Genomic DNA, 72,089 nt, shown 5'->3' on the forward strand with positions numbered 1-72,089 from the left:
CTAGTAACCTAGGTTTACAGAAAATGAGTAAACTAAGATAGATAGTGCAGAAATCCACTTCTGGGGCCCACTTGGTCTGTGCTGGGGCTAAGACTTAAGCTTCTCACGTGCCTGGGCTGTTTCTGGAGTTGAACACCAGGTTGTAACCTGTTTCTGGCGTTGAACTCCAACTTGCAACCTGTTTCTGGCGCGGAACTCCAGACTGCAACATGGAACTGGCATTGAACGCCAGCTTACATCATCTATCTTCATGCAAAGTATGGACTATTATATATTACTGGAAAGACCTGGATGTCTACTTTCCAACCCAATTGAGAGCGCACCAATTAGACTCTTGTAGCTCCAAAAAATTCATTCCGAGTGCATGGAGGTCAGAATCCAACAACATCAGCAGTCCTTTTTGAGCCTAAACCAGATTTTTGCTCAGCTCCCTCAATTTTAGCCAGAAAATACCTGAAATTACTGAAAAACACACAAACTCATAGTAAAGTCCAGAAATATGAATTTTTTCCTTAAAACTAATAAAATTATACTAAAAACTAACTAAAACATACTAAAATCTACATGAAATTACCCCAAAAAGCGTATAAAATATCCGCTCATCAGAGATCATGCTAGAAATGCTTTCTCATGTTGGACCAAATTGGGGTCTGGGCGGATATAGTGACATGTAATCCTCCCAACACTTTGATTTTGAAATACATGTGGTATAATCAGTGACCATACTTCATCTCTTCCCATGAGCAATTAAATCAAGGAATTGGGCAATTGTTCAAGCTTAGAGAGATTGGATTACCAAGGAATTAGAATCTAATCACCTAAGATTGCCAAGGAGATCAATAGATGCATTGATTGAGGAAGAGATGAAAATGAACTTGATCCGGAGAATACAACATCCCCTGAGCCCAATGAATCCCCCATTTCTGATCTTACCCATTCTCTTTATTTTCTGTCATCTATTTTTCTGCTCATTACCCCATATCCCCATTTAAGATTCTGCACTTTAATTTCTGCTATTTACTTTTCCGTCATTTAATTTTCTGCAATTCTCAAACTGTACTCTATTTAGCTCAACTAGCATACTCTTCCAACTAAAGTTGCTTGACCAATCAATCCCTGTGGGATTCGACCTCACTCTATTGTGAGTTTTTACTTGACGACAATTCGGTATACTTGCCGAAGGGAAATTTGTTGAGAGACAAGTTTTCATGCATCACATCCTAATCCGAAACAACATCGGAACAACTCGACCTAGAGAAGGAAAGCTAGCAGCAAACTGGAAAGGACCCTACCGAGTCATAGAAGTGCTAGGAAAGGGCTACTACAGGCTTTCCGAACTCGACAGGCGAGAGCTTCCTAGGTCATGGCACGCCTGCAACCTAAGAAGGTACTATAGCTAGGGATGATAAAGGACCTTGGACAAGGCACACTGTTTTTCCTGAAAAGGTTTTTTAACGAGGCACCAAGCCAAGACCTACAAATCACCGGACTTAGGAAATTAACCCCCACATGTATATATTTGCCTTTTCTTTTAATAAAATCTGTTCAGATTTTCTACAAACGCTCAAGCCGCATTATTCTGAAACATTCAACGTCTAATTATAAAGCTACAGATCGACGGAAAGTGAAAATCAAATTCACTGCGCGATCGCGATATAGATCAAAGATGAAAACCAAATTCATTAAAAGGTCGACCAAACGAGGGTTAAAACCCAAACTCTACAAAATCAGCAAAGATGAAAGCAGAATAATGCAAGAAGTTATAGAAAGTGATCCATAGAAAGGACCTGACGAGGTCCTAATAAAATGGATTACTATAAAATAACTTGAAAGACTGGCCGGCATAAAAAAGTCAGACCAGCCACAACAACCAAAGTTATAAGTAAATCCCTGGAAAGAGGTCTGGCCAGCCTTATAAAAGAGGATTACTATAACTTAGAAGAGTCCGGCATGTTGAAGTAGGACTCTCACGATAAAGTTACGAAGGTAATCCCTGAAAGAGACCTGAACAAGGTCCAAGAAAGAGGATTACCAAGTAACTCGACAGGGCCCGACGTGACAAAGTTGGCCCAAAATATAAAGTTACGAAGGTAATCCCTGAAAGAGACCTGAACAAGGTCCAAGAAAGAGGATTACCAAGTAACTCGACAGGGTCCGACGTGACAAAGTCGGCTCAAAATATAAAGTTACAAAGGTAATCCCTGAAAGAGACCTGAACAAGGTCCAAGAAAGAGGATTACCAAGTAACTCGACCGGGCCCGACATGACGAAGTCGGCCCAAAACGTAAAGCTACGAAGATAATCCCTGAACAAGGTCCAAGAAAGAGGATTACCAAGTAACTCGACAGGACCCGACATGACAAAGTCGGCCCAAAATATAAGGCTACAAAGGTAATCCCTGAAAGAAACCTGAACCAGGTCCAAGAAAGAGGATTACAAAGTAACTTGACGTGGCCCGACGATACAAAGCCAGCCCGAAACATAACTCTACAAAAGTAACCCCTAAAAGAGGGTGACTAACAACTCTTCGGACAAAAACTGACATGAAGAAGTCGGCAACCTCAGCATTATAATTCCTAATGAAGACCTGAACAAAGTTCAAACAAAATAAATTGTTGAAAACAGCATCAGGAAAGGAATCAAAGCGATCATGTCAGACAGAGTTCCAAACACTCCTAAAGCCTACGAAGATACCAATACAAGTGCAGACAGACATGATATAAAAACACGAAGTTATAATAATAGCCAGCTTCAGAGGCCACCAAGTTCAGCCCACAAAGCCTGGAAACTACTTTGTTTATCAAAATAAAGTTGCTAAACCAGCAACTAAAAATGTGTTGAAAGTCAGCAAAATAAAGAGTTCAAAAGCCCACAAACCGGGCTATCTACACAAGTAATTACAGAAAACAATTAAACACTCAAAAGCTTCTCGGCAGCATCAATACAGGGTGAAGGAGGGTGAGTCTGGAGAGGCACTGCGTCCACTGTCCCGTCGTCCTGATTCAAAATCTGGCAATCAGGATCTAATTCGGGATGAATAGGAGCTGCAGAAGCGAACACAACAGAAGCTTTGGCAACAGACTCAGAGGGAGGGTCAATGTCGTCATCATCAGGATCATCGGGGATGATCTTACCATCCTTCACAACATTATCCAAACTAAATAAAGCAAGGTTGGCCTCTTGGGTAATAACCCGAACCTGCTCCTTCAGGTTCTCATAAGCAGCAGTTACGCTGCCCACAAGGTGACCCTTGAGCTCAGAATAATCAACTCGGACCGACTCTAACTCCCCTCTGAGACGCATCGATTCTCGGTAAGTCATGACATAGCTATCTTTGTGCTTTAATGCCACATCCTCAGCCAACCGCACAGAGGCTACCAAGGCAAGAGAGCTGGCCTTCTCCCCTTCCAGCTCCTTCTTCAATTTAGTCACCTTTGCTTCAAGCTCCTTCTTCAGACCCTTCATCCAATTGAACTCTTGCTTAGCTTCCTCCACAAAGGCTTTGGTAGCATGCAGAGGAAGATCTTGAGCAGTCTGATACAAAGCAGCTCCTATATGAGCCATCTTAACACTGCTTCGAGTTATAAAATCTAAGTGATGAAGCAGAGAAATATCATCCATAGAAAGGGCACCATAAGGGGCGATCTGCTAGGACAAAGCCAATGGGGTCAAAATCCGGGGCATCCAGATTGAAAGGTTCAACGGTTCGAGGATTTTTAGGATGAGGAACGGCCGAAGAAGAAACCACGCCAGCAATAGAAGATTGTGGGGGATCCACTAAACGAACCTGAGGAGTAGGGATCATTCTCCTCGGGCTAGGAGAACTCGGCACAGACGGCTTTAATGGGACCTGAGAGGACCCTTCCCCATCTACCCAGGCTGAGGTGGTTTGTGCTGTAGTGGCTTTCCTCGCCTTTTTGAAGGCCTTCATTTCATCATTATTCTTGACCATCTCTAAAAAATGAAAAACAACAGTTTTACACACTGGGAAGAAAGGAGAAAAGCAAAAAATAAGAAATAGTATACATCAAGTAATACCCAATATATCACGGATGAGAGAGGGGTCTGCCAAACATTTTTTGGTATCTAAGTGAGGAGGTTCCGCCCAAAGATACTCCAAAACCGTCACAAAAGCTTGTTCGAGCTCATCAAGCATCTCCCACGTATAACGAGATACTACTACATTCTGCTGCCAATGTAAAGGGAAGGATGGCTCCTCATTCGCTTCTAGAAAAAAGGGACGAGCTCCCTCAACAGCTCGAACCTTGAAAAAATAATTCTTGAAGTCCCTAAAAGACTCGTCATACATGGTAAAAACCTTATGTCCTTGTGCAGATCTAAAAGAAACCCACGAGGCTTTCTTTTTGTCAAGAAATTCCGGGCTTAGTTAAAACAAACAAATAAAGGAAAAGAGTTTGAGAAGGGATAACATTCAGTTCGTGACAAAGAAGTTGAAAAATCTTAATAAAGCCCCAGGAGTTTGGATGAAGCTAGGATGGAGCTACAGTACACGACCACAACAAATCAGTCTCAAACGAGGTAAAGGGAAATGTGATGTCCAACTGGCTGAAGAAATAGTCATAAGTATAAAAGAAAAGGCGCTCCCCCTGGGTCAGGACAGGGAACCCATCCCTCTCCTCGAAGTCAGGTGCCACCAGCACATAATTCTTCTCCTGATCCATACTCTTATAGAGACGGTGATGTTTCCTAAGCTCCACACAGAATTCAGTATTGACCACAGAAACAGACATCAAAACAAGGGAGTCCAGCCAAATCGGACATACCCTCAGGAACCTTAGAAGACGTCTCTACAATATTTTTGCGAGAAGACATAGCCAACTAGTCCAACAAACAAGAAAAGGAGAGTGGATTAATAAAAACATCTCGGACAAAATCAAAACAACTCAGCCAGCACAGTCCAAACACGGCACAAACAGCAAAAAAAAAACCCAGGACCCACACCAAGAAGGCCCAGGGCATCCTTTGGAGTCAATCAGGGAACAAAGATTCAGGAAAATCTACAAGGCTAACGACCCAACAAAAACTCACAGGAAAAAGCAAGAGAAAAAGAAAAACGTTCCTTGAGAAGTGAAATTCAAAATAAAAGCCAAAAGAAATGGAGCATCAAAAACCAATTAATGAGGGCATTAAAAAGCCTCGCGCATTCCCAAGGCCATGACACTAATGCAAAAGTGCGCACTTTCAGAGGAAACGGAACAGAAACGTTCTGCATTCAAAAAGGAACTCTACAAAGATAAAATCGACGAAATTCTCGAGTTTGGTCTCACCCAAGAAGGATCGAAGTCCTAAAACTAAAGATTCAACCTCAAAAAGGAAGACCGAGCTCGAGCAGGGGCACTGTTCATACCCTGGGTCGAGCTGTCCGACCTGGGATGTTCTACCGACAAAGAGACCGACTTCTTCAGATCAGGACAATCCGACCTCTTCTCAAAGAGCTCGGCCAAACTACCAGAAAAGCCCACTAAAGGGCCCAAACAGAGGAACACGACCCGAATCCAAGGGCAGCCCAAGCCTATAGAGATAAAGGCGATTCCTGATGCCAGGGCATTTTGGCCAGTTTCACTGACCTTTTCTTTACTCTTTTAGGTAATTTCATGCATTTTCTTAGGAAATAAGTTAGTTTTGGGCAGATATTCACTCAGACCTTGATTCAAGCATACATTGTATATTTTACATTATTTCATGAGGATTTTGCATGATTTTAATGACAAAATTGTATATTGCATTACCCATGACTTGGACTAGAACTTTGATGCACTCTATTGCTTGATTTCAGGACGAAAGGAAGCAAGGAATGGGAGGTAACTTGCAAAGTTAAGGAGAAAAGTGATTGCCAAAAACACTCTCAAAAGCCATCAATGCCCACGTTAAAGAGTCATGTTAACTAAGTTAACATGAACTTTAACGTGGAGAAGAGAAGTTGAGCCAACGTTAGTGACACTTAACATTGTCACTAACGTTGGCAATTGCTCACAAATGGCCACGTTAGAGCCACGTTAACCTAGTTAACGTGGCCTCTAACGTTAAAGGGGGAAGAGAAGCCAACGTTAGTGACAATCAACATTGTCACTAACGTTGGCCTAAGGTGCAAAAAGCCACGTTAACTCCCACGTTAACCTGGTTAACGTGGGAGCTAACGTAAGAGATGGAGAGTTGTCGACAATGTTAGTGACACTCAACATTGTCACTAATGTTGGAGCAACCACACAACCCCCAAGAGCCACGTTAACCTCCACATTAACTTGGTTAACGTGGAAGCTAACGATGAAGAATGAAGAATGAGCCAACGTTAGTGACACTCAACATTGTCACTAACGTTGGGATGGCTAAGAATGGCCACGTTAGAAGCCATGTTAACCTAGTTAACGTGGACTCTAACGTGAGACCTAGGGGCACACTTGAATGTTAGTGACAATGTTGAGCGTCACTAACGTTCTCGAAGGTTGGCAAAAGCCACGTTAGAAGCCACGTTAACCTAGTTAACGTGAGCTTTAACGTGAAGCAAGAAGGGGCACACTTGAACTTTAGTGACAATGTTGAGTGTCACTAACGTTCTCGAAGGCTAACAAGGCAATGTTAAAAGCCACGTTAACCCAGTTAACGTGGGCTTTAACGTGAGGCAAAGGGGTGCATGGCAACGTTAGTGACAATGTTAAGTGTCACTAACGTTCTCGAACTTGTATTTTCACTAAATGTTAAACACCCCTAACGTCTTGAGCTAAAGTCTCTGCCCACTTCACACTTTCTCTCTGCAAGTAAGCCAAGCCCAATTGAAGAAAGGAACTGCTTCAAGCACAAAGATCCAGAGGCCCAAGACTTGAAGAGCTAACTAGAAGCTGAGAAGAGTAGTATATATAGGAGTAGTTTTGAAATAGAGAGAGCTTTTAGGGGAGAGGAGCTAAAAAAAGGGAATTACTCTTTGTATTTACTTTCTGGGCACTTCTAGCTTTATCATGTATTCTCCATCTTTGATTTTGATTTCTAGAGCTATGAACAACTAAACCCCTTTCATTGGGTTAGGGAGCTCTGTTGTAATTTGATGGATCAATACTAATTTTCTTATTCTTCTTCTATCTTTCCTTTTGATTTTACTTGAAAGCTTTCGATCTTCATCCAATTGGATAGTTATCTTGGAAACGAAGCTATTCAAACATGGATCTCTTCGGATCCTTGAAAGAGGAATAAAGAGATTAGCTAGAAATGCTTTCTCATGCTGGACCAAATTGAGTGTGGATGGGTATGTGGCTATAACCCTCTAAGCATTTGATTTGGGAAGTGCATGTGGTATAATCAGTGACCACACTTCAACTCTTCTCATGAGCAATTAACCAAGGAATTGGCTATTGATCAAGATTTGAGAGATTGAATTGCAAGAAATTGTGATTCAATCACTTAAGATTGCCAAGGAGATCAATGAGTGCATTGATTGAGGAAGAGATGAAAATGAAATTGATCCGGAGAATGCAACATCTCCTAAGCCCAATGAACTCCCCATTTCTGATCTTACCCATTCTCTTTATTTTCTGCAATTTACTTTTATGAGCAATTCCCCCATTCCCATTTACAATTCTACTATTTACTTTCAGTCATTTACTTTCCTGCCATTTTAATTTTTGCAATTATCAACTCTACTCATGGATTCGCTCAACTAGATCATTCCTCTAATTAAAGTTGCTTGATCAATCAATCCCTGTGGGATTCGACCTTACTTTATTGTGAGTTTTTACTTGACGACAACTTCGGTACACTTGCCGAATGGGAATTTGTTGAGAGACAAGTTTTACCCCGATCAATTCCCTTAAAGATAAGATGGCCTCATTTGAAGATAAAGATAATGTAAGATAACTAACTTATCTTATCTAAGGAAGGTCTCTTTACACCATTATAAATACACTGGAGCACCCAGGTATAACTCATACTCTGATTCTACTCAATATCTGCTTAATACACTTGCTAACTTAAGCATCGGAGTCCTTTGCAGGTACCCACCACCCTCCGGGGATGAAGGAATCAGCACCACCATCAAGTCCAACAAATCAGATACAACCGTTCCGACCAACACGGAAGATCTCATCCGAGATCGACCTACAGTTTCAGGTCACTCTCGGAACACTAACGTTTGCAATCCCTTTTGCTCCACGTTAACGCTCACGTTAGTGGCATTAATGTGACTCTTAACGTGGATGTTTATGGCCTTTGCAACGTTAGTGGTGTTAACTTTACCACTAACGTTGGAGCTTCTTCTTTCTTCCACATTAGTCCCTACGTTAGTGTAACTAACATCGCAACTAACATGGGTTAAGTTGGCCTTCGAAGACGTTAGTGGTGTTAACTTTGCCACTAACGCTGCAAGCTTGCTCCCTTTCCACGTTAATGACCTCATTAGTGGTACTAACGTAGCTATTAACGTGGCTCTTCTCTGCTTCATTTGGCCTGAAATCAAACAAACAAAGTGCATCAAAGCTCTTGTTCTAGATTATGAGATCCTGAATCATCTAAATCATGTATTATTCTCATGAAATCATGTAAAGTTCATAATGTTTGCTTGAATCAAGATGTAACTATATATTCATCCAAAAACTTGCTTATTACCTAAGAAAATGCATAAAACTACCTAAAATATGTAAAGAAAAGGCTAGTGAAACTGGTCAAGATGCCCTGGCATCACAACACCAAACTTAAATCTTGCTTGTCCCTAAGCAAGTGCTAAAGCATAAGAATAATGAATGAATATACAAGATAAACAAGTCCTTATTTATAAAAGTCAAATCCTTGGTTCATGGGGGTTCATGCATAGCAACTTAGGTTCCTACCCTTGCTGGTTTCTAGGCCCTTAACATGCCTTTGAACACTTACTTGGTTGCATTCTATGAGACCCTTATTTACTGATCCCCTTTTTTTTTGAGCTTATTGCTTTCTTAGGCTAAGTGCTCTGTGTTGAGGCAATTCTTTATGATAAGCTTTCAGCCAGCACTCCCGAACTAGTTGGTTCAAGGTGCTAGGTGTTGAAACACCCCTAAGGACCTACTCCCTCAAGTCTCTCCTCCATACATACACACCACAGGCATATGGTTTGTTATTTTCTTCCTTGAGACCTTGGTCTCCAGCACCTCTTTGTGTTACTAAATGCTTTGTTACCAAGTAGTGAAGTACTCCTAAGAACTTATTCATCCAAGCAGATCCTTTACACAAAAACACCACAGACACATGCCCTAAGATTCAAACCGTTGGTGCCTAGCCTTATTTCTTGTTCTTTTCTTTCTCTCTTTTTTATATTCTATCTTTTTTTTTTCTTATTGGGATCTTGTTATTCAGCTAGTTTCATAGGATGCATTTCAAGCATATAGTTCAAGACACATAGTTGTCCTTGTACCTATGAACCAACTTAGCTAATCAATGACCACCATAAACATTGGAACTTTATTCTATGACATGGACTCCACTTTTGTTTTTCATAACATTCTGTTTTATTTAAATCAAGGGACAAGCATACAATTAAGCAAGATGGAGTGGAAACAAGGAACTAGCTAGTAAAACTTATTGAGCATTAAAGACAGTGCACGGACAGACTTCATAATGACAATAAACTAGTTTAGCAAGGGTACGTTCATGCTTCCAATTAGAGCCTTTCAAGGCGTGAATGGTTGAGGAATAACACAACCTCTTGGTGTATGCTCATTTCTGCTTTTGTCATCATCATCCATAGCCTTTGCATCTCCCCTTTGTTTTCTTTGGATAATGGTGTGTTTTATCCTCCAAGTGGTTGATTGACTTCCTGTAAAACATTTTCTTGGAAGTTGCATGTTCCCAAGCACTTTGAGAAATTGTTAGCATGCATTTATGCTTGTAATTTTCTTGGAATTGAGTTGGTGTGGGAACACCAAACTTAGTCCCTTACTTACTTTTTCATGCAGCAAAATGAATACATGCAGAGAGGATCAAATATGTTTATTCAGGACATAACTATGACTGAACTTAAACAATTGTCAAGTAGTTCCTCTGATTGTTTGGGGCTAGTGACCTAGGATACCAGGGGTGCATTGTGCTCAAAAATGAAAATTACGGTGGAACACCAAACTTAGAGTTACACATTCACCCTTGAATTCTTTTGGTATGTAACACCAAACTTAGCTCCTCACAATATAGAGAAATCTACCTATATCTTTTATTGAAACATCCATGGAAAGAAAACTACCTTAGGTTGGGTTGCCTCCCATGAAGCGCTTCTTTAACGTCATTAGCTTGACGGCTGGCCTTTGTCAGGGTGGTTGGTTATGCCTCAAGTCTTCCCCTCTCACAATAAATTTGTCTCCATTACCTTCCTTGAGAATCTCCACATGTTCTAAGGCGAGGATTCTACTGATGGTATATACCTGAGGTAGCTGAGATGCAATGGTAGGGAGGTGATGCAGGATTAGTGGGTGATGAATAGATATCACTTCATCTCCTGGAGAGAAGTTCTTCGTAGGGATCTTTTTGTTCCTCCACGCTCTTGGCATCTTTTTCCTTCCTTCCTCTGGTGATGCTTTACTCCTCGTGGCTTCTTTTCTGAGGGAAATCTCGTTGCTGGTCTCATATAGCTCATGTAGGTTCAGCTCCTCTTAGGTTGTCCTTAGTTGTTGTATCATTTGACTACTGTGGTTTTCAACCAAAAAGGTACCAAGGTGTCTTGTTTGTGATTCCCTGCTTGTTTCTTCCAAGGGTGTCTTATTGTGATCATCCCTTAGTTCCTTGTCTTCTTGCTCTGATCCTTGTTAGGGTCTGAAGACGTGAAAGGTGAGTTGTTCATCGTGTATCCTTAATATTAACACCCCTTAATCAACATCTATAAGGGCTATGGCTGTGGCTAAGAATGGTCTCCCCAGGATAATTGGATGAAGATGGCTTTCTTCCATTTCAAGGACAACAAAGTCTATGGGAAGGAAGTAATTCCCAACCTTTACAAGCACGTTTTCGACCACTCCTAATGCCTGTTTTTGAGTTTTGTCAGCCAGTTGAAGGATCACATCTGTGGGTGTTAGCTCATTAATTTGTAGCTTCTTCATGAGGGATAAAGGGATTAAGTTGATGCTTGCTCCCAGGTCACAAAGCCCCTTATCAATCATTGTTTCTCCTATAGCACAAGGGATGTGAAAACTCCCTGGGTCCTTCTTTTTTGTTGGCAAATACTTTTGAATGAGGGTGCTGCACTCTTTATTCATCACTATTGTTTGTCCCCTTTCAGTGAATTCTTCTTGGTCAACAGCTCCATCATGCACTTGATATATGAAGGCATCTGTTGGAGAGCCTCGATGAATGGTTGATGCGTTTGCATATTTTCTATATTAGCTAGTTAGTTTAAGTAGTTTTAGCTTAATTTCATTCACTTTCTTTGAAATAAACAAGCATTTGTGTGAGTTTTCTCTCCATGCATTCATGAACCAAGAACTAGGTGGAATTTGGCCATATTTGTGCAAAGAATTCAAGGAGTTGACAAATGAATTAGCATGAATGAATCTCTTGAAAATTGTTGCATAGAATGGCAAAACTTTGAAGCAAATTCTTTGGTTAATGATAGGTAATGAAGCAAGAAGGTCATGGAGCAAGAATTGGAGCAAGAAGCCTTGAGAATACATCAAGCTTGGCAAGGAGGCAGAGGACTTGCACGTTGCCAACTTGGAGAAAAGGGTGAGTTGTTGAAGGCAACACCAAGGCAGCCCTGGAGAGCAAATGTTGGCGTTGCCAACTTGGAGAAAAGGTGAGTTGTTGAAGGCAACGCCAAGGCAGCCCTGGAGAGCACACTTGGGCGTTGCCAACTTGGAGAAAGGAGTGAGTGTTTGATGGCAACGCAGGCAAGCAAAGAGCTGAGCCAAGGAGAGTGTCGAGGGCGTTGCCAACGCCAGGAACCATAGGCGTGTCCCTAGGCAACGCCACACAAGCAAGGCTTGGCCCTGGAGGAAGAGGAGCTGGCGTTGCCAACGCCAGGAACCATAGGCGTTATTCAAGGCAGCAACAAGAATGGAGCCTTGAAGAGTAGTCGAGCACGTTGCCAACTCCAGGGAGAGCTACAGTGTTGGTAACAACGCCCAAGCATGGAGGATGTCCAAGAAAAGGAAGCTGGCGTTGTCAACTTGGAATATAGGGGCATTATCCACAACAACTCCAACAAGGCAGCCTGACCTTACCTCCTTCAATGGAGTATATCGTGAGCTACAAAACTCCAAATGAGGTGATTCCAACGGCATGTGAAAGTAGACATCCAGAGCTTTCCAACCATATATCATAGTATGGGGTTGTCATTCATTTTGAAGCTTCAAAAGCTGGCGTTACCAACGCTGGAAACAAGGGCGTTTTCACCAAAAACGTGTGCGATTTTGGCAGCCTGACCATGTCTCCTTCAAACAAGCATAACTTGAGCTACAGAGATCCAAATTGAGTGCTTCCAGTTGCGTTGGAAAGCTGACATGTAGAGCTTTCCAACCATATATAATAATCTATAGTGGAGCATGAAATGGAAGCTCGAATCAGAGTCATCTTTAGGCCCCAAAAACAAGAAAATGAGGTTGACATTCAAGGAAGCATGAATGGGCCAAGGAATGGGGTCGAACACGTTGCCAAGGCTAAAATGGCCTGGCGTGTTCCTTGGCAACTTGGGCAACAACGCCCAGGCCAAGAAATCTGGGCTAGAGGCGTTGTCATGGGCGTTATTGGTGAAGTGTTTGGCAAAAACGCCCAACCAAGGCAGCCTGACCTTGCCCTCTTCAATGGAGCATAACTTGAGCTAGGAAGGTCCAAATGAGGTGATTCCAGTGGCATTGGAAAGTAGACATCAAGATCTTTCCAATGATGTATGATAATCCATATTAAAGCAGAGGATTGATACTCAAATTCTGGGCAACATTAGGCATGAGAGAAGAGTCAAGAAGAAGAAGAGCAAGTTGTTAGCAACAACTTGGGCCAACAACGCCCAAGTCTCAAAGCTCACTTCCAGGAAAGCCACTTGCACGTTGCCAACGTGCATTATGCCTGGAGTTATTGCAAACAACGCCCCTCAATGGGCTAGAATTGATGACAACTTGCTCTGCTTCCTCTGTTCCTCACAAAGGCCAGCAACTTCTTCCATTGAGCCAAGAATTCAACAATGAGAAAGCCCACATTGCTAGCCCAAATTGAAGATCTCTGAAGAAGTTTTAGGAGTAGTATAAATAGAGAAAAGTTTGATACTTAGAGGACTGGGATTTTTACTTTTTGCCTTTGATTTGTTTTTAGACTCTTTTTGGACACTTAGACATTTTCTCACCGGTTTGCTATTTTGTTTTTCTGGCAACTTTGAATTTCAGTTTTCTTCTTCATCTTCTTCATTCTTCTCTACTCAATTCTCATGTTTACTTTTGCATTTTGTTGTTGAATTTAGAGCTATGATTCACTAAACCCCACTTTCATTAGGGGGAGGAGCTCTGTTTATTGGATTGAATTGATGAACTCCTCTTTTCCTTCTCAATTCAGGTGGTTAATCCAAAGAGGAAACTCTTGTTCTTCAAAGATTCAATCACCATCGAGAGAGGGGTTAATCTATATGAATTGTGTGGTGAATTTGAGGAATGAGCCACATAATTCAGTTTAGAGTTCATCCTTTCATGATTTCCTTAATCAATACACCTTGGTTGGTATGTGAGATGTAACCTTCCTTGGTTGAGATTATGGGAGTTGTGTGGCTTGGATTAGAAATTGAGTTTCATCTCTTCTCATGAACAATTAGATCACGAGAGTGGCAATTGGTTATGTTGAGAGAAATTGGATCACCAAGAGATTGGGATCCAATTACCCACAACTTGCCATGGATCTATACCCATGATTGAGAAGGAATTGATCAACATCAATTCATGAAAATTTGCATCTCCAATCCCTAATGATCTCTCCATCAATTACTCTCATCTCTTTTGTTCTTTAGTTGTTTGAATATCCATAACCCAATTCCCTTCTACATTCTTGCAATTTATTATTCTTGTCATTTACATTCTGTTTCTAAGTTTCTTGCCATTTATTCTTATGTCCTTTAAATTTGTGCAACCTTTACTTTCTTGCAATTTAATTTTCAGGTCATTTAAGTTTCTTGCATTTTAAGTTGCATTTGTTTACTCTCATCTTCTTTCTCTCTTCTAGTTCTTTAAATTCTTTGCCATTTAAATTCTTGCAATTATGTTCAAAAATCACAAATCTCATGAAATCAAAACCATGTTTGCTTGACTAAATCTACCATTTAACTAAAGTTGCTTAATCTACCAATCTCCGTGGGATCGACCTCACTCTAAGTGAGTTTTATTACTTGATGCGACCCGGTATACTTGCCGGTAATTACGTGAAATCTAATTTTTTACGTATCAAGTTTTTGGCGCCGTTGTCGGGGATTGGAAAAGATTGACAATGATTAAGTGAATGGTAGTTTAGATTAAGCATTTTCTTTGTTTTTGCTTTGTACAGTTCTTTTAATTTTTATTTTTTTTATTTTCTTTTTGACACTAAGGTGTCTGAGTTATTGCCTCACTAAGAAATTCTTCTCTCTGACATGAATTTCAATTTTATTTGGTGTGGTGTTTTACAAAATTCAAATGGAGTTCAACTCATCTTGTGATCAAACAAATTTTCTGGGATATCACCCACCATCACCAATTGACTATTCTAATGGTGGTTGGGAATATCACCAAGAAATTACAGATCCTGAGCACTCCAATTCTTGGAGATATGCTTCAGAACCACAAGATGAGCAAGAGAATCATATGGGATATTTCTCACCACCACAAAATAATTCAAGTCATTATTCTAATGGTGGCTGGGAGTATCGCCAAGAAATTGCAAATTCTGAGCACTCCAATCCATGGAGATTTGCTCCAGAGCCACAAATTGATCAAGCTAATCACATGAGATGTTGTCCAGAACCACAAAATGATTTATGTTATTACCCTCATGTTGTTTGGGCATATCAACAAGAGTGTGAACAATCAAGTGAAATGAATTTCCTCCCAGAGCCACAAAGTGAACTATGCTGTTATGACATTGACACAAACTATGACTGGGAAGGGAATTTTAATTCTCCAAATGCTATTCATCAAGAGACATCATCTCTTGATTATGCTTTCAACAAATTCATGCAAGATCCCTCCCAAGGACCACAAGATTATCCATACTATGATGATTTCAACAATTCTTCAAGTTGTGCCTGGGAGGAGCAAAACCAGAAAGCATTTGAGAGCCCATATTCCACTTATCAAGAGCCATCACCTCTTAATTGTCCAACCTCACCTCCAAATTTTTCATATCAAAATTCTTCACCATTTGAGTTTGCCTCAACACAAATTTCCTTCCAAAATTCATACAATTCAATTCATCAACCACAAAATTCATTTCACTATACAGAAAATTCATTTCAAAATTCACAAAATTCATTTCACAAATCACAAAACTCTTTCCATACTCCCCAAAATGACTTCACTACAACACATCCATATCCACAAAATTACTCTAAACCTTCATCTTTGGAGCTAGTAGTTGAGGATCAACTTCAATGGTCTAGAGAATTATTAGAATCTTGGAAAGAACAAGAAATCCTCTGCAAGAAGATGGATGGGCACTTAGAGAAAATAAGGAAACACTTAGGATTGCCAAATATTGAGGATGAAAACCAATTTGTAAAGGAGGAATTGGAAGAGCAAGAAAAAGAGGCTCTTATGCCAAGTGAAATCCCAATGAAGAATGAGGTGGTTGAGAATGAAATTGAACTTGAGGTGATAAAGGAACATGAACATTCACAACCCTCACAAACTTCGCTTGAATCGGTGATCGAAAAATATGAAGAGGAGATGAAGAAATCTTGGGAAGAACAACAAACCTCTTCCATTAAAGAGCTATTAAAGCAAATGTTGAGTGTAAAAGAGGAAGACATTCAAGAGAAGTCACACTCAAGTGAAGCAGAGAAGTACATAGAGGAAGAGCTCATTGAACCATTATTGCACGGAACTCTTGATGAAAAGAAGACTCCAATAATCACACAACCACCAAGACTTGGATTCAAGAAAGTGAAGGCAATTAACAAAAGCACCAAGAAGAGGATTGTGACCAAGCTACCAAGGACAATATTCATGAAGAAAAAAGGGTCAACCACAAGCAATCCTCCCCCTAATCCAGCAAGCAAGCTCAATCAAGCCATTAACAAAAGAAAGCTTGCTGAGGAGAGGTCAAGACAGGGGACACTAGCTGAATCTTCTCCCCCCTTAAGGTCATTCCTATTAACAAACTGGAAGAAGAGGAAGAAAGTGAACAACATGTCAACCATAGGTATAATTTCTCTTCTCTGCTTTGTTTTCGTTCTTTGTTTTATTTAAATTCAATAAATTGGCATATGGTTACATTCTAAGTTTGGTGTTGCCTTGCAACAAATTGTTTCCAATCTTTTTGGATGATTGCATCAAATAAAAAATGAAAGTGACACACCAAGATTCTAAGTTTGGTGTGCCATTTATTTTCTATGCAATTTATTCAAGCAACACAACTTGTCTGCATAATCATAATGCCTCTGCAGTTTTATTTTTCTCTTTTGATTTGACACTTTTTCATTCTACTTGCTTTAGTTATTTTTCTATCTTTAAATGCTTTCATTTAGTTTGCTTATTAACTGTTTTTGTTAATACATTACCAAGAGATCCTTATTCATGACAGATTCTTAGCTTGGTGATTGTATTTAACATACAACAGTTTCATTTGCTTAGTTTTAATTCAAATAAATTGACATATGATTGCATTCTAAGTTTGGTGTTGCTATGCAACAAAATTTGTTTCCAATCTTTACTGGATACTTGCATTAATTCCAAGTGAAAGTGTCACACTAAGTTTGGTGTGCCACTTATCTTTTATGCAATGTATTGTGCTCACCTTCTTAAGTTTGCAATCAAAATGTCTCTGTCTCTTGTGCCTTAATTGTTATCTTTAATTTTGTTTGCTTGAAACACATGTGCTACTAATGTTTCATTGTGTAAGACATTCATGATCTATCTTAGCCCCATAGCCACGGTTCTAATTGTTGCTTGAGGACAAGCAATCATTCTAAGTTTGATGTGGGAAGGGAAAGAAAAGGAGGAAAAGGACAGCAATAGAGAAGATAAATTACAAGGTTGTAAAGTTCTTTTTCCTCTCATTTGTTTCCAGCACTTTAAATTGCATGATTGTCTTGTTACCTTCTCTGTATACATGTGAGATATGAATGGGCATAGTTTGATTTCTAAATCGCAATATGCTGCTGTGGCATTATGACTACCAACTTGAGTTTTGTGAATTCAAAAGCAATAAAGCATCGTGATCGTAAACAAACAAGGCATGAAAGAAGAATTTAGTATGTGCATACAAGTATTGGAAAGCTGGTATGATTGATTGTTGCTCAAGTACATTAGATTTTATTTAATTGAAGTTTTCATCTAGGACATTTTGTGAAATCTTTTGAAAATCATGAAAACCTTGAAGAAGCAAATGCAATTAAGGCAAGAAAAGAAAAAGGGAAAGAATGAGAAAGCTGAAGGCTCTGAGTACCAATGACAATTTCATTGTTATGTACTTGTGGTGTTTATGTATCAAGTAAAATGCTTGAAAACAAAACACTTAGAAGTCAAGGCTAGGCTCAAGTGCAAAAGCACTCCCTCAAAGCTCAAGGCTCTGAGCATCAATGATTAGAGAGTCAAGAAAAGAAATAAATGTGCTTAATGAAGTCCTCTAATTAAATGCTTGTGGTGCTTATGTATCAAGTGGTAATACTTGAAAACAAAGCATTTAGAGTCGTAGTTTTGTTATCAACTCATGGGGCAAAGCACCCAAAAGGAGAAGCTAATAAGAAAATCAAAAGCTTGTTTCAAGGAAGAAATATAAGAAAAAGATTTCATAAATTGAGCTAGATAGAAGCATCAATCATTTAGATTTCTTTTGTGATTGTAGCATGCTTAGAAAAATTAGCTTACCATGAACATTGAGTTGCTATTCTTCTTACCTTGGATTGTCAATCTCTATTGCATGATTCTTTTCTTGCTTGAGGACAAGCAAGGTTTAAGTTTGGTGTTGTGATGCGTTTGCATATTTTCTATATTAGCTAGTTAGTTTAAGTAGTTTTAGCTTAATTTCATTCACTTTCTTTGAAATAAACAAGCATTTGTGTGAGTTTTCTCTCCATGCATTCATGAACCAAGAACTAGGTGGAATTTGGCCATATTTGTGCAAAGAATTCAAGGAGTTGACAAATGAATTAGCATGAATGAATCTCTTGAAAATTGTTGCATAGAATGGCAAAACTTTGAAGCAAATTCTTTGGTTAATGATAGGTAATGAAGCAAGAAGGTCATGGAGCAAGAATTGGAGCAAGAAGCCTTGAGAATACATCAAGCTTGGCAAGGAGGCAGAGGACTTGCACGTTGCCAACTTGGAGAAAAGGGTGAGTTGTTGAAGGCAACACCAAGGCAGCCCTGGAGAGCAAATGTTGGCGTTGCCAACTTGGAGAAAAGGTGAGTTGTTGAAGGCAACGCCAAGGCAGCCCTGGAGAGCACACTTGGGCGTTGCCAACTTGGAGAAAGGAGTGAGTGTTTGATGGCAACGCAGGCAAGCAAAGAGCTGAGCCAAGGAGAGTGTCGAGGGCGTTGCCAACACCAGGAACCATAGGCGTGTCCCTAGGCAACGCCACACAAGTAAGGCTTGGCCCTGGAGGAAGAGGAGCTGGCGTTGCCAACGCCAGGAACCATAGGCGTTATTCAAGGCAACGCCAAGCAACAAGAATGGAGCCTTGAAGAGTAGTCGAGCACGTTGCCAACTCCAGGGAGAGCTACAGTGTTGGTAACAACGCCCAAGCATGGAGGATGTCCAAGAAAAGGAAGCTGGCGTTGTCAACTTGGAATATAGGGGCATTATCCACAACAACTCCAACAAGGCAGCCTGACCTTACCTCCTTCAATGGAGTATATCGTGAGCTAAAAAACTCCAAATGAGGTGATTCCAACGGCATGTGAAAGTAGACATCCAGAGCTTTCCAACCATATATCATAGTATGGGGTTGTCATTCATTTTGAAGCTTCAAAAGCTGGCGTTACCAACGCTGGAAACAAGGGCGTTTTCACCAAAAACGTGTGCGATTTTGGCAGCCTGACCATGTCTCCTTCAAACAAGCATAACTTGAGCTACAGAGATCCAAATTGAGTGCTTCCAGTTGCGTTGGAAAGCTGACATGTAGAGCTTTCCAACCATATATAATAATCTATAGTGGAGCATGAAATGGAAGCTCGAATCAGAGTCATCTTTAGGCCCCAAAAACAAGAAAATGAGGTTGACATTCAAGGAAGCATGAATGGGCCAAGGAATGGGGTCGAACACGTTGCCAAGGCTAAAATGGCCTGGCGTGTTCCTTGGCAACTTGGGCAACAACGCCCAGGCCAAGAAATCTGGGCTAGAGGCGTTGTCATGGGCGTTATTGGTGAAGTGTTTGGCAAAAACGCCCAACCAAGGCAGCCTGACCTTGCCCTCTTCAATGGAGCATAACTTGAGCTAGGAAGGTCCAAATGAGGTGATTCCAGTGGCATTGGAAAGTAGACATCAAGATCTTTCCAATGATGTATGATAATCCATATTAAAGCAGAGGATTGATACTCAAATTCTGGGCAACATTAGGCATGAGAGAAGAGTCAAGAAGAAGAAGAGCAAGTTGTTAGCAACAACTTGGGCCAACAACGCCCAAGTCTCAAAGCTCACTTCCAGGAAAGCCACTTGCACGTTGCCAACGTGCATTATGCCTGGAGTTATTGCAAACAACGCCCCTCAATGGGCTAGAATTGATGACAACTTGCTCTGCTTCCTCTGTTCCTCACAAAGGCCAGCAACTTCTTCCATTGAGCCAAGAATTCAACAATGAGAAAGCCCACATTGCTAGCCCAAATTGAAGATCTCTGAAGAAGTTTTAGGAGTAGTATAAATAGAGAAAAGTTTGATACTTAGAGGACTGGGATTTTTACTTTTTGCCTTTGATTTGTTTTTAGACTCTTTTTGGACACTTAGACATTTTCTCACCGGTTTGCTATTTTGTTTTTCTGGCAACTTTGAATTTCAGTTTTCTTCTTCATCTTCTTCATTCTTCTCTACTCAATTCTCATGTTTACTTTTGCATTTTGTTGTTGAATTTAGAGCTATGATTCACTAAACCCCACTTTCATTAGGGGGAGGAGCTCTGTTTATTGGATTGAATTGATGAACTCCTCTTTTCCTTCTCAATTCAGGTGGTTAATCCAAAGAGGAAACTCTTGTTCTTCAAAGATTCAATCACCATCGAGAGAGGGGTTAATCTATATGAATTGTGTGGTGAATTTGAGGAATGAGCCACATAATTCAGTTTAGAGTTCATCCTTTCATGATTTCCTTAATCAATACACCTTGGTTGGTATGTGAGATGTAACCTTCCTTGGTTGAGATTATGGGAGTTGTGTGGCTTGGATTAGAAATTGAGTTTCATCTCTTCTCATGAACAATTAGATCACGAGAGTGGCAATTGGTTATGTTGAGAGAAATTGGATCACCAAGAGATTGGGATCCAATTACCCACAACTTGCCATGGATCTATACCCATGATTGAGAAGGAATTGATCAACATCAATTCATGAAAATTTGCATCTCCAATCCCTAATGATCTCTCCATCAATTACTCTCATCTCTTTTGTTCTTTAGTTGTTTGAATATCCATAACCCAATTCCCTTCTACATTCTTGCAATTTATTATTCTTGTCATTTACATTCTGTTTCTAAGTTTCTTGCCATTTATTCTTATGTCCTTTAAATTTGTGCAACCTTTACTTTCTTGCAATTTAATTTTCAGGTCATTTAAGTTTCTTGCATTTTAAGTTGCATTTGTTTACTCTCATCTTCTTTCTCTCTTCTAGTTCTTTAAATTCTTTGCCATTTAAATTCTTGCAATTATGTTCAAAAATCACAAATCTCATGAAATCAAAACCATGCTTGCTTGACTAAATCTACCATTTAACTAAAGTTGCTTAATCTACCAATCTCCGTGGGATCGACCTCACTCTAAGTGAGTTTTATTACTTGATGCGACCCGGTATACTTGCCGGTAATTACGTGAAATCTAATTTTTTACGTATCAAGTTTTTGGCGCCGTTGCCGGGGATTGGAAAAGATTGACAATGATTAAGTGAATGGTAGTTTAGATTAAGCATTTTCTTTGTTTTTGCTTTGTACAGTTCTTTTAATTTTTATTTTTTTTTATTTTCTTTTTGACACTAAGGTGTTTGAGTTATTGCCTCACTAAGAAATTCTTCTCTCTGACATGAATTTCAATTTTATTTGGTGTGGTGTTTTACAAAATTCAAATGGAGTTCAACTCATCTTGTGATCAAACAAATTTTCTGGGATATCACCCACCATCACCAATTGACTATTCTAATGGTGGTTGGGAATATCACCAAGAAATTACAGATCCTGAGCACTCCAATTCTTGGAGATATGCTTCAGAACCACAAGATGAGCAAGAGAATCATATGGGATATTTCTCACCACCACAAAATAATTCAAGTCATTATTCTAATGGTGGCTGGGAGTATCGCCAAGAAATTGCAAATTCTGAGCACTCCAATCCATGGAGATTTGCTCCAGAGCCACAAATTGATCAAGCTAATCACATGAGATGTTGTCCAGAACCACAAAATGATTTATGTTATTACCCTCATGTTGTTTGGGCATATCAACAAGAGTGTGAACAATCAAGTGAAATGAATTTCCTCCCGGAGCCACAAAGTGAACTATGCTGTTATGACATTGACACAAACTATGGCTGGGAAGGGAATTTTAATTCTCCAAATGCTATTCATCAAGAGACATCATCTCTTGATTATGCTTTCAACAAATTCATGCAAGATCCCTCCCAAGGACCACAAGATTATCCATACTATGATGATTTCAACAATTCTTCAAGTTGTGCCTGGGAGGAGCAAAACCAGAAAGCATTTGAGAGCCCATATTCCACTTATCAAGAGCCATCACCTCTTAATTGTCCAACCTCACCTCCAAATTTTTCATATCAAAATTCTTCACCATTTGAGTTTGCCTCAACACAAATTTTCTTCCAAAATTCATACAATTCAATTCATCAACCACAAAATTCATTTCACTATACAGAAAATTCATTTCAAAATTCACAAAATTCATTTCACAAATCACAAAACTCCTTCCATACTCCCCAAAATGACTTCACTACAACACATCCATATCCACAAAATTACTCTAAACCTTCATCTTTGGAGCTAGTAGTTGAGGATCACCTTCAATGGTCTAGAGAATTATTAGGCTCATTTCTTTGTATAGAATCAGTTTTTTGGTCCTTCCTCTCTTGATTTTCCTTTGGGATTTCTTGAGAGTACTCTGATAGATTATTTACTTATTCCAAACCCTCCTCATCTCTTATAGTGATCACCTTGCATTCTTCCCATCTCACCTTCTTTGTCTCTCCTCAAGGATTTTTCTCAGTATCACTTGGGAAGCCGTCAGTAGGCTTGGGAATCTGCTGGGAAAGATATCCTACTTGTGATTCAAGCCTCTTGATGGTGTCTCCTTGATTCTTTATATTAGCCCGTACTTCATCCTTGAATGCTCTGTTGTCTTTAACTTCCTTATAATATGCCCTCAAGCAGAATCTCAATCCTGGAGAGTCTATCTTTAGATGATGATGGCGAGTTGGGGTCGGAGGGTTGAGAATAGCTGTTTTGGGTCTGATATAGATGTTGAGCAGATTTGTTGGGTGGGCATTGGTATGACCCTTGAGTTGAGTATTGATAAGTTGCATTGGAGTTTTGGTTGGAGTTGTGACGCCTATGATCTTGGCCTTGGTCTTGCTGGTTTCCCCACCCAAAGTTTGGTGGTTCTTCCAACCAGGATTATAAGTCTTGGAGTATGGATCATGGAACTGTCTGGACGAGTTTCTGATGACCAGAATTCACTACCCCATTCAAAAATTAGTGAATTAGTTCTTTTGGTAAGCACACCAAAATTATCGCCAAGTAATAACCCATAGTAGAGTGGGATCGTATCCACAGAGATTGGCAAATTCAAGCAGTTTTAATTGATTGATAAATTAGTCAAGCGGATCAATAAGATTGTGAAGTGCAGAATTGTAAATGACATAAATGTAAATGACTAGAATATAAAGAAAAGCAATAAAGTGCAGAAATGGAAATTGCAGAATGTAAAGTGCTGAATCATAAATGACTTGAATGTAAATGGGAGTGGGAAATTGCTGAATGTAAAATTAAGCTGTAAAAAAATGGATAGATAAAAATGGGGTAATTCATTGAGATTGGGAGATGTTGTCTTTTTGGATCAAATCTAGCTTATGTCCTCTTCAATCATGCAACTCATTGACCTCTTAGCAATCATGATTGATTGAGCCCCAATCCCGTGGTGACTCAATCTCACAGATCTTGATCAATAGCCAATTCCTTGGTCTAATTGCTCATGAAGAGAGATATGCTTGGTCCCTGATTATACCACACACCCTCATAGGTCCAGGTAGAGGGAGGATTATATGTCACGTATCCAATCACCAAAACTCAGAATCTACTCAAGTGTGAGAAGGGATTTCAAGCATGGTTTCATGTTTCCTTTCCCAAGGTTCCCATGAAACCCAATTGCATTCAATCTATTTCCCAAGATAATTGAACACTAAGCATTAAGAACGAAATTCCTTCTAGCAAATCAAAGAGAAGATGAAGAGAAGAATAATTTCACTATTATCAATCCATCAAGTACAACAGAGCTCCCTCTCTGAATGAGAGGGAGGTTAGCTACTCATAGATTGAAAAGTACTCAAAAGTGGAGTGTAAAAGTGGATCTAAAACTAACTGCTTAACTCCTCTTCAGTACTCCTTAGGGGTATTTATACTACTCCTAGTAAAATAAAAGAATTACAAAAGTGAAAAGGGAAAATTACATTTTGGATGGAAAAGAAAACACTAAATAAGCGTGACTTCTTAGCTGGCGTGTGGCTGGCGGTTTACCGGCGTGTCACGTGCCCTTCAAACTAGCTTGGCGTGCCACGCCCAATCCTTCAAGTGGCACGCTCAGCTCTCTATCAACATTGGCATGCCACGCCTTCGAGCTCAAGTGGCACGCCCTTTGCTTTTTCTATTTTCCTTTGCCTTTGGAAACTTGAACTAGCGTGACATGCCCAGGGTCTAGCATGCCACGCCCTTGTTGTGTGCTTGGCTAAGCTCCTCTGGAAAGTTGCACTAGCGTGGCACGCCCAGGGTGTGGGGTGCCACGCCCCTTTGTGAGTGAGTGGTTCCTCTGTTTGGCATGCCACGCCACGAACTCAAGTGGCATGCCCCAATGCTTCTTTGCCCTCTAAATGACACTGGCATGCCACGCCTGGTTGCTCAAGTGGCAAACCTAAGTGAAGAATAGTGAATGGCGTGCCACGCCTTCGATACCAAGTGGCACGCCCCATGTAATTGGACTCTTCCATCCTCTCTGGAAACTTATACCAGCATGCCACGCCTAAAGGTTGGCGTGCCACGCCCATGATCTTGTCTTGTTCTAGTAGTTGGCGTGCCATGCCTCGGCCTTCAAGTGGCACACCATAGTGACATGCTCGGATTGGCGTGCCACGCCTTCAACACCAAGTGGCACGCCCAGTCCTTGCTTATGTTATCTTGTGCATTAGCGTGCCACGCCTGGTTGCTCAAGTGGCACGCCTAAGTGAGGTTGAGAGGTTGGCGTGCCACGCCTACGACTTCAAGTGGCACGCCTAGTCTTCAATTGTCTTCAGCTCCTTTCCTGGATTATTGTACCAGCGTGCCACGCCATGCTACTCAAGTGGCACGCCCATGCATTTGTGCACTCTTCAAGCTTGGCGTGCCACGCCTGGGTCCTCAAGTGGCACGCCCAGGTGACTTCTTGGAGCTGGCGTGCCACGCCTTCGACACCAAGTGGCACGCCATAGTGGAGGTTCTTCTTGAGATGGTGAGTTGGCGTGCCACGCTCCTTTGCTCAAGTGACACGCCCATAGTAGTTGATGGGTCAGGCGTGCCATGCCCCTGTTGTGTCCTCCATTTTGCTCTCTGGAATTTTGTACTAGCGTGCCACACCCAATCCCTGGCGTGCCACGCCCACATGCATGCTTGGATCTCCCTTCTGGAATTTAATACTGGCGTGCCACGCTTAGCTCCTAGCATGCCATGCCAGTGCATTTTTGTGGCATTTGCTCCCAAGTACCACGCCAGTTTCACACGTCCAGCTTCTTGTTTGTATTCTTCCCATTTTTGATGCCTTTTTCACCTGAAATTTAGCACAACTCATCTCAAAGTAGTGTACTATAATATTCATCAAATAATGCATGAATTGTACTGATCAAATGAGATTTATGCTCTTTTATAGTCTTCTTTATGCAAGAAAGAAGGGTAGATGATGCAAGTTATCACAACACCAAACTTAAGCTTTGCTTGTCCCAAGCAAATCAATGTGAGTAAACCTTTATGATTACAATACAAATAAGAGTGAAACTAAGTGTCCAACACATGTATGAATGTTTTAATTGTCATGGAAAGCTCTTGGATCCTTAAGGGTTCCTTCAGGTATAGGCTTCAAGGGTCCTTTCTATTGATTGTCACCTTGAAGTAGTAAGGGTTGTTTTGCTTTCTTGACCACGACTCTAAGTGTTTTGTCTCAAGACAACCCTTTAATTAGGCTTTCAATTAGCACTCCCAAACCAGTTGGTTTTAGGGTACTAGGTGTTGAGACACCCCTAATAATTTACTTACCCAAGTCTTTTCTTGACACATCTTCACCACAAGCATCTACTAAGATCCTTAATTATTATTTTTGAGCTTTTTAATGTTTCTTTTTCTATCCCAGTAGTTGATGCTCAGAGCCTTGGGCCTTTATTGCTTACTACCTCTTGGTTCTATGGATATTCAAGGAACACCCCATAGTCTTCCTTTGTTATACCTTCTAGGACTAGTTGCTCTCCATAACTCATTTTCTTTTTAGTTCATCCAAGGTTCTACACTCAGTTTCTTGCTTCTTAGTTTGTTTGATGATTCCTCTTGGCCTTGGTCTCTCTTATTGTTTTTGCACAACTCACAGTAACTCTTATTGTGACAAGATCTACTTTTATTTAAGTTGATGACGACTTGAAATACATGACATTTTATTTCTTGTAAAAAAAACTCATAAAGACTTCAAACAGGAATTAAAAACTAAGCATAAAACATAAACTATCCTAGCATGATTATTTAAGAAGTAAATAAAGCAAAGCCTTAAACAGAATTCAGATATTAGAAAGTGTCAACCATGGGACTCAACAACCTTGAGCAGCTTCATCTTTCATTCATTGGCCCCTTCTCTTTGTCCTTCTTCTTGGGAGGGGATGAGCCACCTTCATCTGGCTTAGAGGATCCTTCTTGAGCCTTGGTATCCTTGGGCTTCCAAAATCCTAGCCTCCTCATGTAATTCCTTTCATCTTCCTTATGTTTGGCTAGGATTTCCTCTTGTCTTGCACTTAGCTCTTCCATCCCTTGCATGAAGGTTGGGTATCCTGGGTTTAGAGCGGCTACAGCGTTACACAGGTGATTCCGCTTTGCTTGTGTATTGATGTCGTACTGCCTCCTGAATATGGTTCTGGCATCATAGAGATGTCTGAATTTAGCCAAGTTCCTCTGTTTCCATTTGCCTTGCTCTCCTATTTTGTCCAGTGCGCTTCGCACCTCTCCCCAGTTAAATTGTTCTTGTTGCTCCTTCCTCATATGCTCTCAATTCTCTTGGAGTTGTAGAATATTTTGGTTGACTTGGCTCCATTGTTGTTGCTGAGTCTCCTTGAATTGATTAACATCTTCCCACAAGTGGTGTAGGTCTCCCTTCATTTGGTGTACATCTCCTTGCAATTGCTCCCAGTTGAATCCCTCTGGAAATTGTTGATATTGGTAGTGTGGTGGTGGTTGAAGAGCCAGGAAGTGAGGTTGCTCTTCTGCATCTTCCTCTGCTTGTTGTTGTTGTGGTTCATGAGCATGAGCTCTTCGTTCTCTAGCCCTGTTGAGTGGGTGGACAGCCACCACTTTGGCCATCTATTTGGCAGTTATGAACTTGTCTTGCTTCACAAGCACTTCATCAATGATCTTTTCAACTCCAGCCTCATCACATAGCCTCTGTATAATTCTAGGGAATGCAAACCTTGTGTTGTCACTGGTGCTTTTTAGCACTTTGTTGATGTTGTTGGCGATCATCTCCCCCACGTTGATGTTTTCTCCTCTCATGATGCTGTAGATGAGCACAGCTCTCTTCTTGGTCACCTCTGAAGTATTGGATGTGGGGATTAGGGACCTCTTCACAAACTCTAGCCACCCTCTCGCTTGAGGGCTCAAATCTCTTCTCCTCAATTGGTTAGGTATCTCATCCTTGTCATTTATCCAATGCACATTCATCACACAGATTTCACTCAGAATCTCCTCAAGCCCAGGGTCTTGCTGCTTCATTCTCTCTTCATAGCTCTGAGTGGAGCTTGTCCTCTTCACGATTAACATTCTTTCTATGCTAGAGGGGCTGTAGTCAATGGACTCCCCCCTTACATAGCTAATGTAGCCATATTGTTGCCCTGGTTGAGGCACTGTGTTGGCATAGAATTCCCTCGCCAAGCTCTATACCACTCTCCTTGGTGGGTTGCATAGAAGTGACCAACCCCTTTGTTTGATCTCAATGTTGATTTCAATATGCTCATTCTTCCCTAGTTGAAACCCAACTTCTGGAATGATTTCCCTCTCACTCACCCAACCATAAAATTGGTTTTGGTTGAATGCGGAGAGGAACTTGTAGTCATTAAAAGAGCTTGAGGATCCAGAGGTTGGTTTCTTGGTTTTTCTTTTCTTTGAGGATGAGCTTTTTGGTGGTGCCATTAGGTTGGGAGAGTGTGCTTGAGGTTGTAAAAAAAATGGAGGTTGAAAGAAAGAGAAGGGAAAATAAGGTTTTGCTCCAACACCAAACTTAGGACTTGATTGTCTCAATCAAGAAAAAAAAGAAAGTAAGGGATGAGAGATAGTAGAAGATGAGAAGAGAAGTGATGGTGAGGGGTGTGGGAATTGTTGAAGTCGGAGAGGAGAAGGGGGTGGAGCTTTTATAATGTGTGGATGGTGTGGTTCGAAGGGTGGGAAATAAAAAGGGTTAAATGTTTTCCCACTTTGGGAAGTAGCGCCTAGCATGGGAAGAGGTGCCAACTCTTTTCTCACAGTGTCTTCTCCGTGTGTCAAGTTCCAAAGTGCAAGTATACTTTGACTTTCTTGTTTTGTGAGTTGTTTACCATGTAGGCCCCATCTTCTCTCCTAAAATTGAAACTGAACCCATTAGTAATGACAAAAGAACCCCTTCACGTTCCTTCTCATTAATAATGAATTGGATTGCAACTGATGGATGTCCCTTGGGGCACCAAACTTAATTCTTTGGCATCTTAATAAATTGGTTTCATCATTGTGTATTTAATGTGTTCATAAAAGTGGAATAACATCAATCTTTTCATTTTCTTTTTATTCCAACTCCTTTGAACTTATTAAATCACGTTCATGTTCTTACCCAAAGCATTAAGTGCTTTCAAATTGGGGGACTTGGGCTGCTATGTGATCATTGGTGGTGGCCACACCAAACTTAATCTCTGGGCTTACTCTTTAAAATCAACTGTTAATTGTTTGTAAGCCTAGATTAAGTGGGTGAGAGGCCACACCAAACTTAGCACTTTAGCTAGTTCTCAGCCTATTCACTCATCATTAGTTATGCATTCATCAAGTTGCAACTCCCAAATAGAAACAAATAAGAGAGTGTAGAGAAAATCTAACTATCAAAGCTAATATCAAACTTTCTAATCTACAATTGTAAACTAATCCAAATTACTGTAGATTAAACTATCTAAAACACAGAATTTAAACTACTTCTAAGAAAAGCAATTAAATCAAAAAGGATAAAGTGTTAGGGTGCCTCCCAACTAGCGCTTCTTTATTGTCATTAGCTTGACATCCCTTCATCTTTAGCTGAGCTTGTAGCTCACTCTCTGCTCCTCCAAGGAGCCTCCTAAGTAGTGTTTGAGTCTATGGCCATTGACAAAAAAAGTTCTCTGAGTCTTTTCCTCCATGAGCTCCACATGACCATATGGGAAACACTTTGAGTATGGTGAAAGGTCTTGACCATCGAGACTTGAGTTTTCCAGGGAAGAACTTGAGTCTTGAGTTGTAGAATAACACCTTCTGTCCATAAGTGAACTCCCTTCTTGCTATCTTTTGGTCATGTCACCTTGTTGTGTTCTCTTTGTAGATTTTAGCATTCTCATATGCTTGATTTCTAAACTTTTCCAGCTCATTGAGTTGCATTAATCTCTTTTCTCCAGCATCTTGCTCATCAAAATTCAATAGTTTTAGAGCCCATAATGCTCTATGCTCCAGTTCAACTGGCAAGTGGCAAGCCTTGCCAAATACTAGTTGGTATGGTGACATCCCAATGGGGGTATTGAAGGCTGTCCTGTAGGCCCATAGAACATTGTTTAGCTTCTTAGACCAGTCCTTTAGTGAGCTTCCAATAGTTTTCAAGGATTCATTTTAGCTCTCTGTTGGAGATCTCGGCTTGCCCGTTGGTCTGCGGGTGGTATGGAGTTGCCACTTTGTGCTTTACTCCATATATGAGAAGGAGTGCTTCCAGTTTTTTGTTGCAGAAGTGTGACCCTCCATCACTAATGAGAGCTCTGGGAACTCCAAATCTGCTGAAGATATTCCTTCTCAAGAAGCTTATCACAACTTTGTTGTCATTCGTTGCAGTGGCGATTGCTTCTACCCAACTTGAAACATAATCAACAGCCACTAATATGTAGCTATTTGAATTGGAGGTTGGGAAGGGTCCCATGAAATCTATCTGATGCACGAAAACTTGTCTCTCAACATATTTCCCTTCGGCAAGTATACCGAATTGTCATCAAGTAAAAACTCACAATAGATGAGGTTGAATCCCATAGGGATTGATTGGTTAAGCAACTTTAGTTGGAAGAGTGTGCTAGTTGAGCTAAACAGAATGTAGTTGAGATTTATAGGAATTTAAATGGTGGGAAAGTAAATTGAAGAAAATAAAGTGCAGAATCTTAAAAGGGGATTTGGGAAGATGAATATGGAAATAAATGGCAGAAAGTAAAGAAAATGGGTAAGATCAGAGATGGGGATTCATTGGGCTTAGGAGATATTGTATTCTCTGGATCAAGTTCATTCTCATCTCTTCCTCAATCAATGTATTCATTGATCTCCTTGGCAATCTTAAGTGATTAGATCCTAATTCCTTGGCAATCCAATCTCTCTAAGCTTGAGCAATTGCCCAATTCATTTATTTAATTGCTCATGGGAAGAGATGAAGTATGGTCACTGATTATACCACATGTATTTCCAAATCAAAGTGTTGGGAGGATTACATGTCACTATATCCGCCCAAACCCCAATTTGGTCCAACATGAGAAAGCATTTCTAGCATGATCTCCTCGTCCATTTTCCAAGGCTCAGAGGAGATCCAATTATGGAGAGTTTCTTTTCCAAGACAACTAACCAATTAGATTAGGATCAAAAGCTTTCTAGTAAATCAAGAGCAAAGAAAGAGGAAGAAGAATGAAAACTATAATTGATCCATCAAATTACAACAAAGCTCCCTAACCCAATGAAAGGGATTTAGTTGTTCATAGCTCTGGGAATGGAAATGAAAAAGGGTAGAACAGAATACATGCAGAAAGTAAATATACAAGTCTAGTTCTCAAAAAGTGCCAAGCTTCTCTATAGCTCAAAACTACCCCTATATATACTACTCTTCTTGATCTTCTAGTGAGTTCTCCAAGTCTTAGATATGGGCCTTTGATCTTTAGTTGAAGCAGTTACAATCTTCAGTGGGCTCAGCTTTGTTTGCAGAAAAGTGAGAGTTAGGCATGGGCGTTAGTTAGGACGTTAGTGGCGTTAACATTAAGTGGGGATGTAGGTTCGAGAACGTTAGTGACAATCACCTTTTCCACTAACGTTCCAACCCAAAATGATCAACGTTAACTTCGACGTTAGTGGCACTAACGTGACCACTAACGTTGCCTCTTGGTCCTTCGCAAACGTTATTGGGAATCACCTTTTCCAATAACGTTGCCTTGTGCTCCCCTTCCCTACGTTAAAGTTTACGTTAGTATAACTAACGTGACTCCTAACGTGGGCATGCCTAATCTTTGAGAGCGTTAGTGACACTTACCTTTGTCACTAATGCTCCGAACGCCCCTCCCTCCCACGTTAGAGTTCATGTTAATTAGATTAACGTGGTAGTGATTGCCATCTCCAACGTTAGTGACAAAGGAGAGTATCACTAACGTAGGCTTATCATGCTTAGCTCCACGTTATCTCTCATGTTAGTGGTCTTAACATGACCACTAACATGGGCACTCTTGGGTTGGTCCAACGTTAGTGACAAAGGTAAGTGTCACTAACGTTGGTGATTGGTTCTTCATCCCACGTTAGAGTTCACATTAATTGGATTAACGTGACTCTTAACGTGGCTTCATTGTGCCTTTGTGGAACGTTAGTGGCAACCACTTTTACCACTAACGTTGGAGCTCCTCTTCCTCCTCTACGTTAGCTACCACGTTAATATAGTTAACGTGGCAACTAACGTGGGCTATGATAGCTTCGAAGGCGTTATTGGCGATCACTTTTTCTATTAACGCTACAGGCTTGTCCCATTCCACGTTAGTGGTCACGTTAATTAGATTAACGTGGCTACTAACGTGGTTTCTTCTTGCTTTCTTTGTCCTGAAATCAAGCAATTAAGGTGCATCAAAGCTCTGTTCCAAATCATGAGATTATGCATCATCAATTTTATCATACAATTCCTACCTAATCGTCATGAAATCATGTAAAGTTCACAATAATTGCTTGAATCAAGGTGTAAGTATATTTTCATCCAAAACTTGCCTATTTACTAAGAAAATGTATGAAACTACCCTAAAACAGTAAAGAAAAGGTCAGTGAAACTGGCCAAGAAGCCCTGGCATCACAACACCAAACTTAAAGCTTGCTTGTCCCTAAGCAAGTACTGAAACATGGGAAAGAGAAGAATGAAAGAACAAGATAGACAAGTAATCATTATAGAAGTCAAGTTCCTGGTTTATGGGGTTTCATGCATAGCAACTTAGGTTCATTCCTTTACTGGTTTTCAGGCCTTTATCATGCCATTGAACACTCACTTGATTGCATCCTTTGAGACTTCCTAATTACTGATCCTCCCTTCCTTTCCAAGTTTTATTACATTCTTTTTAGACTAAGTGCTCTGTAAGAGGGCGACTCTTTATGATAAGCTTTTAGCCAACACTCCCGAACCAGTTGGTTCAAGGTGCTAGGTGTTGATACACCCCTAAGGACTTACTCCCTCAAGTCTCTTTCCCCCATACATACACACCACAGGCACATGGTTTGTTATTTTTCTTTCTTGAGACCTTGGTGTCCAGAACCTCTTTGGGTTACTAAGTGCTCTGTAGCAAAGGTTACTCTTGATAGTGGACTTTCAGCTGATAATCCCGGATTAGTTAACCCAAGTTACCAAGTGATAAGGCACCCCTAAGAGCTTATTCATCCAAGCATATCCCTTGTACATGAACACCACAGATACATGCCTCAATATTCAAACCCTTGGTGCCTAGCATTATATCTTATTATTTTTCTTTCTTTTTCAAACTCTTATTGTTCTTTCTCTTCTCTTATTGGGATCTTATTGTTTGGTTAGTCTCATAGAATGTGCTTCAAGCATGTGGTTTAGAGCATATAGTTGCCTATATACCTTGTAGGTGAACCAACTTAGCTTATTAATGACCATTGACGTTAGGATTTTTGCTAGTAAAGAATTTTATAAAGTCGCGTTGTAAGTATAGATTCTGAACCAACAGAAATCCCTTCGTACAAACGTTTTGGTTGTCACAAGTAACAAACCCCTAAATAAATTGATAACCGAAGTATTTAAACCTCGGGTCATCTTCTCAAGGAATTGCAGGGAGGTATGTTCTTATAATTGGTTATGAAGATTGTAAATCGGAGTTTTTAAAGATGAGGAATAAGTAATTTAAATGGCAGGTAAAATAAATAAATAACTGTAAAATAAACTATTGGCAAGGTATGAGAAATTGGAAGTCCAGTCTTAGTTATCCTTATCAATGATAATGAAAATTGAATCTTAATTCCACTTAGTTGACCTTTACTAAAGTAAAGGAAAGTCAAGCGACTAATTAGTTTGATCTTCGAATCCTATTTATTTCCTAAGAAAAGGTTGGAATTATTGAAGTTCAATTCAATTAGCAAAGATAACAATTATCAATTATATTGAGTTGAGATAACTCCTGAGTTACTGATTTCTTAACCAAAGCCAAGAATGTAAAAAGCTGAATTAAAATCATAAATCTGAAAACATCTCAATAATGTATAATCCTAACATGAAAAGTTCATAAGCCAATTGGGCAACATAAATCAAATACCAATAAAAGCATTAAAGTATCTGAAAATAAGAGATAAATATAAAGTAAAGGAAATATTGAACCTGATGAAGAGTTGAATCCTAAATCCTTTAAGAGGAGTCCTAATCCTAAAACCTAAGAGAGAGGAGAGAACCTCTCTCTCTAAAAACTACATTTAAAACCTAAAATTGTATGTTATGAAAGCTTCCTGAGTCTCTGCAAGTTTTCTGACTTTAATCTGTCTTTTTCGGCCGAAAACTGGGTTGAAATGCGGCCTAGAATCTCTGCCAGCGACTTTTGTAATTCTGCAGATCGCGCACGTCACGCGATCGCGTCATCCATGCGGACGCGTCATTCGCGTTTTTCCCTGCCACGCATTCACGTCGTCCACACTTCTGCGTCACTTGTGCTTTTCCAATCCGTGCGGTCGCGTGAGCCTTGCAAGCGTCACTACGAATTCCTTTCTTCCGCACGGTTGCGTTGCTAACGCGCACGCGTCACTTCTCGCTGGTCATCTCCTCAACTTCTTGTGTTCCTTCCATTTTTGCAAGCTTCCTTCCCAATCTCTCACTCATTCATGCCCTATAAAGCCTGAAACACTTAACACACAGTTCAGGGCATCGAATGGTAATAGGAGAAGATTAAGATTAGCTAAATTAAGACCAAAGAAGTATGTTTTGAATCATAGAACTTAACTAGGAAGGAATTGTAAAATCATGCAAATCATATGAATAAGTGGGTGAAAAGCTTGATAAAACCACTCAATTAAATACAATATAAACCATAAAATAGTGGTTTATCAACCATACCACGAACTTAAAAATTTTCTTCATAAGATAACTCTACTCTTGTTTTTTTTATAACATTTTCTTTTTAATTGACTTAGAAGGATAAGCATACATATAAGCAAGATGAAAATGAAAGCTAGGGCCTAGACCAACACACTTAGACCTAAACAACAAAATCTTAAAGACAGAATTGAAAATTCCTAGGCTACTATGGAAGCATGTTCTATTTCATACATGATTTTTCTTATTTAAAGCTTGAAAAAGATAGAACAAGGAGGGAACTCCACCACCTTTTACTTGTCGGAATGCTCATGTCCCTTTGTCTTGGGATCCTCCTTGATGTTCTTCCTTAGATGATGATGTATGGTTCCTTCCTGAGATTGATTGACTTCCTGTAAAACCATTGGAAGTTGCTTGTTTCCCTAAGCACTTAGAAAGTAGCTAGCATGCATGTATGTCTGTGAATTTATGAACTTAATTTGGTGTGTGAACACCAAACTTAGCTCTTTGCCTAATACAACAAATTGAATACATGCAGAAACCTCATGTGCTTTTATTTAGAATGCATTAAAAATTAAACATTCATCAAGTAGTTTCTCTGTTTGTTAGAGCAGATGCTTTATCAATTAAGGGTTGCAATGCACTCTTCAGGGTGAGTCTTTTCGTGGAACACCAAACTTAGAGTTTCATATTCACCCTTGGAAGGTTTTGTTGTGCAACACCAAACTTAGCTCCTCACAATACGGAGAATTCTACTTGAGTCCTTTATTGAGACAATAATGAAAAGAGACTACCTCAGGTTGGGTTGCCTCCCAACAGAGCACTTTTTTAGCGTCGCTAGCTCGACGGTGGTTTCTCTACTTGAGATTATACTTCTGTTTGGGGTCTTCCCCCATGCTACCCAAGTAGTGCTTGAGTCTTTGCCCATTCACAGTAAATGTCCTCTCTGAGCTTTCTTCCATGATTTCTATGTGTCCATAAGGTGAGACTTTTGTGACTAGAAAGGTCCCGGACCATCTTGATTTGAGTTTCCCAGGAAAGAGCTTCAGTTTGGAGTTGTAGAGAAGCACATGTTGTCCTTCTTCGAAACTTCTTGGTGCCAGGTTGAGATCATCTCTCCTTTTTGCTTTTTCCTTATAGATCTTGGTGTTTTCATAGGCTTGAGACCTAAACTCTTCCCGTTCTTGCAGCTGCAAGATCCTCTGTCCAGGTTTAGTATCTTGAGAGCCCAAAAGGCCTTATGCTCCAGCTTTAATGTTAAGTGATAGGCCTTTCCGTACACCAGTTGATATAGGGATATCCCAATTGGTGTTTTGAAGGCTATCCTGTATGCCCAAAGAGCATCATCTAGCTTCTTCGCCCAGTCCTTTCTTGATGCCCCCACAGTCTTTTCCAAGATCCTTTTTAACTCTCTGTTGGATATCTCGGTTTGGCCACTTGTTTGGGGATGATAAGGTGTGGCAACCTTATGCTTCACCCCATACCTTAGGAGTAGGGTTTCCAATGGTCTATTGCAGAAATGACTCCCTCCGTCACTGATGAGGGCTCGTGGGACTCCAAATCTGGTGAAGATATTCTTTCTAAGAAAGTTTATAACCACCTTATTATCATTTGTTGGGGTTGCCACGGCCTCCACCCACTTAGATACATAGTCCACTAACACCAAGATATACTTGTTCGAATATAAGGTTGGGAATGGTCCCATGAAGTCGATCCCCCATACATCAAATAGTTCAAGTTCTAGAATGTATTGCTGTGGCATCTCATTTCTCTTGGGCAGATTTCCAGCCCTTTGGCACTCATTGCAGCTCCTCACCAGTTCCTTAGCATCCTTGAAGATAGTGGGCCAGAAGAACCCACATTGCAGTACCTTTTCTGCAGTTCTTTCTCCTCCAAAATGACCTCCATAGCTAGCGCTATGACAACTCCATAGGACCTCCTGTCCTTCTTCTTCTGAAATGCACTTCCTAAGGATTCCATCTGAGCATTTCTTGAAGAGATAAGGTTCATCCCAAATGAAATACTTAGCATCATTGATGAGTTTTCTTCTTTGATGTTTGTTGATCCCAGGGGGTAGGTCAGTGGCTACTTTAACCTGACGGGGTAAAACTTGTTTCTCAACAAATTCCCATTCGGCAAGTGTACCAAATTTGTCGTCAAGTAAAAACTCACAATAGACTGAGGTCGAATCCCACAGGGATTGATTGATCAAGCAACTTTAATAAAAGGAATGATCTAGTTGAGCAAATCCATGAATATAGTTGATAGTTGCAGAAATTAAAATGGTGACAAAGTAAATGACTGAAAGTAAATAGCAGAATTGTAAATGGGAATGGGGGAATTGCTCATAAAAGAAAATTGCAGAAAATAAAGAGAATGGGTAAGATCAAAAATGGGGAGTTCATTGGGCTTAGGAGATGTTGCATTCTCCGGATCAATTTCATTTTCATCTCTTCCTCAATCAATGCACTCATTGATCTCCTTGGCAATCTTAAGTGATTGAATCACAATTTCTTGCAATTCAATCTCTCAAATCTTGATCAATAGCCAATTCCTTGGTCAATTGCTCATGAGAAGAGATGAAGTGTGGTCACTGATTATACCACATGCATTTCCCAAATCAAATGCTTAGAGGGTTATAGCCACATACCCATCCACACTCAATTTGGTCCAGCATGAGAAAGCATTTCTAGCTAATCTCTTCATTCCTCTTTCAAGGATCCGAAGAGATCCATGTTTGAATAGCTTCTTTTCCAAGATCACTATCCAATTGGATGAAGATCGAAAGCTTTCAAGTAAAATCAAAAGGAAAGATAGAAGAAGAATAAGAAAATTAGTATTGATCCATCAAATTACAACAGAGCTCCCTAACCCAATGAAAGTGGTTTAGTTGTTCATAGCTCTAGAAAATGAAAACAAAGATGGAGAATACATCATAAAGCTAGAAGTGCAAAGAAAGTAGATACAAAGAGTAGTTCCCTTCTCTAGCTCCTCCCCAAAAAACTCCTTCTCTATTTCAAACTACTCCTATATATACTACTCTTCTCAGCTTCTAGTTAGCTCTTCAAGTCTTGGGCCTCTAGATCTTTGAGTTTGAAGCAGTTCCTTTCTTCATTTGGGCTTGGCTTACTTGCAGAGAGAAAGTGTGAAGTGGGCAGAGACTTTAGCTCAAGACGTTAGGGGTGTTTAACATTTAGTGAAGATACAAGTTCGTGAACGTTAGTGACACTTAACATTGTCACTAACGTTGCCATGCACCCCTTTGCCTCACGTTAAAGCCCACGTTAACTGGGTTAACGTGGCTTTTAATGTTGCCTTGTTAGCCTTCGAGAACGTTAGTGACACTCAACATTGTCACTAACGTTCAAGTGTGCCCCTTCTTGCTTCACGTTAAAGCTCACGTTAACTAGGTTAATGTGGCTTCTAACGTGGCTTTTGCCAATCTTCGAGAACGTTAGTGACACTCAACATTGTCACTAACGTTCAAGTGTGCCCCTAGGTCTCACGTTAGAGTCCACGTTAACTAGGTTAACGTGGCTTCTAACGTTGCCATTCTTAGCCATCCCAACGTTAGTGACAATGTTGAATGTCACTAGCGTTGGCTCATTCTTCATTCGTCATCGTTACCTTCCACGTTAACCAAGTTAACGTGGAGGTTAACGTGGCTCTTGGGGGTTGTGTGGTTGCTCCAACGTTAGTGACAATGTTGAGTGTCACTAACGTTGTCGATAACTCTCCATATCTTACGTTAGCTCCCACGTTAACCAAGTTAACGTGGGAGTTAACGTGGCTCTTTGCACCTTAGGCCAACGTTAGTGACAATGTTGAATGTCACTAACGTTGGCTTTCCTTCCCCTTTTAACGTTAGAGGCCATGTTAACTAGGTTAACGTGGCTCTAACGTGGCCATTTGTGAGCAATTGCCAACGTTAGTGACAATGTTAAGTGTCAGTAATGTTGGCTCAACTTCTCTTCTCCACGTTAGAATTCTCGTTAACTTAGTTAACGTGACTCTTTAACGTGGGCATTGATGGCTTTTGAGAGTGTTTTTGGCAATCACTTTTCTCCTTAACTTTGCAAGTTACCTCCCATTCCCTGCTTCCTTTGGTCTTGAAATCAAGCAATAGAGTGCATCAAAGTTCTAGTCCAAGTCATGGGTAATGCAATATACAATTTTGTCATTAAAATCATGCAAAATCCTTATGAAATAATGTAAAATGCACAATGTATGCTTGAATCAAGGTCTGAGTGAATATTTGCCCAAAACTAACTTATTTCCTAAGAAAATGCATGAAATTACCTAAAAATAGTAAAGAAAAGGTCAGTGAAACTGGCCAAAATGCCTTGGCATCACAACACCAAACTTAAAGCTTGCTTGTCCCTAAGCAAGTACTGGAACAAGAGAATGATGAATGGAATCTCCAGAGAAATGAGTCATTCTTGTGGAAGTCATATTACTGATTTTATGGTGGTTTCATGCATAGCAACTTAGGTTCATTCCACTACTGTCTTTCAGACCTTTATCATCTCCTAAAATACTCACTTTGTTATATCCCATGAGGCCTTTATTTATTGATCCTTTAATTGTTATTTCAAGGGCTTATTTGTGTTTTTAGGCTAAGTGTTTTGTAAGGGGGCAACTCTTTAGGATAAGCTTTCAGCCAACACTCCCGAACCAGTTGGTTCAAGGTGCTAGGTGTTGAAGCACCCCTAAGGACTTACTTGCTCAAGTCTCTCCTCCATACATACACACCACATGCATATAGTTTATTTATTTTCTTTCCTTCAGACCTTGGTGTCCAGCACCTCTTTGGGTTACTAAATGCTCTATGGTGAGGGTTACTCTTGATAGTGGATTTTCAGCTGATAATCTCGGGTTAGTTAACCCAAGTTACCAGGTGATAAAGCACCCCAATGAGCTTATTCATCCAAGTAGATCCCTCACACAGGAGCACCACAGACACATGTCCTAAGGTAAACCATTGGTGCCTAGCCTTATTGCTTACTCTTTTTCTTTTGTTTTTCACTTCCATTGTTCTTTCCCTTTTCTCTTATTAGGATCTTGTTGTTATCTTAATCTCATGGGTATATCAAAAGTAAAGTATTCAGGATAGATAGTTGTCATCCTAACCTTATGGTAGAACCAACTTAGCTAACTTATGACTACCCCCAAAGATTCATGAATGCACTTCCACATTATGAACTCTACTCTGGTCTTTCAAAACATAAACATTCTCTCTTCATTTGATTCTAAGGACAAACATACAATAAGTAAAGATACGAATGCAGTAACACAAAGGCTAGCAAGCATTGACTTCTTAATCATAAAACTCAGAATGCATAATTGAAAGTTGTCTAGCTAATATGGAGGCATGTCCTATTTCATACAAGATCCTCCTTATTGATAACATAAACTAAAAAAAAAAAAAACAAGAAAGGAGCTCCACCACCTTTTACTCATGTGGTTGCTCATGCTCCCCTCCATGCTTGTCCTCTTGGTGCTTTTCTTGAGTGCTTGTGCTCCCACTCCCTTTGCTTTTTCCAAGTAGTTTCTTCCAGAAGCCAGCATCTTCCATTTTTTTCTTCAGAGTTTCCTTCTGCTGTTTCACCTTCCCTTCTTCTCGTTCAACAAACTCTTTTTGGACCTCTTCATATGTGGGAATGGCATAATGTAGGTGGTGCATATTATCAGACATATAGCTCAATCTGGCTTGAGTGTTTACACTGAATTCCTCTCTATGCAACTGCCTTCCTTCATTCAGCATGCTAAACTCATTAAATGATTTCATCTGAGCTAATTGCCACTGGTTGAGCTCTTGAAGGCATTTGTCTTGACGCTCTTGCCTCTCTGTTACTTGGTGTAGGGCTTGAGTGAGTTGTGAATATTGCTCCTGTTGCTGCTCCATGTGTTGTTTCTGCCACTCTTCTTGTTGCTTCATCCATTTGGACTGCATGGCAAGTATTTGCTCTTGTCCCTCCATATGTTTCATCTCCAAATCCTCAATGACATGTAAGATATGACTCATATTGAGGTTGGCTGGGTTGTGTTGCTCTTCCTGTTGGTACTCTTCCTGATGATATTCCTCTTGATGAACTTCTTCCTGGGCTCTGTGCCTTCCTATATGTGGCCTTCTTAGTTGTTGAGCATGTGAGGTGTGGACCATGCGCTCACGTGTGACCGGCTTCCCTGGGTTCACCCAGTCTGGACTGCTGTCCTCAAATACTACCTTAGCCTTGATGCACAAGCGGAGAATTGTGTTGGGGTACCAAAGCCTGGCACCTGAATCAACTTTTTCAGCCGACTCTTGAATCCCTTCGGCAATAAGCTCATGCACATTGATTTCCCCACCTAGTACTAAGCATTGCACCATAGTGGCTCGGTTGATGTTAACTTCTGAATTATTAGCAGCCGGTAGGATGGACCTTCTTACGAGCTCGAACCACCCCTTGGCCTCAGGGTGAAGGTCTCCCCTTTTTATGAATTTTGGTCTTCCCATATGAGTACTTCTCCCAATCAGCTGCTATCACACAGATATCTTACGCTATCTCTGAGAGCTCATTCATATCAGGGCTTCTACTTATCCTTGACTGATAACTCTCCTCGTCAAAATGAGGGAATTTCAATTGAAGAACTCTTATTATGGCATTTGGGCTGAAGTCTACTTCTCTTCCTCTCACATAGCTTTTGTAGGTGGGGGCTTTGGTCTTCTCCTCTCTAACTACATTTGCATAAAACTCTTTGATGAGGTTGCCATTGATCTTAACTTCTGGACTGGTGAGCAATTGCCATCCTCTCTGTTTGATTTTTCTCAAAATCTGTGGTGATTCATTGGCATTGATTTGAAAGATTAACTCTGGCAATATCTTTCTGGCCCTTATCCTCTGAATTCTCGTTCATGGAAGGCCGTCTTGAATCTCTTCTCGTCAAAAGGGACACTCTCCATGGGTTCTTTTCTCTTTTGTCTCTTCGAGCTTGATGATGCCATGACTTGAATTGTTGTTTTGAGGTGGGTTGAGGCTTTGGATAGAATAAGAGTGGGTTGGTTAAAACAGAATGTGATGAAGGGTTTAGTGTACCAACAGAAGTGTGAAGAGTGGGGATTTGAATGTAAGGAGTGAGCATGCACTAAGGTTCACTTATATAGGAAAAATCATGAGTGCATGAAGGGTGTGGATTGCACGAATGTTTCCTTGATGGACGAATGGGGTTGCATACGAAGGGAAGACAAGGATCATCACTTGATGGGGAATGTTGATTCAGTCTTCAAGACTCTCCTTCTTTCAATGTTGCATGGCAACATTTCCCATGCCTTCCTTGTTGGGACAAGTGTATGGTTCTCTTCGTGAAGTGGCCGAGCCTCCCCCATTAAATTGTCTAATCAATCCTCATCAATGCTCACTTTCCTTCCCTATAAAGATAAAATAAAAAAAGTCAGAACGGATATTAAAATGAAACAAAATTGCTTCACCCTTTACAGCTAGAATGAAATAAAGTAAATAAAAACATACTTGTTTATTCTTGAATTCCAACTAACTAAGTAACTGTGTATCTTCATATGCACATTGGTGGCACCCTAGGGTGACACCAAACTTAGTTTGGAGCACTGTGATGAAAAGTTGTGTTCAAAGCTTTAAGAAGAATGCTTTGAACACCAAACTTGTTCTTCACTATATTCTGCATATAAAAATTTCACACGTGTTTGTCAAGTTTTGGTTGGAATTCATGAATATTGATTTATTCACTAACTTCTGAAAGCATGTAAAACATGGGTTGCCTCCCATGAAGCGCTTCTTTAGCGTCACTAGCTTGACGTTACCCCCTTATTATGGTGGTTGGTAATGCTTGAAGTCTTATCCTCTGGCAGTGGACTTGTATCCATTGGTTGTATCAATGATCTCTACATGCTCCAAGGAGAGAACTCTGTTGATGGTGAAGACCTTAGGTAGCTGAGATGGTACAGTGGGGAGATTAGGGGGGATATCTGCGAAGTAGGCTGAGATTACTTTATCCCCTGGAGAGAAATCTTCCGTAGGAATCTTCTTGTTCCGCCACCCCCTTGGTACCTTCTTCTTTGCCCCTGGTGCTGTTTTCTTACTCCTGGTGGCCTCCTTCTTTGATGAGCTTTTGTTAATGTCCTTACAAACTTCTGGTGGCTTAGGTTCCTCTAATTTTTCCTTGACCTGTGGCACTTGCTGTTGGCCTTGTCTATCAACCCAGTGAATCTCAGGATGAGCTGGTTGTGCTTCAGTGCTTGCTTCTTCCTTTAGTATCTCATGATGCCCTTTGCTCGGTTCTTTGTCCTCTTCATCTTTTTCCAGTGAGAGTTCGAAAATACTGAAGCTCAGTTGTTCATCATGGATCCTTAATATTAGCTCCCCTTTCTCCACATCTATAAGTGCTCTAGTAGTAGCTAGAAATGGTCTCCCCAATATGATTGGGTGCAGATGACTCTCTTCCATGTCTAGGATGACAAAGTCTGTTGGGAGAAAGTATTTTCCAACTTTGAGCAACACGTTTTCCACCACTCCTACTGCTTGCTTTTGAGTCTTGTCAGCCAGCCTTATGACTACATCTGTAGGTAGTATCTCATTGATCTGCAGCCTTTTTACCAGGGATAGGGGTATTAAGTTGATGCTTGCTCCCAAATCGCAAAGTGCTCTATCAAAATTTGTTTCCCCTATAGCACAAGGGACATGAAAACTCCCTGGGTCTTTTCTTTTCGCAGGTAATTGTGTTTGAATGATGGTGCTGCAATCCTTGTTCATCACTATAGTCTGGCCCCCCTTGAGTGAGCTCTTCCTGGGAAGTAGTTCCTTCATATACTTGATGAATGCTGGCATTTGCTGAATGACCTTGATGAATGGTATGTTCACATTCAAAGATGCAAACGAGTCTAAGAACCTTAAGTACATTCTCTTTCCCACAGCATCCTTTAGCAGTTGAGGAAATGGTGCATATAGTCTCAGCAGCTCCTGTTCTGAGATTTCTGGTTCTTGTTGGTTTTTCTTCTCCTTCTCTACTAAGGTATTTTCAGGTTGTTCTGACAACTTGCTTGGCTTGTCTTCAGTCTCCTTGTCATTTGTAGTGACCATATTGCAGTCTTCCCATCTTAATTTCTTCGCTTCACCTCTCGGATTCTTTTCCGTGTCACTTGGGAAGCTATCAGTGGGCCTGGGCATCTTTTCAGACAAATATCCCACTTGGAATTCCAGCTTCTTGATTGCTTCCCCCCGATTCTTCATACTGGCTCTCACCTCCTCTTTGAACACCTTATTGTCTTGAATGTCTTTGCATATGCTTTCAAGTAAGGTTTCAATCTTAGAGATTCTGTCACCAAATGATGGTATGTTGAGGGTAGAAGTAGAAGGGTGAGATGTATTGATGTGGTTTTGTTGGTATGTCCTCTGTGTGAATTGTTGGGGAGCTATGTTGTTGTTGGGGTTGTGACGTCTCTGGTCTTGGCCTTGGTCTTGTTGATTACCCCACCCAAAGTTTGGGTGATTCCTCCATCCAGGGTTGTAAGTCTTGGAGTATGGATCATGGTTGTATCTAGGTGAATTCCCAATGTAGTTGGCTTGCTCCTGAGTGCCTTCTTCCTCTTCACTTGCTTCCTCTTGAGTTGAAGTAGTGATTGCTGCCACTTGACTTCTTTCCATCTTCTTGGTGAGGTCAGCTAGCTGCTTGGTGATGAGCTTATTTTGAGCAAGCAGAGCATCTACATTGTTCAGCTCCATTATTCCTCTAGTGTTCCCTCTTTCGGAAGCATAGAAGTAGTCATTCTCAGCTATAGTTTTAATGACATCTATGGCTTCCTCAATGGTCTTCTTCTTGTTCAAAGAACCTCCGGATGAATGGTCTACGGCCTTCTTAGATTCATATGACAGTCCTTCATAGAAGATGTGCAGCTACACCCATTCATTGAACATGTCAGATGGACATCTCCTTGTTAGGTCTTTAAACCTCTCCCATGCTTCATATAGATTCTCACCATCTTGTTGCCTGAAAGTTTGGACCCCAGCTCTCAGCCGATTGACTCGTTGAGGGGGGTAAAATCTTGTTAAGAATTTGTTCATAACATCATCCCAAGTTGTCAAGCTCTCCTTTGGAAAAGACTCCAACCACTTGGTTGCCTTGTCTCTGAGAGAGAATGGGAACAACAACAGTCTATAGGCGTTAGGTTGAACGCCATTGGACTTCACTGTGTCACATATTCTCAAGAAGGTGTTTAAGTGTTGGTTGGGGTCTTCTTGAACACCTCCTCCGAACGAGCAATTGTTCTGAACGAGGGTGATGAGCTGTGGCTTTAGTTCAAAGTTGTTGGCATGGATGGTTGGGTTTTGGATGCTACTTCCGCAGTTCCCTGGGTTTGGGTTAATGTAAGAGCCCAAGACTCTTCTATCTTCCCCACCAGGATTTGCTCTACCTCCTCCACCATGGTTGTGCACCTCTTCCTCACGATGGTCTTCCATGGTTGTTTCAAAGTATTCTTCACAGTGTTCCTCCTCTTCTTCAGCACCCACTACACGTTTTTCTTTTGCCTCCCTTCTTAATCTTAAGAAGGTTCTCTCAGGTTCAGAATCAAAGGAAGTTGAAGCTCCGCTTCTTCTCCCTGTCATACAACCAATAGAGTACAAGCAAGAAAAGCAATGCAGAAAGTATCTTGTTAGAATTACTTGTTAGTTTCAGTGATGCAATATATCAAACAGTTAGTGGGTTAGTGAACTGAATTGTAAATAGCAAAGAAAAACTAAGAAACAGGGGAGGGGAAGAATTAAACTAAGACGGAAAGCAAATTAACCAAACAGAAAATTAAATCAAACAAAATACAAATGCTCAATATAGTGATCCTCTAATGTAATCATTGTCGATGCACAATCAATCCCCGGCAACGGCGCGATAAACTTGATCGGGGAAAAACTTGTCTCTCAACAAATTCCCATTCGGCAAGTGTACCGAATTTGTCGTCAAGTAAAAACTCACAATAGAGTGAGGTCGAATCCCACAGGGATTGATTGATCAAGCAACTTTAATTAGAGGAATGATCTAGTTGAGCAAATCCATAAATATAGTTGATAGCTGCAGAAATTAAAATGGCGAGAAAGTAAATGACTGAAAGTAAATAGCAGAATTGTAAATGGGAATGGGGGAATTGCTCATTAAAGTAAATTGCAGAAAATAAAGAGAATGGGTAAGATCAGAAATGGGGAGTTCATTGGGCTTAGGAGATGTTGCATTCTCCGGATCAATTTCATTTTCATCTCTTCCTCAATCAATGCACTCATTGATCTCCTTGGCAATCTTAAGTGATTGAATCACAATTTCTTGCAATTCAATCTCTCAAATCTTGATCAATAGCCAATTCCTTGGTCAATTGCTCATGAGAAGAGATGAAGTGTGGTCACTGATTATACCACATGCATTTTCCAAATCAAATACTTAGAGGGTTATAGCCACATACCCATCCACACTCAATTTGGTCCGCATGAGAAAGCATTTCTAGCTAATCTCTTCATTCCTCTTTCAAGGATTCGAAGAGATCCATGTTTGAATAGCTTCTTTTCCAAGATCACTATCCAATTGGATGAAGATCGAAAGCTTTCAAGTAAAATCAAAAGGAAAGATAGAAGAAGAATAAGAAAATTAGTATTGATCCATCAAATTACAACAGAGCTCCCTAACCCAATGAAAGTGGTTTAGTTGTTCATAGCTCTAGAAAATGAAAACAAAGATGGAGAATACATCATAAAGCTAGAAGTGCAAAGAAAGTAGATACAAAGAGTAGTTCCCTTCTCTAGCTCCTCCCCAAAAAACTCCTTCTCTATTTCAAACTACTCCTATATATACTACTCTTCTCAGCTTCTAGTTAGCTCTTCAAGTCTTGGGCCTCTGGATCTTTGAGTTTGAAGCAGTTCCTTTCTTCATTTGGGCTTGGCTTACTTGCAGAGAGAAAGTGTGAAGTGGGCAGAGACTTTAGCTCAAGACGTTAGGGGTGTTTAACATTTAGTGAAGATACAAGTTCGAGAACGTTAGTGACACTTAACATTGTCACTAACGTTGCCATGCACCCCTTTGCCTCACGTTAAAGCCCACGTTAACTGGGTTAACGTGGCTTTTAACGTTGCCTTGTTAGCCTTCGAGAACGTTAGTGACACTCAACATTGTCACTAACGTTCAAGTGTGCCCCTTCTTGCTTCACGTTAAAGCTCACGTTAACTAGGTTAACGTGGCTTCTAACGTGGCTTTTGCCAATCTTCGAGAACGTTAGTAACACTCAACATTGTCACTAATGTTCAAGTGTTCCCCTAGGTCTCACGTTAGAGTCCACGTTAACTAGGTTAACGTGGCTTCTAACGTGGCCATTCTTAGCCATCCCAACGTTAGTGACAATGTTGAGTGTCACTAACGTTGGCTCATTCTTCATTCCTCATCATTACCTTCCACGTTAACCAAGTTAACGTGGAGGTTAACATGGCTCTTGGGGGTTGTGTGGTTGCTCGAACGTTAGTGACAATGTTGAGTGTCACTAACGTTGTCGACAACTCTCCATCTCTTACGTTAGCTCCCACGTTAACCAAGTTAACGTGGGAGTTAACGTGGCTCTTTGCACCTTAGGCCAACGTTAGTGACAATGTTGAATGTCACTAACGTTGGCTTCTCTTCCCCTTTTAACGTTAGAGGCCACGTTAACTAGGTTAACGTGGCTCTAACGTGGCCATTTGTGAGCAATTTCCAATGTTAGTGACAATGTTAAGTGTCACTAACGTTGGCTCAACTTCTCTTCTCCACGTTAGAGTTCACGTTAACTTAGTTAATGTGACTCTTTAACGTGGGCATTGATGGCTTTTGAGAGTGTTTTTTGCAATCACTTTTCTCCTTAACTTTGCAAGTTACCTCTCATTCCTTGCTTCCTTTGGTCCTGAAATCAAGCAATAGAGTGCATCAAAGTTCTAGTCCAAGTCATGGGTAATGCAATATACAATTTTTTCATTAAAATCATGCAAAATCCTCATGAAATAATGTAAAATGCACAATGTATGCTTGAATCAAGGTCTGAGTGAATATTTGCCCAAAACTAACTTATTTCCTAAGAAAATGCATGAAATTACCTAAAAATAGTAAAGAAAAGGTCAGTGAAATTGGCCAAAATGCCTTGGCATCAGGTAGGTCACTGGCTACTTTAAAATTGGCAATATCTACAAATCAGGGTGCTTTGTGAACCAACATTAACTGCTCATCTGGGAAGAACTCCTTTACACTTGCATCATGTGTAGCATCTTTCTCAAAAGGGATTCTGGATAGATGATCTGCTACCTTGTTCTCCACACCCTTTTTGTCTCTAATCTTAATATTGAATTCCTGCAACAATAAGATCCATCTGATTAGTCTTGGTTTTGACTCCTATTTGGCAAATAGATATTTGAGTGCTGTGTGATCAGTGAAAACAATAACTTTAGAGCCAATGAAGTATGATCTAAATTTGTCAAATGCAAAAACTATTGCCAGTAACTCCTTTTTGGTAGTAGTATAATTTCGTTGAGTGTCATTGAGGACCTTGCTGGCATAGTATATGCATGCACCAAATTTTCTTTTCTCTATCCTAACACTGCCCCAACTGCGAAATCAGATGCGTCACACATCAGTTCGAATGGCAAATTCTAATTAGGTGGGGGTGATGATAGGAGCTGAGGATAGCTTCTTTTTCATGTTTTCAAATGCGAGCATGCACTTCTCATCAAAGATAAATGGTGTATCAGACATAAGGAGATTGCTTAAAGGCTTGGCTATTTTTGAAAAATCTTTAATAAATCTTCTGTAGAAGCCAACATGCCTCAAAAAGCTTCTAATTGCCTTGACATCACTTGGTGGAGGTAATTTTTCAATTAGCTCCACCTTAGCTCTGTCCACCTCAATACCTTGGTTAGAAACTTTATGGCCAAGGACTATTCCATCTGTCACCATAAAAGTGGCATTTTTCCCAATTCAAGACCAAATTGGTCTATTGACATCTTTTTAATACCAAGGCAATATGATTTTGGCAATTAGGAAAGGAATCTCCAAATACTGAGAAGTCATCCATGAAGACTTCAATGTACTTCTCTATCATATCTGAGAAGATGGAAAGCATGCAGCGTTGAAAAGTTATTGGCACATTACATAGCCCAAATGGCATGCGCCTATAGGCAAACACCCCATATGGGCAAGTAAATGATGTTTTCTCCTAGTCTCTTGGATCAACCACTATTTGATTATATCCTGAATAACCATCTAAAAAATAATAGTATGCATGTCCTGTAAGTCTTTCTAGCATTTGGTCCATGAAGGGGAGTGGGAAATGATCTTTTCTCGTGGCTTCATTGAGTTTTCTGTAATCAATACACATCCTCCATCCTGTGACAGTTCTTGTAAGGATTAGCTCATTCCTTTCATTGGGTACCACAGCGATTCCTCCTTTCTTGGGGACCACTTGGACAGGACTGACCTTTGGGCTATCCGAAATTGGGTAGATTACTCCTCCCTGCCACAGCTTCATGACTTCTTTCTGTACCACTTCCTTCATAATTGGATTCAGCCTCCTTTGGGGTTGAATGGAAGGTTTGGCATCATCTTCCAATAGTATCTTATGCATGCATATGGCTGAACTAATTCCCTTCAAGTCAACAAGTGTCCATCCGATGGCATCCTTATGCTTTTGTAAGACTTGAAGTAATTCTTCCTCCTGTTCTCGGCTGAGGGCTGAATTTATGATCACTGGATAGCTTTCATTCTCTCCTAAGTATGCATACTTGAGAGTGGGCGGTAGTGCCTTTAATTCAAGTTTGGGTGCTTCTTTTCTTTTATCCTTCCCCTTTAGTGTGCTGATGAGCGGATATGAGTAGTAGTAATTAGTATATCTTGTTGAGTCCTAATCTTAGCTTTAATTCTGTGATAGTTGTTCTTATTAGGAATTTACCTTAGAAGTTATATATGAGCAGTAGTAATTAGTATATCTATTTTTATTTTATCTCCAATTAAGCTATAATTTATTTTACTCATCATCATCAAACATAAATAAAATAGTAGATTTTTAGAATAAAGAGGCAATATTTTTTTTGAGTTCTTAATAAAAAAATTTCTAATTACTTAGATGTGGTTGCAATACTTTTTGTCTTGTGAATGAATGCTTGAACAGTGCATATTTTTTATATTGAATTTCATGAATGTTAAAATTGTTGGCTCTTGAAAGAATGATGACCAAGAGAAATATTATTGATGATCTGAAAAATCATGAAATTGATTCTTGAAGCAAGAAAAAGCAGTGAAAGAAAACAAGGAATCATTGGATAAATAAAAAGAAAAAGCCAATAGCCCTTTAAACCAAAAGGCAAGGGTGAAAAGGATCCAAGACTTTGAGCATCAATGGATAGGAGGGCCCAAGGAAATAAATCCAGGCCTAAGCGGCTAAATTAAGTTGTCCGTAACTATGTGCTTGTGGCATGCAGGTCCAAGTGAAAAGCTTGAGACTGAGTGGTTAAAGTCGTGATCCAAGGCAAAATGAGTGTGCTTAAGAACTCTGGACACCTCTAATTGGGGACTTTAGCAAAGCTAAGTCACAATCTGAAAAGGTTCACCCAGTTATGTGTCTGTGGCATTTATGTATCCGGTGGTAATACTGGAAAACAAAGTGCTTAGGGCCACGACCAAGACTCATAAAGTAGCTGTGTTCAAGAATCAACATACTAAAATAGGAGAATCAATAATACTATCTGAATTTTGAGTTCCTATGGATGCCAATCATTCTGAATTTCAAAGGATAAAGTGAGATGGCAAAACTGTTTGGAAGCAAAAAACTACTAGTCCCGCTCATCTAATTAGAATCTGAGCTTCACTTAAAACTCTGAGATATTATTGCTTCTTGATTTCTTTTTATCCTATTTTATTTATCTAGTTGCTTGAGGACAAGCAACAGTTTAAGTTTGGTATTGTGATGAGCGGATATTTTATACGCTTTTTGGGGGTAATTTCATGTAGAATTTAGTATGTTTTAGTTAGTTTTTAGTATAATTTTATTAGTTTTTAGGAAAAATTCATATTTTTGGACTTTACTATGAGTTTGTGTATTTTTCTGTGATTTCAGGTATTTTTTGGCTGAAATTGAGGGAGCTGAGCAAAAATCTTATTCAGGCTGAAAAAGGACTGCGAATGCTGTTGGATTCTGACCTTCTTGCACTCGGAATGGATTTTTTGGACCTACAGGAGTCCAATTGGCACGCTCTCAATTGGGTTGGAAAGTAGACGACCAGGGCTTTCCAGAAATATATAATAGTCCATACTTTGCGCGAAGATAGATGACGTAAACTGGTGTTCAATGCCAGTTCCATGTTGCAGTTTGGCATTCAGCGCCAGAAACAGGTTGCAAGTTGGAGTTCAACGCCAGAAACAAGTTACAACCTGGCGTTCAACTCCAGAAACAGCCCAAACACGTGAGAAGCTTAAGTCTCCGTCCCAACACACACCAAGTGGGCCCCAGAAGTGGATTTCTGCACTATCCATCCTAGTTTACTCATTTTCTGTAAACCTAGGTTACTAGTTTAGAATTTAAACAACTTTTAGAGATTTATTTTGTATCTCATGACATTTTTAGATCTGAACTTTATACCTTTTGACGGCATGAGTCTCTAAACTCCATTGTTGGGGGTGAGGAGCTCTGCAGCATCTCGATGAATTAATGCAATTATTTCTGTTTTCCATTCAAACATGCTTGTTCCTATCTAAGATGTTCATTCGCGCTTCACTATGAAGAAGGTGATGATCCGTGACATTCATCACCATCCTCAATCCATGAACGTGTGCCTGACAACCACCTCCGTTCTACATTAGATTGAATGAGTATCTCTTAGATTCCTTAATCAGAATCTTCGTGGTATAAGCTAGAATTGTTGGCGGCATTCATGAGGATCCAGAAAGTCTAAACCTTGTCTGTGGTATTCCGAGTAGGATTCTGGGATTGGATGACTGTAACGAGCTTCAAACTCGCAAGTGTTGGGCATAGTGACAGACGCAAAAGGATCAATGGATCCTATTCCGTCATGATCGAGAACTAACAGATGATTAGCCGTGCTGTGACAGAGCATTTGGACCATTTTCACTGAGAGGATGGGAGGTAGCCATTGACAACAGTGACACCCTACATACAGCTTGCCATGGAAGGAGCCTTGCATTTATGAAAGTGAAAAAGCATTATGTTACAGGAATTCAGAAGACAAAGCATCTCCAAAACTCCAACATATACTCCATTATTGAGTAACAATTATTTATTCCAAACACTTTCACTCTTTACAATTAAATTCAAAGAACCTTATTGGCATCCTGACTAAGATTAATAAGATAACTATAGCTTGCTTCATACCAACAATCTCCATGGGATCGACCCTTACTCACGTAAGGTATTACTTGGATAACCCAGTGCACTTGCTGGTTAGTTGTGCGTATTGCAAAAGTGTGATTGCAATTTCATGCACCATGTGCCATGAACATGAGTTTCAGCTGTTGCAACCTCTTCGCTTGATGCTGACTCCTCTTCTTCTGTTAAACCCTCAAGTTCTTCTTCTTCAAGAGTCTCTTGCACTACAGCATCCACTGAGTCCAACCTCATACACTCTCCCAGTGAGTCTTGTGGGTAACTCATGGCCTTGACCACATTGAATAACATTTTCTCCTCATGTAGTCTAAGGACAAGCTCACCCTTTTGGACATCAATGATGGCTCCGGCGGTGGCTAAGAATGGCCTTCCCAAGATGATAGAGATCTTAGCTCCTTCCTCCATGTCCAATACTACGAAGTCTGCTGGAAAGATAAAGTCTCCTACCTTTACCAACAAGTCTTCCACTATTTCGTGAGGAAATTTGAATGACCGGTCTGCTAGTTGCAGGGCCATTCTTGTTGGTTTGGCCTCCTCAATCCTCATCTTTCGCATTATTTCTAAGGACATCATATTTATGCTTGGCCCTAGATCACATAAAGCCTTCTCTACAGTGATTTCCCCTATGATACAAGGGATTTAGAAACTCCCAGGATCCTTCAATTTTTGAGGCAATTTGTGCTGGATGATGGCACTGCATTCTTCGATGAGTATCACAGTTTCGTTGTTCTTCTAGCTTCTCTTCTTGGTCATTAACTCCTTCAAAAACTTGGCATATAGTGGTATTTTCTCTATTGCTTCAGCAAAGGGTATGTTGATCTGTAATTTCTTGAAGATTTCCAAGAACCTTGAGAATTGGTTGTCCTCTCCCTTCTCATTTAATTGCTGGGGGTATGGGGCTTTTGGGAAGGAAGGTTTCAACACTTCTCCTTCTTGCTGGGGCTTAGGAATGGAGACTTGCATTTCCTCTTGTCTCTTTTCTTCTTCATCTGAGTTCTTCTCTTGTGGTTTCTTGTAGGTCTCCCTCAATTCCTTCCCATTTCTGAGAGTGATAGCCTGACACTCCTCCCTTGGAGTTGAATTAGTGTTGCTGTAAATGTTGTGGCCAGGGGCTTGCTTAAATAAGTAGGCAATTTATGTTTCAAGTTTCTTGATGGCAGCATCTTAATTCTGCATATTGGATCGCACTTCTTCCCGAAAAACTTTACTGTCTTGAATTTCCTTACATATGCTTTCAAGTAGAGTCTCAATTTTGGAAAGTCTATTTTCAGTTGGTGATGGTGGGTTGAGATTAGGTGGTTGAGAAGCATGATTAAGTGGGTGTTGATAAGATCTCTGTGAGGTATGTTGGTAAGTTACATTATTGTTGGGATTGTGGTTGTGGCATCTCTGGTCTTGGCCTTGGTCCTGTTGATTTTCCCACCCAAAGTTAGGGTGGTTTCTCCAACCAGAATTATAAGTTTTAGAGTATGGATCATGGGTCTGTCTGGGTGAGTTTCCAATATAGTTGGCTTGTTCCCAGTCACCTTCTTCTCCTACATTCACTCCTTCTTGAGCTAGTAATGAGGTGATGACTGCTGCGACTTGGTTTTCTTCCACCTTCTTGGTAAGATCTGCTAGCTGCTTGGTGATCATCTTATTTTGAACCAGCAATGCATTCATGTGGTTCAGCTCCATTATTCCTCGAGTGTTGCTTCTTTCAGAAGCATAAAAGTAGTCATTCTCAGCGACAGTCTCAATGACATCTATGGCTTCTTCAATGGTTTTCTTATTGTTTAGGGAGCCCCCTGATGAATGGTCTACGGCCTTCTTTGACTCATAAGAAAGACCTTCATAGAAGTTGTGTAGTTGAACCCATTCATTGAACATGTCTGGTGGGCATCTTCTTGTTAAGTCCTTAAACCTCCCACATGCCTCATAGAGAGTTTCACCATCTCGTTGCCTGAAGGTTTGTACCTCAGCTCTTAGCCTGTTAATTCTTTGAGGAGGGTATAATCTTGCTAAAAAATTTTTTACCACGTCTTCCCAATTCGTTAAGCTCTCTTCCGGGAAGGATTCCAGCCATTTAGATGCTTTGTCCCTGAGTGAGAATGGGAACAAAAGCAATCTATAGACATCCGGATGAACACCATTAGACTTCACGGTGTCACATATTCTCAGGAAGGTGGTTAGATGTTGATTGGGGTCTTCTTGGGCACTTCCTCCAAATGAGCAATTGTTCTAAACAAGGGTGATGAGCTGGGGTTTCAAATCAAAGTTATTGGCATGTATGGTTGGTTTTTGGATGCTACTTCCACAATTCCTTGGATTGCGATTGATGTAAGAGCCTAGTACTCTACTTTCCTGCCCAGCATGATTCACTTGGCCTTCTCTGGCATGGTTGTGAGCTTCTTCTTCATGGTTGTTTTCTATGTTCTCTTCCATATTTGTTTCAAAGTACTCTTCCTCTTCCTCAGCACCAACAACTCTTTTCCCTCTTGCTTCCCTCCTCAATCTACGGAGGGTCCTCTCAGGTTCGGAATCAAAGGAAGTTGAAGATCTGCTTTGTCTCCCTGTCATACAACTAACGGAGCACACAGCAGAAAGTAAAATGGAGTGATTATTCTTGTTAGAGTGATTGTTAGTGTGAGTGGTGCAAATTATCAAATAGTTAGTGGGATAGTGAGCAGAATTATAAGTAAATTCAAAGAAAAAGAAAATAACGAGGGGATAGGAGATGAGGAAGAAAATTAATTAAAACTAAGAGTAAATGACTAGGCAAATTAAACAATAAAAAGAAAATGCTCAATCTAGTGAACTTCCAACTTAATCATTGTCGATACAAAATCAATCACCGGCAACGGCACCATAAACTTGATGCACAAAAACTTGTCTCTCAACAAATTTCCCTTCAGCAAGTATACCGAATTGTCGCCAAGTAAAAACTCACAATAGAGTGAGGTCGAATCCCACAGAAAATGTTAGTGACAATCACTTTTTCCACTAACGTTCCAACCCAAAATGACCAACGTTAACTTCGACGTTAGTGGCACTAACGTGACCACTAACGTTGCCTCTTGGTCCTTCACAAACGTTATTGGGAATCACCTTTTCCAATAACGTTGCCTTGTGCTCTCCATCCCAACATTAGAGTTCACGTTAGTATAACTAATGTGACTCTTAACGTGGGCATGCCTAAGCTTCGAGAGCGTTAGTGACACTTACCTTTGTCACTAACGCTCCGAACGCCCCTCCCTCCCATGTTAGAGTTCACGTTAATTAGATTAATGTGGCCACTAACGTGGTAGTGATTGCCATCTCCAACATTAGTGACAAAGATGAGTGTCACTAATGTTGGCTTATCATGCTTAGCTCCACGTTATCTCTCATGTTAGTGGTCTTAACGTGACCACTAACGTGGGCACTCTTGGGTTGGTCCAACGTTAGTGACAAAGGTGAGTGTCACTAACGTTGGTGATTGGTTCTTCATCCCACGTTAGAGTTCACGTTAATTGGATTAACGTAACTCTTAACGTGGCTTCATTGTGCCTTTGTGGAACGTTAGTGGCAATGATCGGGGTAAAACTTGTCTCTCAACAAATTCCCAATCGGCAAGTGTACCGAGGTTGTCGTCAAGTAAAAACTCACAATAGAGTGAGGTCGAATCCCACAGGGATTGATTGATCAAGCATAATGAGGAACCAAAGGAATCTGAGGCTCATATAGAGACCATAGAGATTCCACTAAACTTCCTATTACCATTCATGAGCTCTGATGAGTATTCTTCCTCTGAAGAAGATAAAGATATCGTTGAAGAGCAAGTTGCTCAATATCTAGGAGCAATCATGAAGTTGAATGCCAAGTTATTTGGTAATGAGACTTGGGAGGATGAATCTCTATTGCTCATCAGTGAACTGAATGCCTGGGGTCAGCAGACATTACCTCAAAAGAAACCGGATCCCGGAAGGTTCTTAATACCTTGTATCATAGGCACCATGACCTTTGAGAAGGCTTTGTGTGACCTGGGGTCAGGTATAAACCTCATGCCACTCTCTGTAATGGAGAAACTAGGGATCTTTGAGGTACAAGCTACAAGAATCTCACTAGAGATGGCAGATAAATCAATAAAACAAGCTTATGGACTTGTAGAGGATGTCTTAGTGAAAGTTGAAGGCCTTTACATCCCTGCTGACTTCATAATCCTAGACACTGGGAAGGATGAAGATGAATCCATCATCCTTGGAAGACCCTTCCTAGCCATAGCAAGGGCTGTGATTGATGTGGACAGAGGAGAGTTAGTCCTTTAATTGAATGAAGACTACCTTGTGTTTAAGGCTCAAGGATCTTCTTCTGTAAACCTGGAGAAAAAGGATGAAAAGCTTCATCCAATTCTCTCCATACAGAGTCAAGCAGAGCCCCCACACTCAAACTCTAAGTTTGGTGTTGAGAGGCCACAATCATGCTCTGAGCAATTGTGAAGCTCTGTAAGAGCTTCCTGTCAAGCTATTGACATTAAAGAAGCGCTTATTGGGAGACAACCCAATCTTATTTATCTATGTTAATTACTTCTTCATTTCATTTTCCATTGTTAGTTTATGTTTTCTTTAGGTTGATGATCATGTGGAGTCACAAAAACAGCTGCAGAATTAAAGCGGAATAAAAAAAATAAAAAATAGCACACCCTGGAAGACAGGCTTACTGGCATTTAGATGCCAGTAAGGATAGTAGAATGGGCGTTTAACACCCAGTCTGGCAGCATTCTGGGTATTAAACGCCAGAATTGGCAGACAGATGGGCATTTAATGCTAGAAAAATGGTGTCTGGTGTCTGGCTAGTGTTAAATGCTAGAAAGGGGCATCAGCCTGGCATTTAATGCCAGAATGGGCAGCAGAGCTGGCATTAAACACCAGAATTGGCACACAGAGGGCGTTTAAATGGCAGAAAGGTACAGGGATGAGAAATCCTTGACACCTTAGGATTTGTGGATCCCACAGGATCCCCACCTACCCAAACTCACTCTCTCTCCTTTTCACTCCTTTCCATAACACTCTTCCCCAAAATAATCTCCACCAATTACCTCCATTTCTCCTCTAAAACCATCATACAACCCACCTACCCCCACCCATTCAAATTCAAACCATTTCCCTCCCAAATCCCACCCCATCTCACATGGATTCCCTCTCTTCCTTACCCTATAAATACCCCTCCTTACTCCTCAACTTTCACACATCACAAACACCTCATAACACCCTTGGCCGTACCATTCATACCCTTCTATATCCTTCATTTCTTCTTCTTCTCCTCCTTTCTTTCTTCTTTTGCTCGAGGACGAGCAAACCTTTTAAGTTTGGTGTGGAAAAAAGCTCTGCTTTTTGTTTTTCCATAACCATTAATGGCACCTAAGGCCGGGGAAACCTATTGGAAGAGGAAAGGGAAGGTAGTTGCTTCCAACTCTGAGTCATGGGAGATAGAGAGATTCATCTCAAAAGCCAATCACTAGAAAGAGGATGGAGCAAACAAGAGAGCCCACTCATGGACCTCAACAAGAGCGTGAGGAAGCCCCTCATCAAGAAATCCTTGAGATGCCTCAAGGGATGCATCTCCCTCCACACAACTATTGGGAGCAACTCAACACCTCTTTAGGAGAATTGAGTTCTAATATGGAGCAACTGAGGATGGAGCACCAAGAGCATTCCATTATCCTCCATGAAATCATAAAGGACCAAAGAGCCATGAGAGAGGAGCTACAAAGGCAAGGAAGAGATATTGAGGAGCTTAAGCACTCCATAGAATCTTCAAGAGGAAGAACTAGCCGCCGTCACTAAGGTGGACATGTTCTTTAATTTCCTTGTTATTTATTTTTCTGTTTTTTGTTTCCCTTACTTTATGCTTTGTCTATGTTTGTATCTTTATTACATGATCATTAGTGTCTATGTCTTAAAGCTATGAATGTTCCATGAATCTTTCACCTGTCTTAAATGAAAAATGTTTCTATTTGAAAAAGAACAAGAAGTACATGAATTTTGAAATTTATCTTGAAATTTGTTTATAATTATTTTGATGTGGTGGCAATACTTTTTGTTTTCTGAATGAATGCTTGAATAGTGCATATTTTTTATAGTGAAGTTTATGAATTTTAAAATTGTTGGCTCTTGAAAGAATAATGAAAAAAGAAAAATGTTATTGATAATCTGAAAAATCATAAAATTGATTCTTGAAGCAACAAAAAGCAGTGAAAAACACAAGGCTTGCGAAAAAAATGGCAAAAAATAAAGAAAAAGAAAGAAAAAGAAAAAGTAAGCAGAAAAAGCCAATAGCTCTTTAAACCAAAAGGCAAGAGCAAAAAGCCAATAACCCTTTAAACTAAAAGGCAAGGGTAAAGAGGATCCAAGGCTTTGAGCATCAGTGGATAGGAGGGCCCAAAGGAATAAAATCCTGACCTAAGCGGCTAAATCAAGCTGTCCCTAACCATGTGCTTGTGTCATAAAGGTTGGTGCACGAAATTGCAATCACACTTTTGCAATTCCGCACAACTAACCAGCAAGTGCACTGGGTCGTCCAAGTAATACCTTACGTGAGTAAGGGTCAATCCCATGGAGATTGTTGGCTTGAAGCAAGCTATGGTTATCTTGTAACTCTTAGTCAGGATATCAATAATTCTCAGGTTTAATTGTGAAAAGTAAAAGAACATGAAATAAATACTTGTTTTGCAGTAATGGAGAACAGGTTGAGGTTTTGGAGATGCTTGATGAGCGGATAATTTATACGCTTTTTGGCATTGTTTTTAGTATGTTTTTAGTATGTTTTAGTTAGTTTTTATTATATTTTTATTAGTTTTTAGTTAAAATTCACTTTTCTGGACTTTACTATGAGTTTGTGTGTTTTTCTGTGATTTCAAGTATTTTCTGGCTGAAATTGAGGGACCTGAGCAAAAATCTGATTCAGAGGCTGAAAAGCAGTGCAGATGCTGTTGTATTCTGACCTCCCTGCACTCGAAGTGGATTTTCTGGAGCTACAGAAGTCCAATTGGCGCGCTCTCAACTGCGTTGGAAAGTAGGCATCCTGGGCTTTCCAGCAATGTATAATAGTTCATACTTTGCCCGAGATTTGATGGTCCAAATAGGCGTTTCAAGTCAGCTCAAGAATTCTGGCGTAAAACGCCGGAACTGGCACAAGAATGGGAGTTAAACGCCCAAACTGGCACAAAAGCTGGCGTTTAACTCCAAGAAGAGTCTCTACACGAAAATGCTTCAATGCTCAGCCCAAGCACACACCAAGTGGACCCGAAAGTGGATTTTTATGTCATTTACTCATTTCTGTAAACCCTAGCTACTAGTTCTCTATAAGTAAGACCTTTTGCTATTGTATTTTCATCTTTTGATCACTTTAGATCCTTAGATCATCTTTGGATGTCTACTTCTTAGATTATTGGGGGCTGGCCTCTCAGCCATGCCTAGACCTTGTTCTTATGTATTTTCAACGGTGGAGTTTCTACACACCATAGATTAAGGTGTGGAGCTCTGCTGTACCTCGAGTATTAATGCAATTACTATTGTTCTTCTATTCAATTCGGCTTATTCTTGTTCTAAGATATCACTTGTTTCTCAACTTGATGAATGTGATAATCCGTGACACTCATCATCATTCTCACCTATGAACGTGTGCCTGACATCCACCTCCGTTCTACCTTAGATTGAGTGGATATCTCTTGGATCCCTTAATCGAAATCTTCGTGGTATATGCTAGAATTGATGGCGGTATTCAAGAGAATCCGGAAGGTCTAAACCTTGTCTGTGGTAGTCTGAGTAGGATTCGAGGATTGAATGACTGTGACGAGCTTCAATCTCGCGATTGTGGGGAGTTAGTGACAGACGCAAAAGAATCACTGGATTCTATTCCGACATGATCGAGAACCGACAGCTGAATAGCCGTGCTGTGACAGAGCGCGTTGAACATTTTCATTGAGAGGACGGGACTGTAGCCATTGACAACAGTGATGCCCAACATACAGCTTGCCATGGAAAGGAGTAAGAAGGATTGGATGAAGACAGTAGGAAAGCAGAGAGACGGAAGGGACAAAGCATCTCCATACGCTTATCTGAAATTCTCACCAATGAATTGCATAAGTATCTCTATCTTTATTTTATGCTTTATTCATAAATCACCTATAACCATTTGAATCTGCCTGACTGAGATTTACAAGATGACCATAGCTTGCTTCATACCAACAATCTCCGTGGGATCGACCCTTACTCGCGTAAGATTTATTACTTGGACGACCCAGTGCACTTGCTGGTTAGTTGTGAGAAGTTGTGATAAAGAGTTAAGATTGCAATTGAGCGTACCATGTTGATGGCGCCATTGATGATCACAATTTCGTGCACCAATGCTCCATCTTCTGAATCTCTACTTTCCTACTGCCTTTTTCTTCATGCACGCAAGGCTCCTTCCATGGCAAGCTGTATGTAGGGTTTCACCGTTGTCAATGGCTACCTCCCATCCTCTCAGTGAAAATGTTCAACGCGCTCTGTCACAGCACGGCTAATCATCTATCGGTTCTCAATCAGGTTGGAATAGAATCCAGTAATTCTTTTGCGTCTGTCACTAACGCCCAGCCCCCATGAGTTTGAAGCTCGTCACAGTCATTCAATCCTTGAATCCTACTCAGAATACCACAGACAAGGTTTAAACCTTCCGGATTCTCTTGAATGCCACCATCAATTCTAGCTTATACCACGAAGATTCTGATTAAGGAATCCAAGAGATATTCACTCAATCTAAAGTAGAACGGAGGTGGTTGTCAGGCACACGTTCATAGGTGAGAATGATGATGAGTGTCACGGATCATCACATTCATCAAGTTAAGGAACAAGTGATATCTTAGAGTAGAAGCAAGCGTGATTGAATGAAAAATAGTAGTAATTGCATTAATCCATCAAGACACAGCAGAGCTCCTCACCCCTAACCATGGGGTTTAGAGACTCATGCCGTAGAAGACCAAATGTGTGATCTAGGGTCAGGCATAAACCTTGTGCCACTCTCTGTAATAGAGAAACTGGGGATCATTAAGGTACAGCCTGCCATATTCTCATTACAATTGGCAGGCAAGTTAGTAAGACAAGCTTATGGATTAGTAGAGGATGTGTTGGTAAAGGTTAAAGGCCTTTACATTCCTGCTGATTTCATAATCTTAGACACTAGGAAGGAGGAGGATGAATGCATCATCCTTGGAAGACCTTTCCTAGCAACAGCAGAAGCTGTGATAGATGTTAACAGAGGAGAATTAGTCCTTCAATTGAATGGGGACTACCTTGTGTTTAAGGCACACGGCTATCCTTTTGTAACAAGGGAGAGTAAGCATGCAGAGCTTCTCTCAATACAGAGTCAAATAGAGCCCTCACAATCAAACTCTAAGTTTGGTGTTGGGAGGCCACAACTAAACTCTAAGTTTGGTGTTGGGACTATACAACATTGACCTGATCACCTGTGAGGCTCCATGAGAGCCCACTGTCAAGCTATTGACATTAAAGAAGCGCTTGTTGGGAGGCAACCCAATTTCTATTTATCTAATTTTATTTTTATTTATTTGTTATTTTGTGTTTTAGTAGGTTCATGATCATGTGGAGTCACGAAAAAAATATTAAAATTAAAAACAGAATCAAAAACAGCAGAAGAAAAATCACACCCTGGAGGAAGGACTTACTAGTGTTTAAACGCTAGTAAAGAGCATCTGGCTGGCGTTCAACGCCAGAACAGAGCATGGACCTGGCGCTGAACGCCGGAAACAAGCAACATCCTGGCGTTTGAACGCCAGGAATATACCCTGAGGAAAGCTGGCGCTGAACGCCAGTAACAAGCATGGAACTGGCGTTCAACGCCAGAAACATGCTACACATGGGCGTTGAACGCCTAGAACGTGCACCACTTCGGCGTTTAAACGCCAGAATGGTATGCTATGGCATTTTACATGCTTAATTGGTGCAGGGATGTAAATCCTTGACACCTCAGGATCTGTGGACCCCACAAGATCATCTCAGGATCTGTGGACCCCACAGGATCCCCACCTAACATATTCCCAATTTCTAAAACCCCTAATTTACAAACTCATAACCAATAATAAGAACATACCTCTCTGCAATTCCTTGAGAAGACGACCCGAGGTTTGAATACTCGGTTATCAATTTCAAGGGGGTTTGTTACTTGTGACAACCAAAACCTTTGTATGAAAGGACTTTTGAAGGTTTAGAAACTATACTTGCAACGAGGATTTATCCGCAAATTTCTAGACCACGCAAAAGTTCTCTCATCAAAATGGCGCCGTTGCCGGGGAATTGCAAACGTGTGCCTTATTATTGGTTATTGTAAATATTTGCTTTTTGATTTGTTTTTATTTTTTATTTTTATTTGCTCTTTCGTAAATTAAAAGGTTACTGATTTTTATTTTAAAATTTTTATCTTATCTTATCTTATTTCAAAAATCAAATTTAAAAATTTTCAATTTTTAAATTTAAAAAAAAAATTCAAATTTCAAAAATTAAAAATTCAAATTTCAAAAATTAAAAATTCAAATTTCAAAATTTAATTTTCAAATCCAAAATTTAAATAACCTTTTAATTTCAATTTGTTTTTATTTTTGTTTTTAATTTTTTTTGCTATCATGAACTCTCACCCCTTTGGCTATGAGTCTGGTTACAATAATGTTGCAGGAAGAAGAAATTACAATGAGAACAGGCATCAAGGTTGGAACAATTAAAGATGGAAGGAGCCACAAGGACTTGATCAATCCTCATGGCAACAACCACCTCCAATGGACTATCAACAACCACCACCATATGCCTATGAACCCTTTCCTCAACATAACTTTGGACCACCAAACTCACAAGTCCCTTTCTGCCATTCACCTCCATATGACCCTAACCCTCAACCACCATACCAACCACCTTATGAGCCATATGAACCATATATAGAACCACCCCAATTCCAACTCAATTACTCCCAAGAACCACTATTTCAATATTCATCATCTCCATATCCATCAATCCAAGAGTACTATGATCCTACTTATGAAAGCCGAGTACATCAAGAGACAAAGGATCGTTTCAAGGAAACAGTTGATCGATTTCAGGCAACCATTCAACAACTGGAGCAAGTAGTAATTCAATGGGTTTCTAGGCGCTCAAATATAAAAGGATCAGCCACAGCTCCATGTGGACAGTCTACTGAAGAGCGTAGCATGACGGAGATACCAGAAACCCCAATGGACAAGATAGAGAATGAATTCGTACTAGAACAAGTAGAAGACGCTATCATTGTTCAAGAAGACAAAGAAGTGGTTGAAGACTTAGGAGATGCAGAACCTCCATGGGAAAGTCAAGACATAGTGCCTCCTTCCAAGACGGTTGAAATTGATGCTGAGGAGAGTGTACAACCTCCAAAGCATATCATAGTTGAAGACTTGGAAGAGGTTGATCAAGAGATGGAGATTCAAGAAGAAGAAGCACAACCTACCATGCCCTTGGAAAGCAATGAAGAGGAGATTGAATTGTAAGAGAGCTACCAAGAGGAAGAGGTTGAAATTGAAGAAGCTTGCAAAGAGGTGGTAATTATCAGAGAGGAGCACAAGGGAGTGGAGCTTGCAATTTCATTAAAAATACCTCCCCCTAAGTTGCCATCATCCTTCACAACATTCAAGTGGGTAAAATTCATATCCTTTAGCTTTTTAATCCCACTTGAATATGGGCTACTGGAGCGGATGGTCAACTTAGAGCTCTTTGTGGCATCAAGAGTAAGAGGAAAATGGTCAGTGGTAAGAATTGTCCTGCAAGGTTCATCATGGTTGGAAGCTTTAAGTTTAAACACAAAGGTTGGTATAAAGCTCAACTGAATGGGTCTAGAAAGCTGTTTGGTCGCTGTAGTGAGAATTTAGATCACCTTTCACCCGGCTGGAAAAATGCAAATCGAGACAAAAACGGGTGTAAAAGTAAAGTTTGGGATCCTGGAATCTGTTCTGGCATTTGTCACCCCGGGAGCCTAAGAATCTGTTTGAAGCTTCTTAAGGGCATTACATGCTTAGTTTCGGATCCCGGAGGACACTGGAATCACAAACATTGGTGGAGATTCCTGGATGAATTCAAGCACAAGCCACCATAACAGGAAGCTCACCAAATGTCCAACTTAAGGACTTTAACTAAAAGTGCTAGGTGGGAGACAACCCACCACGGTACGATCGCTCATTTTTCATTTTTATTTAGTTTTATTTGTTTTCTTGTTTTATTTTATTTTATTATATTGAACCTGGAGTTTTGCATCACATTTATATTAACACTGCATTCTTCATTTTTCAAAAAAAAAAGGGATTTACGCACGCGACACGGCAGCGTCGCTGACGCGTCCGCGTCGTATGTGCGTTAGGAGGAAAAGAAATTGAACAGAGAGTTACGCAGGAGCAGGGCTGGAGGCGTGCCAAGGGCACAAATCGTCCCACACGACCACATCGCTGATGCGGCCGCATCATTTGCAAAATGGCTTCCCCACGCGTCCGCGTCACCCACGCGACTGCGTGGCCCTGGATTTCAACGTAACAAGGTGTATGGCCGAAAGTTGAGCTGGAATTGGGCTGGACTCGTGCTGGAAGCCCAAGCCCTACCACGCGACTGCGTGCGCCACGCGGCCGCGTCATTTTAAGAAAAAGGCCACCCGCGCGATCGCGTCGACCACGCGACCGCGTCACCCTGGATTTTGGCAATACTAAGTTTTGAACAGAGATTTGTGCGACCGCGAGGCTGTACTTGCGCCACTAGCACAAATCAAGTCACGCGATCGCGTGCCCCATGCGTCCGCATCGCCTAACCTTATTGCGCACCACGCAACCGCGTCACCTACGAAACCGCGTCGCCAGCGTCGCACAACCTCTCCAGATTAGTGCCAATTTTCTTATCTTTTCTTCTCCGAATCCTTATTCTTCTTATCTTTTCTTATTTCTTTCTTCTTCCTTTCTTATTTTCTCTCACTTCCATTCTATTTTATTAATTTATTTGCATACTTTCATTCATTGCATTTTTTTTATTTTGTGCATATTTTTATTTTCTTTTCTATATTTGTTATTTTGGTGTTAAAAATTTAATTGGGAAATTATTTTCTTGTAAATTATTATGAAATTGTTTGACAATTATATATTACTTTTTGAAGGGTTGCTTGCATGTTCAATTTAATACTTTCAATAGCTTATTTACCATACATGCTATGTGTTTGTGAAAAAGCCCATATGGCATTATGCACTTCTCTATTATACTTTATACTATTCAATGCTTGCTTTTCATAAACTCCCTTTACTATTTTATTAATTGAATATAATTGTCAATATAAACATGGTGATTTATTACAAGTGATGCTGGTCTATGCTACTCATGCCCTTTGCCAGCATGCCAATAAACACCTTGCATTCACTTGTCCTTATATGCACTAGCTATTTTCAATTGATGGCTTTTCACATGTACTCGCGAGCATGTGTTAATGTCAATTACATCCTAATGTGCATCCATCACCACTCTTCCGTTCTCTTCCTTGCTATATATCTATTTGAATTTAATTTACTTTCTCTTCCCTTCTTCAGGATGGCCACCAAGGAAGGAAAGGAGAAAGCTACTCCCAAACCGCCGGCAAGGAAAGGAACAAAAAGAGCTCAGCTGAGAAACCACAACCCCCATCCACTTGCGCATCTCAGCATGCACCGAGGATGGTGCAATCTTTAAGTGTGGGGAGGTCGATACCGATCTCCATGGGTTAGTTATTTCTTGACTCAACACCAAAAATTTTTTATTTTATTTGTTTGTTCATTGTTGCATTTGCATAATTGATTGCATATTTGTTTGATTTTTTGCATATTTTACCACTTGGTTGAAGTAATATTTTCTTTTCCAAGAAACCTTTTAAAGTATTTCACTAATTTGAATAAAATTTTTTGTTACACTTGTTTGAAGAAATATTATATTGGAACATGGTTTAGAGCTCGAACACACAAAACATGTAAGATTTTTTAGCCTAATTGATTGGTTGTATTTTATCAACCAATAATTTACTTTTGATGTGTGTTTTTCTCTCTAAAATTGTGATCTTTGTCTTGCTTAATTCTATATTTCCATTATTTGATGTATACATGCACTTACATGATTGAGGCCTTTGTTTCACTGAGCTCACATACCCATATGGCCTTACCTTTCATTATCCCTTGCAAACCAATTTTGAGCCTATTATACCCATTTGTTCTTTATTTTAGCACATCATCAACTCTAAGCGAAAAACAATAATGTCCTTAATTTGAATCCTTGGTTAGCTTAGACTAGTGAAAGTGCTTATGATTTAAGTGTGGGAAAACTGTGTTTGGAAACATTTGGTTTGAGAATTGAGTATGTTAGAAATTTCTGAAAATGTGAAAGAAATGTTTAGGACATGTTTATGCATTCAATAATTTAATCATATGCATTGAGAAAAACAAAAGAAAAATAATATAAAAAAAGAGAAAAATAAAAGAAAAAGAAAAGAAAAGAAAAGAAAAAGAGCAAATAAAAGGGGACAAAATGCCCCAAAGTGAGTGGTGAAAGCAATGCATATGAGTTGTACTTAAAATTAGAATGTATGAATATGTGGAAAACATAGTTAATGGATGGTTAGATGTTGTATTATGATTACATGGATTGTCTAAGTTAGGTGGAAAAGTTTAAGTTAATTAAGGATTAAGATTTTTAGTCCACTTGGCCAAATACAATCGTACCTTGACCCTAACCCCATTTCAACCCTTAAAAGACCTCTTGATATGTGTATTTATGCATTAAATTTTTGTTGATTGTTAGATGAAGAGCAAGCCTTAGAAAGCAAAGTTAGTAGAGAATTGAGAGAGTCGAACCTTAAACACTTGAATGATTAGAGTGTATACACTTCCAATGAGGGTTCGATGCTCGATTCTTTGTTCCCGGCTTTCATGAGCTATTTTCTTCTGCAAGTTTACTTTTACTTCATTTTTATGATTTGAATCAGTGAAATCCAGTTCATATATGTTCTTGAAAGATTTATTTATTTTTAACCAAGTAGGTAGAAACATTCTGCATGTAGTTGCATTCATATAGATAGGATTGCATTTCATATTAATCTACCATTCCTCTTCATCTTTATAGTTTCTCTTGAGCTTAGCATGAGGACATGCTAGTGTTTAAGTGTGGGGAGGTTGATAAACCACTATTTTATGGTTTATCTTGTGCTCAATTGAGTGGATTTTATCAACTCTTTACCCACTTATTAATAATATTTGCATAGTTTTATATTTCCTTCCTGATTTTGTACTATGATCGAAAACGTGCTTCTTTGATCTTATATTTGCTTATTATTAATTTTCTCTTATTACCATTAGATGCCTTGATATGTGTGTTAAGTGATCTCAGAGATTACAGGGCAGGAATGGCTCAGAGGATGGAAAGGAAGCATGCAAAAGTGGAAGGAATACAAGAAGTTGGAGAAATTGCTAAGCTGTCCAGCCTGACCTCTTTGCACTCAAATGGCTATAACTTTAGCTACAGAGGTCCAAACGACGCGGTTCCAGTTGCGTTGGAAAGCTAACGTCTAGGGCTTTGATTTGATATATAATTTGCTATAGCTGCCTTGACGCCAGGTGACGCGAACGCGTGGGTCACACGGATGCGTGACCTGGCAGGAACACAACCCGCGCGGCCGCGTGAGCCATGCGGCCGCGTCACTTTTCCGTGACCTGTACGTACCAGAATACGCTCTGGGCAATTTCTGGGCTGTTTTTAACCCAGTTTGCGGCCCAGAAAACACAGATTAGAGGCTATAAAGTGGGGGAATCCATTCATTCATGAAGAGGCTCTCATAATTCACTTTTCATGTTTTAGATGTAGTTTTTAGAGAGAGAGGTTCTCTCCTCTCTCTTAGTATTAGGATTTAGGATTTCTCTTAGTTTTAGGAGTGGCTCTCAACCCGGGTTCTTTATTTATTCTATTATTTTGTTTCAGTTTGTTAATGTTGGTTTACGAACTTCATGTTAGAATTGATTTCTTTTATTAATGCATTTTGAGGTATTTCAGATTATGATTGTTTTATTCTGTTTAAGATTGCTTTCAATTCAATTTAGATTTATTTTTCCCTTTCGGCTTTGGTTAAATAATTGGTGACCCTTGAGTTATCAAACTCATTGTTGATTGAAAATCGGAATTCTTCAAGAATTAATTCAAGTTCCAATAACTCTAGTCTTTCCTTTCCCAAGGAAAGACTAGGACCTGAGGAATCAGAATTAATTCATCCACATAACTTACATTCATAGTTAGAGGTTAACAAAGTGGGAGAAGAATCCAATTCTCTTTACAATTGATAAGGATAACCAGAATAGGACTTCCTATTTTCGTACCTTGCCAAGAGTTTATTTTATAGTTATTTATTTATTTTATTTCTTCTTATGCAACATACTGCTCCCTAATTTCTAAAACCCCTAATTTACAAACTCATAACCAATAATAAGAACATACCTCCCTACAATTCCTTGAGAAGACGACCCAAGGTTTGAATACTCGGTTATCAATTTCAAGGGGGTTTGTTACTTGTGACAACTAAAACGTTTGTATGAAAGGACTTTTGAAGGTTTAGAAACTATACTTGCAACGAGGATTTATCCGCAAATTTTTAGACCACGCAAAAGTTCTCTCATCATGCCTCAAGGGATGCACTTTCCTCCCAACAACTATTGGGAACAACTCAACACTTCCTTAGAAGATTTGAGTTACAATGTGGATCAATTAAGGGTGGAACATCAAGAGCACTCCATCATTCTCCATGAAATTAGAGAAGATCAAAGGGCAATGAGGGAGGAGCAACAAAGGCAAGGAAGGGACATAGAAGAGCTTAAGGACATCATTGGCCCTTCAAGAAGAAGACGCCACTAAGGTGGATTCATTCCTTGTTCTTATTTTTCTATTTTTTGGTTTTTATGTTATATGTTTATCTATGTTTTGTGTCTCTACTTCATGATCATTAGTAGTTAGTAACTATGTCTTAAAGTTATAAATAAATTCCATGAATCCTTCACCTCTCTTAAAAGAAAAATGTTTCTAATTCAAAAGAACAAGAAGTACATAATTTTTGAATTTATCCTTGAATTTAGTTTAATTATATTGATGTGGTGACAATACTTTTTATTTTCTGAATGAATGATTGAACAGTGCATATTTTTTATCTTGTTGTTTATGAATGTTAAAATTGTTGGCTCTTGAAAGAATGATGAACAAAGAAAAACATTATTGACAATCTGAAAAATCACGAAATTGATTCTTGAAGCAAGAAAAAGCAGTGAAAAAGCAAAAGCTTGCGAAAAAAAATGGCAAAAAAAATTAGAAAGAAAAAGAAAAAGCAAGCAGAAAAAGCCAATAGCCCTTAAAACCAAAAGGCAAGGGTAAAAAGGATCCAAGGCTTTGAGCATCAATGGATAGGAGGGCCCAAGAAAATAAAATCCAGGCCTAAGCGGCTAAATCAAGCTGTCCCTAACCATGTGCTTGTGTCATGAAGGTCCAAGTGAAAAGCTTGAGACTGAGTGGTTAAAGTCATGATCCAAGGCAAAAAGAGTATGCTTAAGAGCTCTAGACACCTCTAACTGGGGACTCTAGCAAAGCTGAGTCACAATCTGAAAAGGTTCACCCAATTATGTGTCTGTGGCATTTATGTATCCGGTGGTAATACTGGAAAACAAAGTGCTTAGGGCCACGGCCAAGACTCATAAAAGTAGCTGTGTTCAAGAATCAACATACTTAACTAGGAGAATCAATAACACTATCCGAAATTCTAAGTTCCTAGAGAAGCCAATCATTCTAAACTTCAAAAGAAAAAGTGAGATGCCAAAACTGTTCAGAAGCAAAAAGCTACAAGTCCCCCTCATCTAATTAGAATTAATATTCATTGATATTTTGGAATTTATAGTATATTCTCTTCTTTTTATACTATTTGATTTTCAGTTGCTTGGGGACAAGCAACAATTTAGGTTTGGTGTTGTGATGAGCGGATAATTTATACGCTTTTTGGCATTGTTTTTAGGCAGTTTTTAGCATGATCTAGTTACTTTTAGGGATGTTTTCATTAGTTTTTATGCTAAATTCACATTTCTGGACTTTACTATGAGTTTGTGTGTTTTTCTGTGATTTCAGGTATTTTCTGGCTGAAATTGAGGGACCTGAGCAAAACTTTGATAAGAGGCTGACAAAGGACTGCTGATGCTGTTGGAATCTGACCTCCTTACATTCGAAATGGATTTTCTGGAGCTACTGAACTCCAAATGGCGCGCTCTCAATGGCCTTGGAAATCAGACATCCAGATCTTTCCACCAATATATAATAGTCCATATTTTATTCGTGATTAGATGATGTAAATTGGCGCTCAATGCCAGTTCCATGCTGCATTATGGAGTCAAACGCCAGAAACACGTCATGAACCAGAGTTGAACGCCCAAAACACGTTACAAATTGGCGTTCAACTCCAAGAGAAGCCTCAGCTCGTGGATAGATCAAGCTCAGCCCAAGCACACACCAAGTGGGCCCCGAAAGTGGATTTATGCATCAATTACTTACCTCTGTAAACCCTAGTAGCTAGTTTAAGTATAAATAGAACTTTTTACCTTTGTATTATTAATCCTAGATCCTGAATTGTATTTTTTTATCCTGTGATCATGTTTGGGGGCTGGCCATTCGGCCATGCCTGGACCTTCATCACTTATGTATTTTCAACGGTGTAGTTTCTACACATCATAGATTAAGGGTGTGGAGCTCCGCTGTACCTCAAGTTTCAATGCAATTACTACTATTTTCTATTCAATTCCGCTTGTTCTTATTCTAAGATATTCGTTGCACTTCAACATGATGAATGTGATGATCCGTGACACTCATCATCATTCTCACCTATGAACGTGTGACTGACAACCACTTCCGTTCTACCTTAGACCGGGCGCATATCTCTTGGATTCCTTAATCAGAATCTTTGTGGTATAAGCTATAATTGATGGCGGCATTCATGGGAATCCGGAAAGTCTAACCTTGTCTGTGGTATTCCGAGTAGGATTCCGGGATTGAATGACTGTGATGAGCTTTAAACTCCTGAAGGCTGGGCGTTAGTGACAGACGCAAAAGAATCACGGGATTCTATTCCAACCTGATTGAGAACCGACAGATGATTAGCCATGCTGTGACAGAGCATTTGGACCATTTTCACTGAGAGGATGGGATGCAGCCATTGACAACGGTGATGCCCTACATACAGCTTGCCATGGAAAGGAGTAAGAAGGATTGGATGAAAGCAGTAGGAAAACAGAGATTCAACAGGGACAAGCATCTCCATACGCTAATCTGAAATTTCCACCATTAATTTACATAAGTATTTCTATCCTATTTTATTTATCTTTTAATTATCTAATCCAATCACATTTGAATTAGCCTGACTGAGATCTACAAGATGACCATAGATTGCTTCATACCAACAGTCTCCGTGGGATCGACCCTTACTCACGTAAGGTATTACTTGGACGACCCAGTGCACTTGCTGGTTAGTTATGTGGAGTTGTGACTAAGTGTAATTCACGTGTGAGAGCTACTAAGTTATTGGAGCCATTGTTAATGATCACAATTTCGTCCACCAGCGTGCTTCTTCACTATTGTCACATCAACGCGTACGCGTGTCCCTTGGAAATTTTCTAATCCCAAATTTGAAAGTATCGCAGGCACTCATTCAAAGTGAATGTAGCATTCATTGCTGGTGAACATTGATCCTCCTTCCACGCATGTGTGCCATGCATGCGTACGCGTGGATCTCCAAAATTGTCATCCTGCGCGTGCGCCTTGTACGCGTGTGCGTCACTTGTGAACATAGCGTTCATCAAATGCACGTAGCATTCTCCTGCACTTCTTCCTTCTTTGTTTCTTCCTCTCATTTTTTTCACTTGTCATCAACCAAACAGATACATCAAAGCCTTGGCATAATTATCAAATCTTGCATCATTCATATTATCAACTAAATCTTGCAGAAATCTCATGAAAATGCATAAAATTATAATGTTTGATTGAATCAAGACAAGCATGAATTTTTTATCAAAATAGTTACTTATGGCCCAAGAAATGCATGAAAACTAAGTAAAGCCAGATAAAAATTGCTAGTAAAACATGCACATGATGACTTTCATCAGCCCTCAACCGGAAGGTGAGACCGAATAGGTCCAAATCGGGGTGAATTTAAAAAGAGGCCTAAAGTAGGTGCCAACAAAGCTCCTAAAGGATAATTCCGACCTCTTTGCGTGGAAGGCCGCGGACATGCCAGGCATTGATCCTGGACTAATGTG

The sequence above is a fragment of the Arachis hypogaea genome, chromosome 9, assembly GCF_003086295.3.
Source record: "Arachis hypogaea cultivar Tifrunner chromosome 9, arahy.Tifrunner.gnm2.J5K5, whole genome shotgun sequence".
Classification (NCBI taxonomy): Eukaryota; Viridiplantae; Streptophyta; class Magnoliopsida; order Fabales; family Fabaceae; genus Arachis; species Arachis hypogaea.